The sequence below is a fragment of the Triticum urartu genome, chromosome 7, assembly GCF_003073215.2.
Source record: "Triticum urartu cultivar G1812 chromosome 7, Tu2.1, whole genome shotgun sequence".
NCBI lineage: Eukaryota > Viridiplantae > Streptophyta > Magnoliopsida > Poales > Poaceae > Triticum > Triticum urartu.
The window spans coordinates 603,908,883-603,978,926 of NC_053028.1; the positions used below are offsets into that span (position 1 = coordinate 603,908,883).

The window sequence follows — 70,044 nt, forward strand, 5'->3', positions numbered from 1 at the left end:
CCTTGGAGCGGCTCAGGGCAGTCAAAGCTCCGGCTCGCGCACAGGAGTGCTTCACTTCTTGAAATCTGGCGGGTAGGATTGACAGTTTCTTCAAGACGTCGCTGAGCCGGTTGGGTCCTTGATTGGCAGGAGAGATGGCGGCAAGTGCCCGTTGTGCGCCAATGTACAGTTGTTCTACTAAAGTATACACTGCCTTCAGTTTAATCAAAGGATCTTGGCTCAGGTTCTTGCTTCGTGGGCCTGCACATATTTTATACACAAAGTCAGCTGGCGGTTTATATTCCGGATCAACGAAAAGTACACAAGATTAAAGACAGTCGGTTTACCAAAGATGGCGGCCACCATTTGAGACACCCGGCCCTTTAAACCGTTCAGCTCTGTTGAAACCTCTTCAAGGGCTGCTTCGGCCTTCTCGGCGCGTTGTGTCAGAAGTGTTTTTTCATCTGCCCAGGTTTTCTTCTTGGCGATGAAGCTGGTCTTTAAATTTTCCGTCTCAGAGAGACTTATTTGCAGTTTGGAGTTAGCAGATTTGATTTCTGCCTCCTGACTCGCTAGCCGGGTCTTCGCGTCAGTCAATTGCGAGCTCAGTTCAGATAAGGTATTCTGCAAAAAAAAACACTCAGATGAGTCAAGATTTCGCTTAAAAGTTCAACAATCAAGATTCAAGTCTCAAGTACTTTACAAACAAACCACTTGACACTTGGGGGCTAATGTATGCCAAAACGAATTTTATGACTCTAAAGACATATTTTAAGTCCCAAGTACTTTACAAAGTAACAACACTTAGCACTTGGGGGCTAATGTATGCAATTCGGCAAGTTTCTCAATGTTAAGCCGGAGTATTAAGTTCTTTGAATACGGTACAAATCAATTTAAAAGTACCGACTCATTTATGATCAAAAGGAACCGGCCCTTGGGGACTACAGGTGAAGCTTTGTTCTATTTTGTTGAAATCAAGAAAAGTTTCAAAGGTAACGGTCTTGGCCTATATTATAAAGTCTACAGATCATTCCGGTTCTCTCATAATCTGAAGACTTGGGGGCTGGAGGAATATAGATAAGCCGGAAGTACATACCTCGTATTTCAAATGCAACTATTTGACCATTTCGATCTCAGAATCGTGACTGGAGTGCACATGGCTGAGATATCCGGATAAAATATCGTTGGCATTTAGATGATCATAATTGGCAACGTCAAAGCGCACTTTCTGCCTCTCCAATGCCTCTTGTTTCACCGTGTGGCGAGCCAGCACGGTTGGATTCCGCGGCTCAATAAAACGGCTCCCGGTGATCTGAACGTCTTGTGCAGACGGTGATGGCGGGGTGGCTGAGCTTGATGGTCCAGTTGCGGAAGGGTTCACAGTGGTCTCATCAAACGACGGCTCAGGAGGATTTGCTTCTGCATCGACAGGCGGGTCTTCTGGAGCGTCACTTAATGGAGGAGAAGATGGTCTGGCCGGGTCTGATGCAAGCATTGGCGGGTCTTCCGCCTGTTTAGCTGCCTTTGCCTTCTTGGATTTAGCTTGGCCACTAAGGGAGATGTTACAGGACTGTCAGTACAAAGATACAATTTGAACAACCCGGAAAAAAGGAGGATTTTTCATTACCCAGGGGCAGTCTTGAAGGCCAGAAATTGAGTTTGCGATGAGTCGCCAGAAGAGCGAGACACCTCCTGAAAAGATAAAATAAAGTTCAAGTAATGCAAGGGAAATGATCCATTAAACAAAGTTAAAGACAAAAGAAGTAAACCTCATTCGGGCGCTTCTGGGGAGTTTGTTGAAGAACGACAGCCGGCTCATCTTCGGTCCGAGCTTGACGACGGCTTTCATGTTGCTGCTTTTTCAAACGAAAGTTGGGATCCAAGTGAGCTAAAGGGTTAGAAAACCTTACTTTATGGATCACTCGTCAAATTTTTTGTCTTGGCAAGGGCTCTGAGTCAGAGGAAATGATAGTTACCTCTGCTTCCACGGCCTGACTAGCCCCAGTGCCATCCTGGTAATGATCAGTGTTAATAAGATTATTAAAAAATTGGCCAAGGGAATCAAGGGCTACCTCCGAATCAGATGTATCATCAAGCTTCATCCAATCTTCAGCAGTGTTCTTTTTCTTCTTTTTCGACCTCTGGGTCGTTTTCTTGGCGTTTATGGCGGCGGTTCTCGCTTTCTTGGCGGCTTCGTGGTCATATTTAACTTTCCAAAAGTCAGAGTTGTCCTGCAAATAGGTAAAAAAAAGATGAAAAGTCAGGCAAGTATTAAAACAATACGGCTGGGAAAAATACAAAGGAGAGAAATCAGAATATCCTTACTTCTGGCACCGGGTTAAGCATGCAGAAGGGGTCTAACCCGCCAATACTGCAATCTTCGTATTTCCCGTTCACCAGAAGGGTTGACATTGAAACAATATCTTATTTTGTTAATTAAGCGGGGCTGTGACGAAGAGAGTCATCCGGGCCTCCACCATACTCATACATCAGCTTTGACCGACGGCTTAAAGGGATGACCCGCCATGAGATCCAGCAATGGGTCAGATCAACTCCAGTTAACCCGTTCCCTAACAGAGCGTTAATCCTTTTGATGGATGGTATCAGCCTCTTGCGTTCAGCAGCAGTAAGCTTGTCAGGAAGCGCGAACTTGGAGTCAAGACGATCGGGGCGATAACCCGGCAGTGGCTTGTCGTTTGCCGGTGAGATGTCTTGATAGTAGAACCAAGTCTGATTCCAGTCCTTTGGGTGACTTGGTAAGACTATGAGGGGGAAGACAGCACCCTGTCGGCGCTGAATTGAGATGCCTCCAAGTTCTAAGCTGAGGCCGTTGGTGCACTCGTTCTGCCGATTCAGATAAAAGTATTCTCTAAACAGCTCCACGGTCGGCTCTTGTTGAAGATACACCTCACAGAGCACTTGGAAGTTACATATGTTAGATATGGAATTGGGCCCGATATCTTGAGGGTGGAGTTTGAAAAACTGGAGGACCTCTCTGAAGAAATTTGAGCCGGGCGGTGAGAAGCCACGGTTCATGTGGTCAGTAAAAACAATCACTTCGTTGTCTCTTGGATTGGGTCGTTCTTCTTCCGAGTCAGGGGCACGGTAAGACATGACGTCTTTTCCTGGCAGAAATCCTATGGTGAAAAACTCCTTCAAACGTTCCTCAGTTACGGTTGAGGGAACCCAGTTACAGATGGTTGGTGCTTTGGACGGCATGATGTGCAAAGACGAACTGAAAAGAAAGGCAACATGCTGGTTCAATTTAATGGTGAGATTAGCAGTTAAGTGATGATGATGCAAATAAGTAATGGCGGCTTAGTTAAGGGCTAATGACATATAAGGAAAAGTAAGCCGGCATGGTAAGCCGCCATGACTACAGATATTTGAAGAAGGCAAATTCAGCTAAGTGATTGAGACAAACAAGTTCCCTAAATTGATTGGTATTATTCCAGATCAAATGGCTATTCAAAATGAAAAAAAATCTAGACCTAAAAAGTTCAGCGCAGAGGAGTCTGTAAGTTCTAATGCAGTCTTTGAATCAGAGAAAGGGATCTGTGGGTCAAGAAGAGGCACAAAAACACTACCGCACGAGCATATATATATATATATATATATATATATATATATATATCTTTTTGGATCAAGAAGAGGCATGCGGTGGAAGAATTACAAGGGACTGCGATGAACTAGGAAGAACACGAAGGAATCTGGAAACCCTAAATGCGGATCTGAGAAGGAAACTTACAGTCACAGGTCTTCTGCGGAGGTCGCCGTCGTTCTCTGGACCAGTTCGAGTTGATGTAGCGGCCAAGGTTGACGGAGACGAAGGAGACGCGCGACGGCGGTGAGGCTCGAGCAGCAGGAGGGTTGCGAGAGGAAGAAGACGGAGCGAGAGAGGAGAATGAGGAAGGCCGAGGCGTGCATATTTATAAGGGAAAGATGTGAACAGACGGGCATGAAAATCGAGAGAGAGCCGAATAATGGTTATCCAGCTACACAAGTGCCTCGATTCTCGGGAAACATTAAAGATAAAAGATCCGTTGGGAGATGACGTCATGAAAGTTTTTGCGTTTTCAAGAGATGACGTCACGGTGGGTTACAAAAACTTCAGCGAAGATAAGAAGATGGATTTTTGTCTAAGTAATGAAGATTGACAAAGAACGAAGTTCAAAGTCAACCTGGGGCCTAATGTTGGGGATATAACTATCAGTTATGACCCGCCCAGAAGGGGCCGGGTCAGCCCCAGTGGCGGATTACACAAGAAGCCCAGTAAGCATTCAAGATGATAGTTTATTAAATCTTATAGAAGGCCCAAAGGCCTGGAGGCGGCTTAAAGCCTGATATTATGAACCGCCGTATGTAAGGAAAGACTTGTAAAGAAAGGCATGAAAAGGAAGTCACCGAGCCGGACACGATTATGAGCCGGTCAGGACTCTGTAGGCCAACAGGCGTCAACCCGTGTATATAAGGGGACGACCCGGTGGCGGCTTAGGGCAAGAAACAAGAGATCGATAACCAAGCCGGCGAGTTAAGCCTCTTGGTGATCGAAACCCCCAGCAATACCAACACGACAAGACATAGGCTTTTATCTTCATCATAAGGGGCTGAACTAGTATAAAACCTCCCGTGTCCCTTGTCCCGATTAACCCCTTTAAGCTTCCTAGTTGCAATGGCCCTACGACTAAGTCCTTTCGCTAGGACATCTGCCGTAACAATTCCACGACAGGATCCCTCCCGCCAGCAGGGGGTTGAGATCCTCCGCACATCCACAGCCCAAAAGCCATCGGAGATTGGGCGGATCGGCGGCGGTGCCGGTGGGAAGAGGAAGAAGACTTTTCTTGCGTTGATTTTTTTTACCTGTGCATCTTGTAGGTGTCTAGGCGTGCTTACCGTGTTTGTATTCCTTCCATGCTTATTTTTCTAAACCAATAAATTCGCCCTTACCTTAGTAAAATTGCATACGGTGTGTGTGGCCCATCAAGCGGTCCGCGTTCAGAAGATTGACCGAGCGAGTGATCCCCACGGCGAGCAGGACCGCCGCCCCCCTCCACCCCGCGCATCACGCACAAGCCATACGTGCACACACCGCGCCGTGTAAGAAAAGAAAAGTTGGTCACCACGCCGAAACCAACCAAAACAAGCCGGCGAGGCTCACGAGGACAGCCGTAAAAAACCTTTCGACCGTTTCGCCAATCCAAGAACGAAAGAAAACAGAAACGGAGAGCGTGCGTGCGCGCGCGGTTTTGGCTTTTTCCGGCGTGCCGGCGGGGGGCGGCGCCGCAGCACGCACGCAGGAGAGAGAGAGCTCGAGGCACGCTGTGTGCCGCGCAGACGGTTTTCCAACTGCTGTGCGTGAGTGTGTCACACACTCCCCATGACCTTATCTCTCTTGTTTTTACTGTATCATCTTTGTCATACTGTGGAGTGCTGCTCAACTGCTGTGCACAGCCAGTCACAGAAGAAGCCACGTAACGTCACTCTGTTTTCTTTCTTCGAACGAGGCCACCCGCCGGTGACTCACGAGCGACATTGATTATCTGGAACTTGGGCTTGCCACAGATGGCTCTGCCAGCACCTTCTTCGCTATCTGTCTCTAGATTGCTACTTCCTCCGTTCTGAATTACTCGTCGCGAAAATAGACATATCTAGATGTATTTTAGTTTTAGATACATTTATTTCTGCGACAAGTAATTTGAAACGGAGGGAGTAGATTGCTGGGGGCACGTACGTGCAGCAGTGGTAATGACAATTTCGTACGTGCCACGATCAGTTGGTTAGAGACGGGTACGAATTTCCGCGACAACATGGTAATGGGCACCAATTATTCCCGGCTTGAAAAAACCGGTTGTTTCGATTAGGTGGATAAGCATGCACGTATAGGCTTGTTTAGAAGCAATCTTATCTAAATCCGCAATCTTCTTCTTGCAAATTAATTAAGGGTTTAGTGTTTATTTCTCTCTCTCTCTCTCTCTGCGCGCCATCTTATCCCGGCCTTATAAATCGGGGCGCCCACGTAGCGGCACGCGAGCACGCGCGACGGAGTCCACACCACGCGCCACGCCACGCCACCGCCCGCGCGCTAGCTCTTCGTCAGGTCCGTCCGTCCGTCGTCCACGCCCACGACCCCGCGCCACATGCCGGCCGTCAGCCGGTTCAACGCCCCCGCCGGCCCGGCGCCCAGCATATAGCCCCGCACACGCCATCCCACCACTCGCGACCGCCGACCCCCGACAGGTCCAGATCATCCATCTTCCCCAGCCTCCACAGTTCGAGCTCGGACCAGCTGGTTTAACCGCCATGGGGTGCGGCTTCTCGACGGGGGCGGCGGGCGGCGGGGGCGGGCTGCGGCCGTTCGCGGGGGTGCGGGTGATCCACACCAACGGCTACGTGGAGGACTTCCCCGCGGGCGAGGACGGGGCGCCGGTCACCGTCGCGCGCGCCACGGCCTCCTCGCCCTCCTCGTGCCGGTACGTGCTGTGCTCGTCGGCGCACCTGCTGCAGCCGGGCCGCGCGCTGTTCCGGCCGGACGATGCGCTGCAGCCGGGCACCGTCTACTTCCTGCTCCCGCACTCCATCTTCCAGGCCGAGTCCTCCGCGGTCGACCTCGCCTGCCTCATGAACCGCCTCACCGCGCTCGCGCGCAAGGGCGGCGGCCCCGCGCCCAGCGCCGTCGACGCGCTCTTCTCCGGCGACTCCGCCCAGCGCCGCGGCAGCAGCCCCGAGGCCGAGGGGCAGACCGCCAAGCCGCCCCGCCCCGCCGCCAAGAGCTGCGCCGCCGCCGCCGCCGCCTCCGCGGGGCCGTGGCGGCCGCGGCTCGACCGGATCGACGAGTCCATGGGCCGCTCCTCCATGCGGAGCGCCTCCACCCTGAGCAACCGCAGCAGCCAGGACTAGCTAGGATCTTCCTCTGCTCGCCGCCGTCGCCGTTGCCGCCGTTTCGTTTTTGTTGCTTGCTTGCAGTGATTTGCAGTAGTTTTGTACCGCCATCAATGAACTAGATTTTCTCCTTCTGTTAGTCGTCCGTTTTCCCTGCTTGTTCATAATCAATCTGTACATTTGGCAGTGATTTGTACTAGTATCAGAAACCAGATTTCCTACTGTTCTCTTGTCCATTCTCCTGCTTGTTCATCATTAATCTCTATGTATGCGCATGTTTCTCTTCGTGTACGTATTACTAGAAGATGAGATTAGTGCGGCTAATGATAATGGAGAAGGGAAGAATGAGCGCGGTAGGTTAGGTTAGACAGGTGCACCCAATGTCGTCCCACCATGATGGCGATCTGCGAGTCTTGGTCCGACGAGACCCATTCGCTGTGCACTCACTCGCACAACACAAGCAAGCAAAGTACTACGCAAGTGGAGCACAGTTCGTTTGACTTTGGGGCGGGATCAATTCGTAATCTATCTCCAAGTGGACACAGGAGTGGGGCTGGGGGGTCACTCTCCCTCCATGTAATGCCGAGGCTGCCACCTCACCAAACCCCTCGTTAACTTCATTTTCAGACAAAACAACAACACCCACCGAATAATCCATATGTCAATTTGAAAGGAAGAAAAAAAATCCAAATGTCAAACCCCATCTCTTCTCTCCCCGGTTTCAACTCGAATTTAGTACGTACAATTGATTGAAGATACACATACACCCACGCACGCACGCATGGGGAGTTTTGTACGCAAAAGATTCCCGAGTCATTTTACAGAAAAATCAGATATCTAGTACTCTCTCTTTATTTTTATAAGACTTTGAAGACATTTCAGTCAATGTACAAAATAGCCCATTTTAAGTTGTCTGAAGTGACTTATAAAAATGAACGGAGGGAGTATATTACCGCTTTCTTTGAGTTCACAAATAAGATTTGGTCAAAGTCAAACTTGATTAACTTTGACTAAGTTTATAGAAAAATATATCAAGATTCACAGTATGAAATTAATATTGTCAGATGCATCATGAAATTAATTTTCATATCATATAGCTTTAGTATGGTAGATGTTACTATTTTTTTCTATAAAGTTGGTCAAACATTACAGAGTTTGACTTTGACCAAATCTTATATGCAGATTAAAAAGAAACGAAGGGAGTATACAATTCAAGCCTTATTTTGAGTGTCCATTTTATATCGGACCAAAAAAACAAACTGGCTAATTATCGTCTGCCATTCAATGTGGTTGCGCAGCCGAATCTACTAATTTTGTAGGTTGGGTTTCGGTTAACAACAATTGGCTGTTGGCCGGTGGTCGTTTACTCCGACAGTTGGAGTTTCGGTTAACAACAATGGGCTGCTGGCACTTGCAGACGCTCATCACTCACTCCACAGCCCCCATTGGCGCGCTGGATACGGCACATCTCTCCGGGCCACTCTGCCCGTCTACGTCCCGCCACCTAGGCTAGGCCAGTCAGTACGTACTCGCCACATCTCTGTCGCACGACTAATAAATACACGTACGTACTGCTAGCCCGTAGAGGTGGGTAGATAGATGCGTGAAACCAGCGACATAAACGAGGATGGATGGGCACGCAAAAGGTTTTTAACATCGAGTTGGGCGGGCAGTCTCTTTCAGCGCTCTGTTGCCGGGCACGCCCACAGGCAGGGTAAAAACAACAATGTTGTGTGCAGCGAAAGATGACAGCTATCGCTCCTTGCGTTGCCCTGCCATCCACGTTAGCTTTTTTTTTTTTGACCCGGGCCATAACCCCTTTCCATTAAATGCATAACGGAAATACAAAGTTCAAAGTTCAACGAACACAGACCCAACATAAGCGGCTACAGCATAAGGAAGTAAGAAAGGGGTCAGGCGAGATCAAAGCATCACTGGGAAACCCACTATAAGCACTCGTCATCGAGCAGCCCATCGCGGGGCGAAAACCCAGTGACACCTAGCATCATGCAAACCACTAGACCTAACCAGATCAAGGCAAACTCCAACAGGAATCATAACAGTACTACAACGCCCTGCTCGTAGGCAAAACACAGGAGAGCAAAAGACACTCGCGCAGGAGTGCAATCCACCAAACGGGTAAACACAGTCTCGAAGCTTTTTTGCCTTGGTGGAGTAGAATCAGTTCGTCGTCGATGGAGGTGCACAAATCCATCTTGGCTCCACGCTCCATGGACTCTCGATCCTCACCAGCCATCAAACCTGCCAGTATGTCAAAAAGCCATCCACGTTAGCTGACTCACCCTGGGAACTACGGCGCCATGGGCGACCAACTTCTTTTTTAGCTGCGCACCTTTCATTATTTTTCACCAAGTTCGTTCAAAAATATGTAGATTTTGCGACACGGAAAGCAATGCCGTCGAGTTCAAACGTGATTTTGCGATTATCAAAAAATATACAGTAGAGAAAAAACAGGGAGGGAAAGTTCAATTTTGAAGATGCGGCCAAACCAAACCAAACTGCAGGTTACAAAAATGTAAAATGGCTTCGATGGCTGCGGCGGTTTGTTCAGAGCAGCTGCGTCCATCCTAACCCTTTCGAGAAAATTCCTTATTTGACACTATTTTGAAATCTGCTTTCTTATTTGACACTGAAAAAAATTTCTTCCTTATTTTAAGTTCTAAATTTTATTTCTTATATGACATTTTCGTTCATTTTAAGCCTAAATGACACCTGAAAAGACTCTTTTGCCCCTCATGTGGTATGTGTGTGGGGGGCAATAGCGCACACATGCAGCACCGGTGCGAGGGCAGAAGCACACACGCATCAACACATACACACGCACGCGCGCACACACACGCAACAACACGCACGCGAACGTGCGCACACACACACACACACGCAGCAACACACATGCACGCGCACACACACGCAGCAACACACACGCACGCAGCACACACACACACATACACACACACGCAGGCAGCACATAGGCACGCAACAGCACGCACATACACACGCACGCACACACGCAACAACACGCACGCGGACGTGCACACACACGCAGCAACACACATGCACGCGCACACACACACGCAGCAACACACATACACACACACGCAGCAGCAGCACACACACAGGCAGCACATAGGCACGCAACAGTGCACACACACGCGCGCGCACGTACGCACGCAGTAGCAAACACACACGCAGCGGCACACATGCACACACACACATGCAGCAGCAACACACATGTGCGCGTGCACCCACACACGCAACAGCACACACACGCGCACACACATAGCACATGAGGGGCAAAATCGTCTTTCCAGATGCCATTTAGGCTCAAAATAGACGGAGGTGTCGTGCAGGGAATAAAATTTAAGACTAGTGTCAAATAGGGAAGAGAAACTTTTCCAGTGTCAAATAAGGAATCAGATTTTAAAACAGTGCCAAATAAGGAATTTTCTCAACCCTTTCAGGTCCATCTTAACTGGTAACCTACGAAGAGCTGATTTGTGCCGCCACTTGTCGCCGACGCGGCATAGCAGTTGTTGATACAGTAAAAAAAAGTCCAATACAGCCTACACTGGAGTCCGCAATGGCAATGGCAATCTGCCTGCCGCCATTTGTCACTGACGCGATGGTGTCCAGTCAAGTTCTACGCGTGGTCCATCTCTTGACCCCAGGAAATCAAGATGCAACACGGAAGCTTTTCGTGGAGCATCCACAGATTAGGGCCAAATCCAGTGCCCCGGTGCGGTTATTCGGGACTTTGTCAAACCATGTGACGCAGCTTTTGACTACTTTTCAGCACGAGATCAACACACAGGAGATGCATCCACACAAAAGGTAATAAAAAAATTAAAAGCGAGCTATGTAAGAAATAGTCACATACTTCACGCTAGCAAATTATATGATTCTCATCTTGTTCTTAGTCTAGACATCAGGACGCTGTATGCCGGTCACCCGGTGAGGACGATCAAATTCTTTCATCATTTTCCTCTTAACATCTTTTCGTGGCCAGGATCACGCCGATTGGCAAGCGGAGAGGGTCGCATCTCGCCTCTGGCCAAATGGTTGCATATCATTATCAACATACCACCTTCTTGCAAAAAGATACGCAATGCTTATGTGTGTTCGAGGAAAAAGTAGTCCACATAGTAGTACAAAAATAACCACCCAATACCTGGTCCGTTGGATGTGAGGAAATCAATTATGATAGCAACATCGAGGTAGGCATCGCCTCAGACTACTCGAGTGATAGATAAGTAAAACAAGACGATATTTCCAAGCCAAAATGTTCCAAGGACAGCCGTATTGATAGTTGACATATATGTCTCATAGCAAGACTCCTCCATCAGACTGAGGGTCCAATTTGACCGACAGCCTACCTTTTTGCATATTTTGTACTCCCTCTGTAAACAAATATAAGAGCGTTTAGATAACTAAAATAGTGATCTAAACGCTCTTATATTTCTTTACGGAGGGAGTAGAAAAGTAAGAAGTATATATATAAAAAAAATCTTCAGGTTCGGAAACTTGCACAATCATGGATCATGGATCATGGATGCTAGCTAGTAATGGCAATAAATTTATACTTCAAGCATATCTCATAGTAGTGAAGTTGGAAAAGTTACTGGTGCCGTGTAGAAGAGAAGCCTTCTGTATTTTCTTCATCGCTGACTTCAATGTACTGTACGATATGACACGGCAGTACCGCATCTTGACATCTCTTTCTTTGCTCCATCTCCATCCTTACATCCACAACATGTCCCAAATTTTCATTACCAGCATATATAAGTTTGACGCTACCACATAATTCACATGATCAATCAAACCCGCCGAACAATGCCAATGCAAACCCCCTCTCTCCTCAGTTTTAACTCAAATTTACAACTAAAGATACACCCTGCAGATCACCGTTCAGATGTTCAGCCAGTAGGCTGCGCCAACACACATGTGAAAGTTGTTGTGTACGAAAAAGGCTCCCAGTTTTCAGAAATGCGTATTCCAAGCCTTGCTTTCAGTGCTGATTTTTTATCCAGCCTAAAAATAACTAATCTCTCAACTGTCGTGTCATTTGAGGTTGTTGGTCTAGCAGCACCGCGAAATCTAGTTTTGTAGGTCAGGTGTTCATTTAACAACAACTGCTTGCAGAGACCCATCCCTCCCATTGGCAAGCTGGATATGTCGAATCTCTGGGCCACTATACCCCTACCTGATTAAGTGGTCAGGAATTCCCAGGCTGCTACTACTGGGATAGTATTGGGCATGTCTTTGTCGCGAGAATAAATTAATACCAGTAGTAGAGATGTGTAAAACAGCGACATAAACGATAGACACGCAAAAGCCTTGCATATAATGTTTTTAACATCAACTTTGATGGGCCGTCTCTTTCAGCGCTCTGTGGTGTACGCCCACAGGATAAAAACAACAATATGTTCACCAACCGATGGACCAACTTACAAGCTATCGTTCCATTGTGTTGCCCTCCCGTAGACGATAGCTTGACTAACCATGGAAGTACCGCGCCATGGGTGGCCAATCTTTTGTTTTTTGCGGGTGCCATGGGTGACCAACTCGATGACTAACCTGAACACTGCGGTTTTTGATGAACTATACTAGTTGGTTCCAAAGAAACACTGGTTTTTGCGACGTGATAAGTGACACTGTTGGGTTTGCATTTGAAACACACACTTTCTTAGGATCATGATTTTGTAATTATCAAAAGATATACCACAGAAGGAAAATAGGCAGAGCTGAATTTTGGAGAAAGTGCCAAACAAACCAAACCGCAAAGTTGTAAAAACTGTACGGCTTGGTACAACAGCTCAATGGCTGTGACAGTTTGTTCAGAGCAGGTGCATCTATCCTCACTCTTTCAGGTTGATCTTTAACTGGTAGCTAGGAAGAGCTGATTCGCTGACACAGCGTAGCAGTTGATATGATCAGCCATCCAACACAGCCTACACTGGAGTCGGCAAAGGCACATTGCCTGCCACCATTTTTCACTGACATTGAGAGTGCCCAATCAAGTTCTATGCTTGGACCATCTCTAAATCCCAAGAAATCATGATGCAAGATGTCAGCTTCTTCGTGGAGCATCTATGGATCAGGGGCAAATCCAGTGCTCCAGTGCACTTGTGTAGGACTTTATCAACCCAGTGATGCAGCTTTTGACTACTTTTTCGCAGAAGATCAACTTACAGGAGATGCATCTACACAAAGGTACTCCCTCCGTCCCATAAGCCATAATATAAGACGTTGTTACATCTAGTATGTGAGCATATTAGATGTAATAACATCTTATATTATGAGACGGAGGGAGTAATAAATAAAGGCAACTACACTGGTTGTTAATCTGTCTGCTAAAAGTGAGCTACATAAGAAATAGTCGCATACTCCAGGATCACAAATTGTATGGTTCTCGTGTTGTTCTTGGTCTAGATGTGAGGGCCCTGATGCCCGTCGCTTGGTGAGGACGGACACGTCTTTCTTCATATATATTTTTTCATATTTTCTTAGCCAGGATCTCGTTTATTGGCAAGTGGAGAGGGTCGCTTTTCACCTCTGGCCAAATGGCTGTATATCATCTTCTTATAAAAACATGTGCAATGCTTTTGTGCGTCTGAGGAAACAATTGGCCACATACAAAAAATAAACCACTGAATTATCTGGCCCTTTGGATGTGAGGTTATCAATCATTAATTATGATAGCAACATCAAGATAGGCATCACCTCAGACTACTAATCAACGATGATAGATATGTATACTAAGACGATCTTCAAGATGTTCGAAGGACAGGCGTGCTGACAGTTGACATATATATGTCTAATAGCAAGACTCCTCCACCAGACCGACAGTCCAATTTGACCAATAATAACCTACCCTTTTGCATCTTTTGCAGAAGACTAAGAAGTATCAAATTCCTGAATTTGTATAGAAACTTGCATAACTGTAATGCTAGCTAGTAATAGCAAATAACATTCATAATTATACCTCAAGCAAATCTCATAGTAGTGGAGTTGGAAAAGTTACTGGTGCTGTGCAGTAGAGAAGCTTTCTGCATTTTCTTCACCATTGACTTCAATGTAAGACAGGGCAGTACTGCATCTTAACGTCTCTTTCCTCACACCCATCTCCACCCTTACATCCACAACACGTCCCCAGTTCTCATTAGCAGCATATAAGTTTGACGCAAGCACATAATTCCCCTCATGGCCAGGCTCCATGTCGATCACATGATCCATCACCTTCCTCGCTAAATTCATATCTCCATGATCACGGCATGCTCCGGTCAATACACGCCATATTACAGGATCAGGCTTCACAGGCATGGCCAAGACAAACTCAAACGCCTCGTCCAACATGCCAGATCTGCACAACAGGTCCACCATGCTTCCATAGTGCTCCATCCATGGTGTGATGTGATAGTCTACGACCATGGACTTGAACAACTGGCGCCCTTCACTCACTAGCCTGGAGTGGCAACAAGCATTGATCACGCTTAAGAAGATAACCTCGTCAGGCCAGAACCCTTGTCTAAGCATCTGCGAAAACCGAACAAGGGCAGCCACCCCATGCCCATGCACAGCAAGTGCCTGTATCATGGCTGTCCATGAGACCACAGTCCTCACACTCATCGAGTCAAATATCTGACATGACTTCTTCACCCTCCCCATCTTACCATGCATATGGATGAGCGAATTAGCGACACGGGTGTTCTCCAAGAAGCCATTCTCGCATGCATATTCCTCCACCCACTCGCCCAACTCCGACGTACAATCCAATTTTGTGCACGCCGAGATGACTGCAAGCAGGGTGACCTCATCGACCTTGACAACGGCAAGCCTCATCTCGTTGAACACCTCCAGCGCCTCTGCTGGGCGTCTGTTCTCGCAGCAGGCATTGATCATGCAGGTCCAAGAAACCACGCTCTTATTCCCCATACCGGCGAACACCGTGCTCGCTTCAGCGAACCGCCCGCATCTCCCGTACATGCTTACCAGCGCATTGAGAACGCGCAAATCAAGAACAGGGATATTCCTGACGGCATATCCGTGGAGCTCTCTCCCGTGCACCAGACTCCTCAGCTGCGCGCACGCAGACAGGAGGCTCGTGACGGAGAGGTTGTTGGGCCGGGAGCCCTCGCCCACCATGGCGGACGCAGCGAGCAGGGCGTGGTGGGGTTGACGGGAGCGCGCGCAGGCGGAGACGAGGGTGTTCCATAGAGGGATGTCCCGGCGGGGGGTTTCGTCGAACAGCTGGCGCGCGGAGGCCAGGCGGCCGGAGGCTGCGTAAGACTTGAGGAAGGACGAGCAGAGGTGGAGACAGGAGGGGAGAAACCCGAGCTTTAGGGCGTGCGCGTGGAGCTGGGCGGCGGAGGCGGCGGAGAGGGCGCCGAGGATGGCCGCGGCGTCGCGCAAGGTGGTGGCGCTGGCGCTCATGGCATTTGATTTGGGTGCTATTGGGTAAATGACAAGAAAGCCCCTGGGCGCTTCCACAATTTGATATAGGGTCAGTTTTTTTGGGCAATTCTCCCAGAATTGATCCCTCCCCAGCTTCTCTCAGAATTGTCACTTTATCGTTTTTTATAATTCTTAACTAGTTAATGTCTAATTAGATAGAAATTATAAAAAAAATGGAATGACAATTCTGGGAGAAACTGAAGAGGGGGTCAATTCTAGGAGAATTGCCAAAAAAACTGGCTCATAGTAGCACATGCCATGGGTGTTATTAATTGCCATTCTAAAGGCATCTATAGTGTGTGTGTTTTCGAGAAGGTATCTATAGTGGTTGACAGTGTTATCTTAAACTCGTCACGTAATTTGGCGTAAAAGATAATATAAAATTATGTACACATGTTATTCTTAGTCTTATCTCTGATAACTTTAAATTTCTGTGATGAGATATTATTGTTAAAAGATCATCTCTTAATTAAGAGAAGACAAATATTTTCTTATGGTTTCTCTTTTGACAACTGCTAAGCGTCGGCGCACCGGCCGAAATTTCGGCCGGTCCGCCCCCAGTCGTAGGATTAGGCCACAACCAACCGTTAATTTTTCCACATCATTGCCTCCCCTTTCGCATCTGGCTCTGCGTTGACCAGCAATTCCCATCCATGGCGGACTCCGCGCTCATCGCTGCCGGTGCTCGTCCTTGGCTTCATGTGCTTGCCGGCCAACAGCGCACCTGTGCTCGTCGCCCCGGCCGCCCGCGCTCGCCGGCCTACAGAGCTCCGTCGCGCCGACGCTAGACTAGTTCCAGCAATTAAAAATGCCGCCTGTAGCAAATTTATGCACCGGTTGTAGCATTTTTCCACCTTGGTTGTAGCTCCGTTGCGCCAACCGTCGTAGCCGACAGTCGACTAGTTCCAGCAAAAAATGATGCTGGATGTAGCAAAAGAAATTGCTAGTTCCAACAAAAATCAAAGCCGGTGAGAGCAGAATTGGAGCCGGTTCCGGCAAAACAAAAATATAGTGGTAACAAAAAAGATTGTTGGTTCCAGCACAAATCGAAGTCGGTGGTAGCAAAATTGGGGCTAGTCCAGCACTACTGAGATAGTAGTAGCAACACAGGTAATAATTCCAGCAAAAACAAAGCCATTGTAGCAAAAAATTGGGCTGGTTCCAGCAAAATCTGAAGATGATGGTAGCAAAATTGGGGCTGGTTGCAGAAACAAACACACTCATTCTAGCAAAAAAATACCACCATCTCCGTCGCCGGTCACCGTGAGCGGTTGTTCCAGCACCTTCAACCCGTGGTTGTAGCCTTCCTCATGGCCGGTCCCAGCATCTGACCGTCATCGAACGTAGCACGCCGTGGCCGCGAACTCCCCTTGATGTGCTCGATGGTGGACTACCGCAGACCGAGCTCGCTCTCCTTGGAATCCATGGCAGACTGCTGCATGAGAGGAGAGACGGAGACACAAAAGCTTGATATGTGGGGATTAATGGCGGATTCCCCGTGGGGAAGAGAGATGAGGCAGAAAGGGAAGCGGCGATGCCTTTGAGCGATGTGGATAAGGTCTGGGTGGACGAGATGCTTCAGGCAATGCGATAAGGTATGGGTGCCTGGTCCTACTAGCTTTTTGTATCGCGAGTGACGCGGACCGGCGGAAGCTTACGCCGGTCGTCCGTTTATAAACGTTTCCCTTCTGTTTTCTCTACTTTAACATTTATCTCACTTGATGCTCCTAATATACCATTGTTGTACATGCCCTCAGTTTGCTCTCGCTTTTTCTTAAAGGGGTGTATTATATTAATTTAGCAACATAGGGTCACTACAATTGCCGTTGGCGATGCGGTTGATCTTCGGGTAGAGGTCCTCGTAGGTGACCACGGGGATGCGGTCCTTGAACAACTCGTGGTCTGTGCACCTCATGTCCTGCCATCTTCGCCAGTACTCTGTGATGCAATTTGAAGGCCAATCAATTATACATATCTTTGTCTCTGACTTTGAGGACGTGGAGCTTATTTTACTTGTCAAGTCTAGATAAATACACGCACGAAAACATTGGACATGAATCAATGGGTTGAGTTATGCACATATCAGCAGGGGGCATCGCTCCCCTAGCCCAGGAAAAAGCATCGAGGATTATATTTAGGGTTTAGGGTCTTATGAGGCGTGCTCTTATGTTTCCGTAACTTTTTGGCATGAATCCGAAAGCACCTATCATCCTTAGAGATACTAAGCTCCCTAGAAAAGCGGAGCTCTGGTGCATCGGGGCTATATTTAGCATTCGTGGCCCCATATGGGTGGATGCTTGGTCGTTTGTGTTGGGATCGTTGCAGAAATTAAAATTTTCTACGCATCACCAAGATCAATCTATGAAGAGACTAGCAACGAGAGATAGGGGAGTGTATCTTCATACCCTTGAAGATCGCGATGCGGAAGCATTGCAAGACCGTGGTTGGAGGAGTCATACACGCAGCGATTCAGATCGCGGTTGATTCCGATCTAAGCGCCGAACAACGGCGCCTCCGCGTTCAACACACGTGCAGCCCGGTGACAACTCCCGCGCCTTGATCCAGCAAGGAGGAGGGAGAGATTGGAGAAGACAACTCCAGCAGCAGCACGACGGCGTGGTGGTGGTGGAGCAGGGTGGTTTCCAGCAGGTCTTCGCCAAGCACTACGAAGGATGAGGATGTGGAGAGGTAGGGCTGCGCCGAGGGAGAGAGAGACTCGTGTCCTTGGCAGCCCCAAAACCCCCACTACATATAGGAGGAGGGGAGGTGGCTGCGCCCCCTCTAGGGTTCCCACCCTAGGGGGTGCGGCAGCCCTAGATGGGATTGGAGGGGCGGCCAAGAGGGGGAGAGGGGGCGCGCCCTAGGGTGGGCCTTTAGGCCCATCTGCGCCTAGGGTTTCCACCCTCTCCTCCTAGTTGCGCCTTCTACCTTGGTGGGAGGCGCACCAGCCCACTCAGGGGCTGGTCCCTTCCCACTCTTGGCCCATGCAAGCCTCCGTGGCTGGTGGGGCCCTCTCGGTGGACCCCTGGAACCCTTTCGGTGGTCCCGGTACAATACCGTTGACACCCGAAATACTTCCGGTGGACAAAACCTCACTTCCTATATATAATTCTTTACCTCTGGACCATTCTGGAACTCCTCGTGACATCCAAGATCTTATCCGGGACTCCGAACAACATTCGGTAACCACGTACAAACTTTCCCTATAACCCTAGCATCATCAAACCTTAAGTGTGTAGACCCTACGGGTTCGGGAGGCATGTAGACATGACCGAGACATCTCTCCGATCAATAACCAACAGCTGGATCTGGATACCCATGTTGGCTCCCACATGTTCCACGATGATCTCATCAGATGAACCACGATGTCGAGAATTCAATCAATCCCGTATACAATTCCCTTTGTCAATCGGTACGTTACTTGCCCGAGATTCGATCGTCACTATCTCAATACCTCGTTCAATCTTATTACCGGCAAGTCACTTTACTCGTTCTGTAATGCATGATCCCGTGACTAACTGCTTAGACACATTGAGCTCATTATGATGATGCATTACCGAGTGGGCCTAGAGATACCTCTCCGTCATACCGAGTGACAAATCCCAGTCTCGATTCGTGCCAACCCAACAGACACTTTTGGAGATACCCGCAGTGCACCTTTATATCCACCCAGTTACGTTGTGACGTTTGGCACACCCAAAGCATTCCTACAGTATCCGGGAGTTGCACAATCTCATGGTCTAAGGAAAAGATACTTGACATTAGAAAAGCTTTAGCAGACGAACTACACGATCTTGTGCTATGCTTAGGATTGGGTCTTGTCCATTACATCTTTCTCCTAATGATGTCAAATAACCTCTTCTCACCGGCAAGTTGAAATCATAATTGAGCTCTTTAATAGCCCAATAAGCCTTATGTTCTAGTTCAAGAGGTAAGTGACATGCTTTTCCATAAACCATTTTATACGGAGACATACCCATAGGATTTTTATATGCAGTTCTATAGGCCCATAATGCATCACCAAGTTTCTTGGACCAATTCTTTCTAGATCTATTAAAAGTCTTTTGCAAAATTAATTTGAGTTCTCTATTACTCAATTCTACTTGACCACTAGACTGTGGGTGATAAGGGGATGCAATTCTATGATTAACATCATACTTAGCAAGCATTTTACAGAAAGCGCCATGAATAAAATGTGAACCACCATCAGTCATTAAATATCTAGGGACTCCAAACCTCGAAAAAATAACTTTTTTAAGCATCTTAATAGAGGTGTTATGATCAGCACTACTAGTTGGGATAGTTTCTACCCACTTAGTAACGTAATCAACAGTAACTAAAATATGTGTATACCCATTAGAGGCAGGAAAAGGTCCCATATAATCAAAGCCCCAAACATGAAATGGTTCAATAACAAGTGAATAATTCATAGGCATTTCTTGACGTCTACTAATATTACCAATTCTTTGACATTCATCACAAGATACAACAAACTTACGGGCATCCTTGAAGAGAGTAGGCCAATAAAAACCGGATTGCAATACCTTATGTGCAGTTCTATCTCCAGCGTGGTGTCCTCCATAAGCTTCGAAGTGACACTTGCGTAGGATCTGTTCCTGTTCATGATCAGGTACACAACGTCTAATAACACCATCTACTCCTTCTTTATAAAGGTGTGGGTCATCCCAGATGTAATGTCGTAAATCATAGAAAACCTTTTTCTTTTGCTGGTATGTGAAACTAGGTGGTATAAACTTAGCAACAATGTAATTAGCATAATCAGCATACCATGGAGCAGTGTGAGAAGCGTTTATGACATTTAATTGTTCATCAGGAAAGCTATCATAAATAGGTAGTGGGTCATCAAGAACATTTTCCAACCTAGACAAGTTATCTGCAACGGGGTTCTCAGCTCCCTTTCTATCAATAATATGCAAACCAAATTCTTGTAGCAAGAGAACCCATCTAATAATTCTAGGTTTAACATCTTTCTTTTCCATAAGATATTTAATAGCAGCATGATCCGTGTGAATAGTTACTTTAGAATCAACAATATAAGGTCTGAACTTATCACAAGCAAATACAACTGCTAAGAATTCTTTTTCGGTAGTAGCATAATTTCTCTAGGCATTGTCTAGAGTTTTACTAGCATATTGAATAACATTTAATTTCTTATCAACTCTTTGCCCTAGAACAACACCCACAGCATAATCACTAGTATCACACATAATTTTAAAAGGTAAATTCCAATCAAGTGGCTGAACAATAGGTGCAGAGATCAATGCTTTCTTATGTATTTCAAATGCTTCTACACAATCATTATCAAAGACGAACGGTATATCTTTTTGTAATAAATTAGTTAGAGGCCGAGAAATTTTTGAGAAGTCCTTAATGAACCTCCTATAAAAACTGGCATGAACAAGGAAACTTCTTATACCTTTGATGTCCTTGGGACACGGCATCTTTTCAATAGCATCAACTTTAGCTTTATCAACTTCAATGCCCCTTTTAGAAATTTTATGCCCCAAGACAATACCTTCATTAACCATAAAGTGGCATTTCTCCCAATTCAAGACAAGGTTAGTTTCTTCACATCTCTGTAAAACTCGATCAAGGTTGCTTAAGCAATCATCAAAAGAGGATCCATAAACGGAGAAATCGTCCATGAAAACCTCACAAATCTTTTCACAAAAGTCAGAGAATATAGCCATCATGCATCTTGGAAAGGTAGCAGGTGCATTACATAAAACAAAAGGCATATGTCTATAAGCAAAAGTATCGAAAGGGCAAGTAAAAGTGGTCTTTGATTGATCATCAGCTGACACAGGTATTTGAGAGAAACCAGAATAACCATCTAGAAAGCAAAAATGTGTATGTTTGGATAATCTTTCTAGCATTTGATCAATGAAAGGTAAGGGGTAATGATCTTTTTTAGTAGCCTTATTTAATTTTCGGAAATCGATTACCATCCTATAACCTGTAATAATTCTTTGAGGAATCAATTCATCTTTATCATTAGGAACGACAGTAATACCTCCCTTCTTAGGAACACAATGGACAGGACTTACCCACTGACTATCAGCAACGGGATAAATTATACCTGCCTCAAGGAGCTTTAGTATTTCTTTTCTTACCACTTCTTTCATCTTAGGATTCAGCCGTTGTTGGTGATCAATAACTGGTTTGTCATCTTTCTCCAAATTTATTTTGTGTTGACATAGAGTGGGACTAATGCCCTTAAGATCATCAAGAGTATATCCAATAGCAGCACGGTGCTTCTTCAAAGTTTTCAATAATTTTTCTTCCTCCTTCTATGAAAGGTTAGCACTAATAGTAACAGGATATATCTTCTTTTCATCAAGATAAGCATATTTAAGAGTATCAGGCAATGGTTTAAGCTCAAACACGGGATCACCCTTGGGTGGAGGAGGATCCCCTAAGATTTCAACAGGCAAGTTGTGTTTCAGAATAGGTCCCTGTTTAAAGAACACTTCATCTATTTCCCTTCTTTCATTCATAAACATATCATTTTCATGGTCTAGCAAATATTGTTCTAAAGGATCACTAGGAGGTACAACAATAGAAGCAAGACTAATAATTTCATCTTTACTAGGCAGTTCCTCTTCATGGTGTTGTCTATGAAATTTAGAAAAGTTGAACTCATGAGACATATCACCTAAAACAATAGTAACAACATCCTTTTTGCAGTATATCCTAGCATTAACAGTGTTTAAGAAGGGTCTACCAAATATAATGGGACAAAAGCTATCTTGTGGGGAACCAAGAACAAGAAAATCAGCATGATATTTAGTTTTCCCACACAAGACTTCAACATCTCTAACAATCTCAATTGGTGAAATAGTATCTCTATTGGCAAGTTTAATTGTGACATCAATATCTTCTAACCCAGTAGATGTGATATCATGCATAATTTCTCTGTACAAGTCAATAGGTATTGCACTAGCACTAGCACCCATATCACACAAGCCATGATAACAATGATCTCCTATTTTAACAAAAATAACAGGCATGCCTACCACAGGTCTATGTTTATCTTTAGCACAAGGTTTAGCAATTCTAGCAGTTTCATCATAGAAATAAATAACATGCCCATCAATATTATCAGCCAAGAGATCCTTAACAATAGCAATATTAGGTTCAACTTTAACTTGCTCAGGAGGTGTATAGGTTCTAATATTGCTTTTACGAACCACAGTTGAAGCTTTAGCATGATCTTTTATCCTAACAGGAAAAGGTGGTTTCTCAACATAAGTAGTAGGAACAATAGGATCATTATAAGTAATAGTCTTTTCTTCAACTTTAATAGGTGCAACTACTTTTACTTCAATGGGAGGATTATATTTAAACCACTTCTCCTTAGGGAGATCAACATGAGTAGCAAAAGATTCACAGAAAGAAGCTACTATCTCAGAGTCAAGTCCATATTTAGTGCTAAATTTATGGAAAACATCGGTACCCATAAAAGATTTAACACAATCAAACTTAGGTGTCATACCTGACTCCTTACCTTCGTCGAGATCCCAATCTTCAGAGTTGCGTTTAATTCTTTCCAATAAATCTCATTTGAACTCAATAGTCTTCATCATAAAAGAGCCATCACAAGAAGTATCGAGCATGGTGCGATTGTTATCAGAAAGCCGAGCATAAAAAATTTGGATAATCATTTCTCTTGAGAGCTCATGATTGGGGCATGAATATAACATTGATTTAAGCCTCCCCCAAGCTTGAGCGATGCTTTCTCCTTCGTGAGGCCAAAAATTATATATAATTACGATCACGATGAACAAGATGCATAGGATAAAACTTCTGATAAAATTCCAATTTCAATCGTTTGTAGTTCCATGATCCCATATCATCACATAGCCTATACCATGTCAATGCATCTCCCTCCAAAGATAAAGGGAAGACCTTCTTCTTGATAACATCATCGGGCATACCTGCAAGCTTAAATAATCCACAAACTTCATCCACATATATTAGGTGCTCATCAGGATGTAATGTTCCATCTCCTGCAAAAGGATTAGCTAGCAGTTTTTCTATCATACCCAAAGGAATTTCAAAGTAGACATTTTCATTTTCAGTAGGTTCAGTAGGTTCAGTAGGTTGAGGAGCAACTCTTTGCTCTACTGGTCGAGGTGAAGATACCCCGAACAAGCCCCTCAAAGGATTACTTTCCATAGTAACAAGTGACAGTAAATTTCAGCACACTATATAAATTTTTTACTTACCAAATTCCACCTACCAAAGGTGCTTCACTCCCCGGCAACGGCGCCAGAAAAGAGTCTCGATGACCCACAAGTATAGGGGATCTATCATACTCCTTTCGATAAGTAAGAGTGTCGAACCTAACGAGGAGCAGAAGGAAATGATAAGCAGTTTTTAGCAAGGTATTCTCTGCAAGCACTAAAATTATAAGTAATAGATAGTTTTGTGATAAGATAATTTGTAACGAGCAACAAGTAACAAAAGTAAATGAAGTGCAGCAAGGTGGCCCAATCCATTTTGTAGCAAAGGACAAGCCTGGACAAACTCTTATATAGAAGAAAGCGCTCCCGAGGACACATGGGAATTATCATCAAGCTAGTTTTCATCACGTTCATATGATTCGCGTTTGGTACTTTGATAATTTGATATGTGGGTGGACCGGTGCTTGGGTGCTGCCCTTACTTGGACAAACATCCCACTTATGATTAACCTCTATTGCAAGCATCCGCAACTACAACAAAAGTATTAAGGTAAACCTAACCATAGCATGAAACATATGGATCCAAATCAGCCCCTTACGAAGCAACGCATAAACTAGGGTTTAAGCTTCCGTCACTCTAGCAACCCATCATCTACTTATTACTTCCCAATGCCTTCCTCTAGGCCCAAATAATGGTGAAGTGTCATGTAGTCGACGTTCACATAACACCACTAGAGGAGAGACAACATACATCTCATCAAAATATCGAACGAATACCAAATTCACATGACTACTAATAGCAAGACTTCTCCCATGTTCTCAGGAACAAACGTAACTACTCACAAAGCATATTCATGTTCATAATCAGAGGGGTATTAATGTGCATATAGTATCTGAACATATGATCTTCCACCAAGTAAACCAACTAGCATCAACTACAAGGAGTAATCAACACTACTAGCAACCCACAGGTACCAATCCCAGACTTAGAGACAAGAATTGGATACAAGAGATGAACTAGGGTTTGAGAGGAGATGGTGCTGGTGAAGATGTTGATGAAGATTGACCCCCTCCCGATGAGAGGAGTGTTGGTGATGACGATGGCGATGATTTCCCCCTCCCGAAGGGAAGTGTCCCCGGCAGAACAGCTCCGTCGGAGCCCTAGATTGGTTCCGCCAAGGTTTCGCCTCGTGGCGGCCAAGGTTCCCAAAAGCTTGCTTATTATTTTTTTCCTCAACGAAAGACTCCATGTAGCAGAAGATGGGCATCAGAGGGCCACCAGGGGCCCACGAGGCAGGGGCACGCCCAGGGGGTAGGGCGTGCCCCCCACCCTCGTGGCCAGGGTGTGGGCCCCCTCTGGAACTTCTTGCGCTCAGTATTTTTTATATATTCTGAAAATAGCTTCCGTGAAGTTTTAGGACTTTTGGAGCTGTGCAGAATAGGTCTCTAATATTTGCTCCTTTTCCAACCCAGAATCCCAGCTGCCGGCATTCTCCCTCTTTATGTAAACCTTGTAAAATAAGAGAGAATAGGCATAAGTATTATGACATAATATGTAATAACAGCCCATAATGTAATAAATATCGATATAAAAGCATGATGAAAAATGGACGTATCAGCGCCCCCCTTTCCTTCCATTTCCCCTCTTCCTTCCTTGTTCCCCCTCTTCCTTAGGTGGAAACCTACTAGAACTTGGAGTCCTAGTAGGATTCTCCTCTCCTGGCGTGCCCTAGGAGGTCCGGCCGATCTCCCCCTCCATCCTTTATATACGTGGGGAGGGGGGCACCCTAGAAGACAGAAGTTGATCTTTTAGCCGTGTGCGGTGCCCCCCTCCATAGAAACACACATCGGTCATACCGTCGTAGTGCTTAGGCGAAGCCCTGCGCCGGTAACTTAATCATCACCGTCGGCACACCGTCATGCTGACGGAACTCTCCCTCGGCCCCAACTGGATCAAGAGTATGAGGGACGTCATCGAGCTAAACGTGTGCTGAACACGGAGGTGCTGTACATTAGGTGCTAGGATTGATTGGATCGTGAAGACGTATGACTACATCAATCGCGTTGATAAAATGCTTCCGCTTTCGGTCTATGATGGTACATGGACACACTCTCCCGCTCGTTGCTATGCATCACCTAGATAGATCTTGCGTGATCGTAGGAATTTTTTGAAATTACTGCGTTCCCCATCAGTGGCATCCGAGCCAGGTATATGAGTAGATGTTATATGCACGAGTAGAACACAAAGAGTTGTGGGCGATAATAGTCATACTGTTTACCAGCATGTCATACTTTGATTTGGCGGTATTGTTGGATGAAGCGGCCTAGACCGACATTGCATGACCGCGTTCATGAGACTGGTTCTACCGCCGTGCTTTGCACACAGGTGGCTAGTGGGTGTCTATTTCTCCAACTTTAGTTGAATTGAGTGTGACTACGCATGGTCCTTGTTGAAGGTTAAAACAACACACTTGACGAAAAATTGTTGTGGTTTTGATGCGTAGGTAAGAATAACATGAAGCTATTCTTTCCGTTCAATCTATCCTAGAGTTCATACTAGAATAACACCTTAAGACACAAATCGACCAAAACCCTAATGTCACCTAGATACTCCAATGTCACCTCAAGTATTCGTGGGTATGATTATACGATATGCATCACACAATCTCAGATTCATCTATTCAACCAACAAAAAGAACTTCAAAGAGTGCCCCAAAGTTTCTACCGGAGAGTTGGACGAAAACGTGTGCCAAACCCTATGCATAAGTTCACGAGGTCACGGAACTCGCAAGTTGATCACCAAAACATACATCAAGTGGATCACGTGATATCCCATTGTCACCATAGATAAGCACATGCAAGGCATACATCAAGTGTTCTCAAATCCTTAAAGGCTCAATATGATAAGATAACTTCAAAGGTAAAACTCAATTCATCACAAGAGAGTAGAGGGGGAGAAACATCATAAGATCCAACTATAATAGCAAAGCTCGCGATACATCAAGATCGTGTCAAATCAAGAACACGAGAGAGAGAGGTCAAACACATAGCTACTGGTAAATACCCCCAGCCCCGAGGGTGAACTAGTCCCTCCTCATCATGGAGAGCGCCGGGATGATGAAGATGGCCACCGGAGAGGGATTCCCCCCCTCCGACAAGGTGCCGGAACGGGTCTAGATTGGTTTTCGGTGGCTACAGAGGCTTGCGGCGGCGGAACTCCGGATCTAGATTATTTTCTGGAGGTTTCCGTATTTATAGGAATTTTTGGCGTCGGTCTCACGTCATGGGGGTCTCCGAGTCGTCCACGAGGGGGGTAGGGCACGCCCTACCCCCTGGGCTCGCCCTCCTATCTCGTGGATGGCTCGGAACACTTCTGGCCCAACTATTTTACTCCGGGAGCTTCTTTTGGTCCATAAAAAATCATCAAAAATTGGCACGTCAATTGGACTCCGTTTGGTATTTTTTCTGTAAAACTCAAAAACAAGACAAAACAGAAACTGGCACTGGGCTCTAGGTTAATAGGTTAGTCCCAAAAATCATATAAAAATAGCATATAAATGCATATAAAACATCCAAGGTTGATAATATAATAGCATGGAACAATCAAAAATTATAGATACGTTGGAGACGTATCACCTACCGCCTCCGCCGGCGCCGACTCGCCGGTAGAGGGTGAGTGTGAACGTGCCAGTGCACTGATACGTCTCCAACGTATCTATAATTTTTGATTGCTCCATGCTACTTTATCTACTGTTTTGGACTATATTGGGCTTTATTTTCCACTTTTATATTATTTTTGGGACTAACCTATTAACCGGAGGCCCAGCCCAGAATTGCTATTTTTTGCCTATTTCAGTATTTCGAGGAAACAGAATATCAAACGGAGTCCAAACGGAATGAAACCTTCGGGAAACGTGATCTTCTCACCGAACGTGATCCAGGAGACTTGGACCCTACTCCAAGAAGTTTCCGGGGAGGTCACGAGGGTGGAGGGCGCCCCCCCTGGGCGCGCCCCCTGCCTCATGGGCCCCTCGGAGCTCCACCGACGTGCTCCTTCCTCCTATATATACCTACGTACCCCCATTAGACCAAGACGGAGCCAAAAACCTAATTCCACCGCCGCAACTTCCTGTATCCACGAGATCCCATCTTGGGGCCTGTTCCGGAGCTCCGCCGGAGAGGGCATCCATCACGGAGGGCTTCTACATCAACACCATAGCCCTTCCGATGAAGTGTGAGTAGTTTACTTCAGACCTTCGGGTCCATAGTTATTAGCTAGATGGCTTCTTATCTCTTTTTGGATCTCAATACAATGTTCTCCCCCTCTCTCGTGGAGATCTATTCGATGTAATCTTCTTTTTGCGGTGTGTTTGTTGAGACCAATGAATTGTGGGTTTATGATCCAACTTATCTATGAATAATATTTGAATCTTCTCTGAATTATTTTATGTATGATTGAGTTATCTTTGCAAGTATCTTCGAATTATCCGTTTGGTTTGGCCAACTAGATTGGTAGTTCTTGCAATGGGAGAAGTGCTTAGCTTTGGGTTCAATCTTGCGGTGTCCTTACTCAGTGACAGAAAGAGTTGCAAGGCACGTATTGTATTGTTGCCATCGAGGATAACAAGATGGGGTATTTATCATGTTGCATGAATTTATTCCTCTACATCATGTCATCTTGCTTAAGGCGTTACTCTGTTTTTAACTTAATACTCTAGATGCACGCTGGATAGCGGTCGATGAGTGGAGTAATAGCAGTAGATGCAGGCAGGAGTCGGTCTACTTGTCACGGACGTGATGCCTATATACATGATCATACCTAGATAACCTCATAACTATGCTCAATTCTATCAATTGCTCAACAGTAATTTGTTCACCCACCGTAGAATATCTATGCTCTTGAGAGAAGCCACTAGTGAAACCTATGGCCCCCGGGTCTATTCTCATCATATCAATCTCCATTACTTTATTTTACTTGTTTTGCTTTTACTTTTTACTTTGCATCTTTATACCAAAAATACCAAAAATATTATCTCTATCAGATCTCACTCTCGTAAGTGACCGTGAAGGGATTGACAACCCCTAAGCGTTGGTTACGAGTTGCTACCGTTTTGTGCAGGTACGAGGGACTTGCGCGTGACCTCCTACTGGATTGATACCTTGGTTCTCAAAAACTGAGGGAAATACTTACGCTACTGTGCTGCATCACCCCCTCCTCTTCGGGGAAAACCAACGCTAGCTCGAGACGTAGCAAGAAGGATTTCTGGCGCCGTTGCCGGGGAGGCCTACGCCAAGTCAAGTCAAGATTTACTCTCCCGTCAATGAGCCATTTCTGGCGCCGTTGCCGGGGAGGCCTACGCCAATTCAAGTCAAGATTTACTCTCCCGTCAACGAGCCATTTCTGGCGCCGTTGCCGGGGAAGCCTACGCAAAAGTCAACATACCAAGTACCCATCACAATCTCTATCTCTCGCATTACATTATTTGCCATTTGCCTCTCGTTTTCCTCTCCCCCACTTCACCCTTGCCGTTTTATTCGCCCTCTCTTTCCCTTTGCCTTTTGTTTGCTCGTGTGTTAGTTTGCTTGCTTGTCGTGATGGCCCAAGATGCTACCAAACTTCACCAATACCAATAACAATAATTTCCTTAGCACTCCGATTGCTCCTCTTGCCAATACTGAATCTTGTGAAATCAATACTGCTTTGCTGAATCTTGTTATGAAAGATCAATTCGCCGGCCTTCCTAGTGAAGATGCCGCTACTCATCTAAATGGCTTTGTTGATTTATGTGATATGCAAAAGAAAAAGGATGTCGATAATGATGTCGTTAAATTGAAGCTATTTCCTTTTTCGCTTAGAGATCGTGCTAAAGCGTGGTTTTCATCTTTGCCTAAAAATAGTATTGATTCTTGGAAGAAGTGCAAAGATGCTTTTATCTCTAAGTATTTTCCTCCCGCTAAGATTATCTCTCTTAGGAACGATATTATGAATTTTAAGCAACTTGATCATGAACATGTTGCACAAGCTTGGGAGAGAATGAAATTAATGCTACGTAATTGTCCTACTCATGGTTTGAACTTATGGATGATTATACAAAAAATTTATGCTGGATTGAATTTTGCTTCTAGAAATCTTTTAGATTCGGCCGCGGGAGGCACTTTTATGGAAATCACTTTAGGAGATGCTACCAAACTCCTAGATAATATTATGGTCAATTATTCTCAATGGCATACTGAAAGATCTACTAATAAAAAAGTGCATGCTATAGAAGAAATCAATGTTTTGAGTGAAAAGATGGAAGAACTTAGGAATTTATTTGTTAAGAGTGTTTTTTCTGATCCCAATAATATGCCTTTATCTACTTTGCTTGAGAATAATAATGAATCTATGGATGTGAATTTTGTGGTAGGAATAGTTTTGGTAACAACGCGTATAGAGGGAATTTTAATTCTAGGCCTTATCCTAGTAATCCTTCTAATAATTATGGAAATTCCTACAACAACTCTTATGGAAATTTTAATAAGATGCCCTCTGAATTTGAGAGTAGTGTTAAAGAGTTTATGAATTCGCAAAAGAATTTCAATGCTTTGCTTGAAGAGAAATTGCTTAAAGTTGATGATTTGGCTAGGAACGTTGATAGAATTTCTCTTGAGGTTGATTCTTTAAAGCTTAGATCTATTCCTCCTAAGCATGATATCAACGAGTCTCTCAAAGCCATGAGAATTTCCATTGATGAGTGCAAAGAAAGAACCGCTAGGATGCGTGCTTACAAAGATGCCTTTATTAAAGCGTGTTCTTCTAAATCCTATGAAAATCAAGATGAAGATCTGAAAGTTATTGATGTGTCCCCTATTAAATCGTTGTTTTGCAATGTGAATCTTGATGAATCTGATTATGATCTTCCCTTACCTAGAAGGCGTTCTAAGAATTCTGAGTTTTTAGATCCTGATGATGAAATTGATAAAAAAGGGAATGAAAGAAATAAAAATCTAGATATTGCTAAACCCACTATTTTGGATCTCAAGGAATTTAACTATGAAAATTGATCTTTAATTGATTGTATTTCCTTGTTGCAATCCGTGTTAAATTCTCCTCATGCTTATAGTCGAAATAAGGCCTTTACCGAACACATTGTTGACGCCTTAATGCAATCTTATGAAGAAAAGCTTGAGTTGAAAGTTTCTATCCCTAGAAAACTCCATGATGAGTGGGAACCTACAATTAAGATTAAAATTAAAAATTACGAGTTTTATGCTTTGTGTGATTTGGGTGCTAGTGTCTCTACTATCCCCAAAGCTTTGTGTGATTTGCTAGATTTTCGTGACTTTGATGATTGCTCTCTAAACTTGCATCTTGCGGATTCCACTATTAAAAAGCCTATGGGAAGAATTAATGATGTTCTTATTGTTGAAAATAGGAATTATGTGCCCGTAGATTTTATCGTTCTTGATATATATTTCAATCCTTCATGTCCTATTATTCTTGGTAGACCTTTCCTTAGAATGATTGATGCAATTATTGATATGAAGGAAGGGAATATTAAATTCCAATTTCCCTTAAAGAAGGGCATGGAACACTTTCCTAGAAAGAAAATAAAATTACCATATGAATCTATCATGAGAGCCACTTATGGATTGCCTACCAAAGATGGCAATACCTAGATCTATCCTTGCTTTTATGCCTAGCTAGGGGCGTTAAACGATAGCGCTTGTTGGGAGGCAACCCAATTTTATTTTGTGTTTTTGTTTTTGGTTCTGTTTAGGAATAAATAATCCATCTAGATTCTGTTTAGATGTGGTTTTATCTTTTAATTAATGTTTGTGCCAAGTTAAACCTATTAGATCTTCTTGGAAGATAGTTATTTGATCTTGCTGTAATTTCCAGAATCTTTGCGCTCAGTGCCCGAATTATCAAAAATCACCAGAACGTGATAAAATAGTGATTCCAATTGCTGCTGATCAATAAACAAATTTCCCAGGTCGTCTAATTTTGGTAGAAGTTTTTGGGTTCCAGAAGTTTGCGTTAGTAACAGATTACTACAAACTGTTCTGTTTTTGACAGATTCTGTTTTGCGTGTGTTGTTTGCTTATTTTGATGAATCTATGGCTAGTAAAATAGTTTATAAACCATAGAAAAGTTGTAATACAGTAGGTTTAACACCAATACAAATAAAGAACAAGTTCACTACAGTACCTTAAAGTAGTTTTTTGTTTTCTTTCTCTAACGGAGCTCACGAGATTTCTATTGAGTTTTGTGTTGTGAAGTTTTCAAGTTTTGGGTGAATTCTTTTGATGGATTATGGAACAAGGAGTGGCAAGAGCCTAAGCTTGGGGATGCCCATGGCACCCCCAAGATAATCCAAGGACACCAAAAAGTCAAAGCTTGGGGATGCCCCGGAAGACATCCCCTCTTTTGTCCACTTCCATCAGTAATTTACTTGGAGCTATATTTTTATTCACCACATGATATGTGTTTTGCTTGGAGCGTCTTGTATTATTTGTGTCTTTTCTTGTTAGTCTACCACAATCATCCTTGCTGTACACACCTTTTGAGAGAGCCATGTATGAATTGAAATTTGTTAGAATACTCTATGTGCTTCACTTATATCTTTTTGAGCGTGATAATTTTTGCTCTAGTGCTTCACTTAGATCTTTTAGAGCACGGTGGTGGTTTGTTTTAAAGAAACTTGATCTCTCATGCTTCACTTAGATTATTTTGAGAGTCGTTAATAGCATGGTAATTTGCTTAATGTTAATATACTTGGTATTCAAGATATGTGAAACTTTCTTTTTAGTGGGTTGAATACTAAGATAAGTTTGATGATTGATAATTGTTTTGAGATATGGAGGTGATAATATCATAGTCGTGTTAGTTGAGTAGTTGTGAATTTGAGAAATACTTGTGTTGAAGTTAGCAAGTCCCGTAGCATGCACATATGGTTAAAGTTGTGTAACAAATTTGAAGCATGAAGTGTACCTGGCTTGTGCATCCTTATGAGTGGCGATCGGGGACGAGCGATGGTCTTTTCCTACCAATCTATCCCCCTAGGAGCATGCACGTAGTACTTGATTTTTGATGACTTCTAAATTTTTGCAATAAGTATATGAGTTCTTTTGACTAATGTTGAGTCCATGGATTATACGCACTTTTACCTTTCCGCCATTTGCTAGCCTCTTCGGTACTGTGCATTGCCCTTTCTCACATTGAGAGTTGGTGCAAACTTCGCCGGTGCATCCAAACCCCGTGATGTGATACGCTCTTTCACACATAAACCTCTCTATATCTTCCTCAAAACAGCCATCATACCTACCTATCATGGCATTTCCATAGCCATTCCGAGATATATTGCCATGCAACTTCCACCACCACCATCATCATCATCATCATCATCATGACATGCTTTACTTTTGTCATATTGCCATTGCATGATCTTGTAGTTGACATCGTATTTGTGGCAAAGCCACCATGCATTATTTTTCATACATCTCACTCTTGATTCATTGCACCATCCCGGTACACCGCCGAAGGCATTCATATAGTCATATCTTGTTCTAGTATCGAGTTGTAATCATTATGTTGTAATCAATAGAAGTGTGATGATCATCATTATTAGAGCATTGCCCAATCAAAAAAAAAGAAGAGAGAAAGGCCAAAAAGAAAAAGAAAGGCCCAAAAAAAGGAGAAAATAAAAAGGGCAATGCTACTATCTCTTTTTCCACACTTGTGCTTCAAAGTAGCACCTTGTTCTTCATGTAGTGAGTCTCATATATTGTGCTTCAAAGTAGCACCATGATTTCATATAGTGAGTCTCATAAGTTGTCTTGTTCATACTAGTGGGAATTTTTCATTATAGAACTTGGCTTGTATATTCCAACGATGGGCTTCCTCAAAATGCCCTAGGTCTTCATGAGCAAGCAAGTTGGATGCACACCCACTAGTTTTCTTTTGTTGAGCATTCTTAGCTCTAGTGCACCCGTTGCATGGCAATCCCTACTCCTTGCATAAACATCAATTGATGGGCATCTCCATAGCTCATTGATTAGCCTCGTTGATGTGAGACTTTCTCCTTTTTTGTCTTCTCCACACAATCCCCATCATCATATTCTATATCACCCATAGTGCTATGTCCATGGCTCGCGCTCATGTATTGCGTGAAGGTTGAAAAAGTTTGAGATTATTTGAGTATGAAACAATTGCTTGGCTTGTCATCGGGGGTATAGAAGTTGGGAACATCTTTGTGTGACGAAAATGAAGCATAGCCTAACTATATGATTTTGTAGGGATGAACTTCCTTTGGCCATGTTATTTTGAGATGACATAATTGTTTAATTAGTATGCTTGAAGTATTATCATTTTTATGTCAATATGAACTTTTGTCTTGAACCTTTCGGATTTGAATATTCATACCATGATTCAGAAGATTTACATTGAAATTATGCCAAAGTATCACTCCGCATCAAAAATTCTCTTTTTATCATTTACCTACTCGAGGACGAGCAGGAATTAAGCTTGGGGATGCCTGATACGTCTCCAACGTATCTATAATTTTTGATTGCTCCATGCTACTTTATGTACTGTTTTGGACTATATTGGGCTTTATTTTCCACTTTTATATTATTTTTGGGACTAACCTATTAACCGGAGGCCCAGCCCAGAATTGCTATTTTTTGCCTATTTCAGTATTTCGAGGAAACAGAATATCAAACGGAGTCCAAACGGAATGAAACCTTCGGGAACGTGATCTTCTCACCGAACGTGATCCAGGAGACTTGGACCCTACTCCAAGAAGTTTTCGGGGAGGTCACGAGGGTGGAGGGCGCCACCCCCCCTGGGCGCGCCCCCTGCCTCGTGGGCCCCTCGGAGCTCCACCGACGTGCTCCTTCCTCCTATATATACCTACGTACCCCCATTAGACCAAAGACGGAGCCAAAAACCTAATTCCACCGCCGCAACTTCCTGTATCCACGAGATCCCATCTTGGGGCCTGTTCCGGAGCTCCGCCGGAGAGGGCATCCATCACGGAGGGCTTCTACATCAACACCATAGCCCTTCCGATGAAGTGTGAGTAGTTTACTTCAGACCTTCGGATCCATAGCTAGTAGCTAGATGGCTTCTTCTCTCTTTTTGGATCTCAATACAATGTTCTCCCCCTCTCTCGTGGAGATCTATTCGATGTAATCTTCTTTTTGCGGTGTGTTTGTTGAGACCGATGAATTGTGGGTTTATGATCCAACTTATCTATGAATAATATTTGAATCTTCTCTGAATTCTTTTATGTATGATTGAGTTATCTTTGCAAGTCTCTTCGAATTATCCGTTTGGTTTGGCCAACTAGATTGGTAGTTCTTGCAATGGGAGAAGTGCTTAGCTTTGGGTTCAATCTTGCGGTGTCCTTACTCAGTGACAGAAAGAGTTGCAAGGAACGTATTGTATTGTTGCCATCGAGGATAACAAGATGGGGTATTTATCATATTGCATGAATTTATTCCTCTACATCATGTCATCTTGCTTAAGGCATTACTTTGTTTTTAACTTAATACTCTAGATGCATGCTGGATAGCGGTCGATGAGTGGAGTAATAGTAGTAGATGCAGGCAGGAGTTGGTCTACTTGTCACGGACGTGATGCATATATACATGATCATACCTAGATAACCTCATAACTATGCTCAATTCTATTAATTGCTCAACAGTAATTTGTTCACCCACCGTACAATATCTATACTCTTGAGAGAAGCCACTAGTGAAACCTATGGCCCCCGGGTCTATTCTCATCATATCAATCTCCATTACTTTATTTTACTTGTTTTGCTTTTACTTTTCACTTTGCATATTTATACCAAAAATACCAAAAATATTATCTCTATCAGATCTCACTTTCGTAAGTGACCATGAAGGGATTGACAACCCCTAAGCGTTGGTTGCGAGTTGCTATCGTTTTGTGCAGGTACGAGGGACTTGCGCGTGACCTCCTACTGGATTGATACCTTGGTTCTCAAAAATTGAGGGAAATACTTACGCTACTGTGCTGCATCACCCCCTCCTCTTCGGGGAAAACCAACGCTAGCTCGAGACGTAGCATGCACCAGGCGGAGTGGCACTGGCAGCACCGCGTGCCTCTGCCATACCCCGACGTGATCCTGCCGCACGACTGGCATCTGGATCCAGATAGGATCCCAGTGCCGGCGGCGCCGCGGACGGCTAGGGCGCACGCGGAGGAGGTGTGGCGCCGGCGGGCGCTGCTGACGCCGGGGCAGCGCCAAGACGCCGCCTACGCATCTGACTCGCCGAACTGGAAGAGGTGGTTCGCCTTCGAGCACGAGGAGACGAGGCGACGCGGCGTGCGCGAGGTCGACCGCAGCATGCCGCCGCCCCCGCTCGTTGTCCGCGAGGAGGACCAGGCGGCGGAGGACGCCTACCAGGCGACCCTTGCGGCGGTCTACCGCAAGAGCGAGGAGGACGAGCGGCGCAGGGTGGAGGCGGTGGAGGAAGAGGAGGCTCGGTACGAGGCGGCCATGGCGCAGGCCCTTGCCCTCTCCGCGACCGAGGATTGCGTGGTGCCGCCGGTGGCCCCGCCGTCCCCTCCCCGACGCAGCGTCAAGGCCGAGCCGGAGCCCGAGCCCGAGCCCATCAAGCGCTACTCCTGAACGGGAGTGCTACGCGAGTGGGTGTCCGCGCCACCGGTTTGGATGGGGGCGTCCCTGGCGCAAGAGCAGCCATACCTCGAGATGTGGCGTCAGCACCGGCTGGCTGAGGAGCGTCGTCGCGGTGAGTACGAGGAGATGCTCGAGCGCGACCTCGAGGAGGAGGCACGCGAGGCTGAGGAGGAGGCGCGCCAGGCCGCGGCTGCACAGGCGGCCGCACAGCCCCCCGCACCGGAACAGCTGCCCGCGGCCTACATCGCCACTGCCTGGAACACGCCGTTCCCCTGGGCTGGCACTGTGCCAACGCTCATTGACCCCGAGGACGACGACGACGTCTAGGGCAGCGCACCACCTTGTAGTTTAGTTTTTTTAGTTTTATTTAATGCTAATGTGGACGCGTGGACTCTCGCCGGCCTTCATGGCCGGCTTTCATGTTTAATTAAGTTGTTTTTATTTTAAATATGCATGCATAGTTAGTTTTTTGTCGGCGCCGTCAAAATGGGTCGGGCGAGCGTAGTGTTGGGCGCATACGCCAACCCAAACACGGAAGCGGACGTCCGTGTCCGCCTGCCGACCCGAACGGACAAAAAGCAACCGCAGAAGATTGGATTCGATGGGTAGATCTACGTACCTATCATGTCATATAAATAGGCTACAAAACCCCACGTATTTTTGCAACCTTTTTTTTTTTGCATCGAACTAGGGAGCTTTATTAATGAACTAGAAGTCGATTACAATCCGCCCGTAGGCTACTAATAAGGAAACTAGGGCTCACATCGAGCCAGCTCTTCGTTCCATCTTGGGCACCAGCTCGCTGGGCACATAGATGAGCCGGTTAATTGATAGTCCTTCCGACATGAATGACAGAGAAGGAAGCAAAACTGGTTATCAAATCACCTAGTTCTGAAAGAATGGGCGAGGCAATAGATCGCGTATTGTCTCGCGAGTGCCATAGGTTGACTAACTCAAGGCAGTCGACCTGCATGACCACATGTGAGTATCCACGGAGGTTGGCGAAGATCACTCCCTCCCGGAATGCTTTCAGCTCGGCGATGAAGGGGTCTGTCACGCCGGGCAGTGACTTGCTCCATGCTGCTAGGAACGCTAGGTGCGAGCGAGCAACACCACCTGCTCCACCTTTCATAGCGTCAGAATTGATCGCACCATCTGTGTTGATTGTCACCCACCCCACGTCCGGTGGCCGCCAACACTGCATGGGAGAAAGCTTAGATTTACTTGCTGGCAATTCCAATATTGTCAACGATTCATGCACCCATTTGATCGCCTGAACAGGGTCATAACCATCCCTGTCATGTGTCCAGTGGTTCCGTGAGGTCCATATGGAGTGCATAATGGTAATAATCTTGCACCTTATGTCGTCAGAAAACATGTCATCGAGCAAGATATCTCTAGCCCAAGAAACTGGATGAAGTCTCAGAAGTGAAAATTCAAACCGATCCCTCGCTGCTATCCAGAAAGCTTTGGCGTGCACACAATATATGAGTGCGTGCATCAGATCCTCATTCATGGCTTTGCAGATGTTGCATAAGCCATGAGTTTTGATGTGTCGATACTGAAGAGTGACAGAGTCCGGGAGAATACCTCTCAAGACATGCCACCAGAAGACTCGTACTTTGGGTACCACATGAAGTTTCCAAAGAGCATCCCACATATGTTTATCTGTCCTTGAAGTTTTTGTAATTGTCCCTTCCTCTAGAGTTCTAAGCTCGTTGTGAGTCACAAGAGAACGATACGCTGATTTAACAGAGTAGATGCCGGATTTTTCTAGGGCCCAAGCAATTGTATCTTCGCCTCCCGCATAATTCAAGGGGATGTTCAATGTAGCCTCTGCATCTGGGTGAAGAAAATTCTGCCTTACAACTTCCACTTTCCAACCTCCTGTGTAGTTGTCGAACGTATTTTTACAACCTGGAGCACCATCATAACACATTAACAGACATACTACATCATTACCGAATTACGTCGGCTCTTATTTTTCCTACCAAACTACAAAATATTACAACACTCCTCAGCTCGAGCAGTCATTGTCAGGGAACCATAGCCCTATTAGAACCCCATAGCAACCACTGGGATCCTGACTAGGTGGCGCCGGTCGCCCTTCATCGTGATCTCGCCGAAACTGTAGGTGCCCGTCACCGACCTCGTCGTGAGGGTCACGGTGATCTCTCTAGATGACCCGGGGAGCACCGTCAGCGCGGGAGGCGAGACATCCAGCGCGATCTCCGGCGACATCCTGGTCATGATGGTGTAGGTCTCCGCCTCGTCGGCCACGTTCGTGACTGTCCGCTTCACGGTCTGTGTGCCTTTGAGCTGTGACACCGTGATCGAGGGGATGTTGAGGTCACAGGGCTGCTGCCCCTTTGGGCCGGAGCCGCAGCGTGAGCCGGTTATGTTTGATACTTCGCTTGGATCAACGTCAGGGATGGAGCACAGAAATGTGATGTAATCTTGGTGAGCTGCCAACACAAGCATTGCAATGTTAGATTTGAATATGGCATCACTATGGTAATAATAACATGGAAGGGACATGCTTATTTAACAACAGACTTGCAACACAAATGCACAGTAGGGCAGAAGAGAAATTCACAATAGACTTGCATAAAGAAAATCAACTTACTTGCATCTAGAACTAGCCCAGGATCCAGGGCAGCTTTTGGGTTAACCGCGCCACTGCCATAATCAAATGGTGTGGCCCGTGCAAGCGTCATCATTTCTGATGTGGAGTATTGCTGCGCTCTGAGAGGATGGCTCCCTTTGTCGATCGTATTGGCAGTAGTCATCAAGGCGGACTTTATTGCTGACGGGCTCCACTTGGGATACTTCTGTTTTATTAGTGCTGCAATGCCAGTAATATGTGGTGCAGCCATGCTAGTTCCAGACATCATTGCAAATCCTTCCCCTATTTTTTTTGGCATGCAGAGAATTTGGGTCAGCTCAGAGCCTCAGACAGAATGGCTGTCTTTCAACTTTATTGATTACTACCATTACAAGGGACAAGATTATTTAAACTAGATCAGGTCCTAAAGCATTCAGCATGTGGGCATAAGAGGAATCAAAGCAGCATTTCTTATTTAAAATAGATTAACAAATTATAAGATCATCCTGAAACAAGCTTGTGTGCCATTACTGAGGGATAAACTCTGACAAACTTACCGGCGTAGTTTGCTTCATCTGTTCCATTAGGTGCCCATGCGGACCATATAAGATTGCCAGGAGCGAGTATATCAGGTTTAAGAACATCAGCATCTTGGAAGCTAAAATCTTTTACATCAGGCCCTCGGGAAGAGAACAACGCAACCTGGGGAGCTGAATTGAACAGTGTTGGTGCCAAACCATCTGCAATACCGACTGTTGCTTGGAACGCTGTTGCCCGTCCAGCCCAGTCTCTTGTTGTAGAGGAGTTGTAGTAGTCTATAAGATCCTACATGGCCAAATTGATGTCAATGTGCTATATCAGAAAAATCATTATAGAACTGACATGGTTTTTTTAACTAATTCTACAACAGCAGCAATGCATACAATCCACATCACTGCTCTGGAAGTATTTGCAAGTTGGTTCCTTGAGATTTGAGAACAATTCTAATGCATGTGAACTTAAATTCTGGCTTCTAAGCAGCTTATTGACAGAAAACAAATAAACAGGCTGATTTACAGTACAGGTCACATCTACTTTTACAAATGGTGTTTGTCTATACATATCTGCACAATAGGCTCCATCGAAGCTAAATACCTTTGTTTTGCTGACATCTGTGATGAGAATCCCAGGAATATTGACAGGCACAGGATCAAACTTTGTCCCTGGATAACTATCTTCTACAGCAACAACAAAGCCAGCTGCACCTAGACTCTTGGCTGTTTGGGACACTTTCTTGATTGAAGCCGTCCCAGAAATATAATTAAAAGAATAGCCGCACAATAGAATTTTCCCCTGAACTTTCCTCTTATTTAAGAGTTCTGGCCTTTGACAATCTAGTGCACTGTACTTGGTTGAAGATGAACCCAGCAGAGCATCAGTAGCAGAAATCAGGCCAAACGATTTATTTCCATGTGTTGCAGCTGTAGTCAGATAAGATAATTGTCAACTAACCACAGGTAGAAATGTTAATTGCCAGAATACCAGCACCAGTCACAGTACTATAAAATGGACATTTGTTGACAGTTATTACAAGATTACACAGAAGGACTTCAACTCTACAATCAAGAGCCTACAAAGAGAACAAAACACATTTTCCAACCAAAGCATTTTCACAATCAGATGAAAAGATGCTGGATAAGTAGTATATTAGGATCTAATAAGAGTCTGGGTACATAGTACAATGGGAACTCGAGGTAGAGTCCATGTGTGGACACTAGCACTATAAATAAGTGTGGGGCTCGCCAAGGATACTTTTATGACAGCATGCATCAATCGATGCAGAGATCAGTGGGACTACATCTTTTTGGGAAAAAAAAAGAGAGCCAAGAATACTGTTTACATGTTACAAATGCAGGATATTTCTTGTTATGCAGTATGCACCAAATATCCATATGAACTTACGTGATACTCCAAGTCCAGCAATACGCTTTCCATTTCCTAGTATCAAATGATTCTTGTATCTGCGGTCATCAACTCCAGCGGCAACAGTGGTAATCCATGGGCTGAATGACACCAGCGTTTTAGGAAATGGTCCTCCATTTCCTGCAGCTTGGGCAACAAACACGCCAGCTTTTACGGCAGAAAGAAGAGCTGCATCAAAAGGATTGAGAAAAGTAGTCCGTGTAGCTGTTGGTGGGCTATTTGGTCCAACAGAAAGGTTGAGAATGTCAACACCATCTTGAACAGCCTGCAGGTAGCCATCCACATACATTAGCTCCTATATGTTGGAGGCTTACAGTACTAACATGCATTACAGTTATCCAGCAGGTATTCTTTTCATTCATCGCACAATACAGTCTATGGATAATACAGTAGCAAGTTATTACATTCTAGAGATGAGTTTCTAAAGTTACCATTGCAAGTATTTCGTTGTATATCTTGCATGAAATGGAACTCTAAAATTCAAAGCCATACTAGTGAATGCAAACCAGAATTTGAACCCAGAGTTTTTCGATAACTGAAAGTTAATAGCTCCCACTTGATTTAGAAGTAAGCAGGCGGCTCTGTTTTGGGGTTTATACACCCCAAAGGCCAAATCTGTGTCACTTAGATGATCAATCCTACCAAGTACCAAATGATATAGTTAATAGTTTACCAACCATCCCTTTATTTTTCAGTCAACCTCTCACGCAAATGAACAATGTTGTTGAACTGTTAGATAATGTAACATCATAAATCACATCTTTCAACCCCCAAGGCCATAACAGTCATAAAGTTGTCCCTGGTATCTACTCAATATCAAGTACGGTAAACTGTTGGTGGGAAGAATGATAAAAATCAAATGTATACTTTGGTGAGAAGTTTGGCGAAATTAATAGTGTACCTGATCAATCGCTGCCACGACGTCAGATACATAACCACCAAAAAGCCTGTAAAGAACCTTGTACACAGCTATCCTGACAAAGTGACAAGCACAAACTCAAAAAGGTAAGTCATTGTGAGGAAGCAAGATCAAAATGGCTCTCTCAGTGAATCCAGCTATGATGATACTGAGTACTAACTACTGATGAGTGATGAGTGCTTATGTTCTTCTGCCAAACAGATATGTTTCTTTCTTTTTTTTTGGAAGGAAACAGGCACTGTACTTGCCCTAACAGGATAATGCTAGTCATACAAAGATAGAACAAAGCAAAAGCCTATCTTTGAGGTAGGTAATTTAGCATTGCTGTTGGCTGTACAAGGTTTAACTTTGTTCAGAAATTCCAAGGAAATCAAAACTTACCTAGCTCGTGGAGCCATGCCACTTGCTTTGCCAAATTCGTAGCCATGCATTCGCACCGCAATTCCATTGTTTCCAGCAGCAATTGCAGCTATATGACTGTTGAGGGAGGGGTAAAAGGTAAACATATATCAGATAATCCGTGCCACTTTTCACATGACCAGAATGACTTTCTGTCAAAACCAACGTTGCAAACAATCACATTGATTAAATATGAAGATGGTGCTTGGAACGGAAAGGTTTACTTTACAGGCCAACCATCATCATTTGAAACAAGATGCTCACAGGTTTGGAAGTTATAAGCAGATTTTTTTTTCATGTGTGGCATTTTTAGTGCAACAAAGCACAACAAATTACTTAATAAGAGTGAAGTGTATCATCAGGAGCATTACCTTCCATGACCATCGCCGTCTAATGGAGATGCAAACTCAACATCAGGATTAAACGCTCCAGCAGCAATTGCAGCTTTTGCAAAATGTTGGGCCCCAACTATCTTCCCATTGCAGAAGCTTCTTTGTGTTACTGGATCTATCTCACATTTCCCCTTGTAACGAGGAACAGGTCCATAAGGATCAGTTCTGTGGGTAGAGAAGCTTGGATGTTCAGGATAAATTCCTGAATCCACAAAACCAATCACCACATCTTCGCCTGCTCTATCAAATCCACCTCCTGTTGGCCATACCGCTGTTGTCAATCCAAGAAACTGTGGAGTGTGTGTTGTCAATTTCTGTATCTTTGTATCTCTCTCCACGTACTTAACACCTGGGGCTTTCCTTAAGAAATCAGCCTAACACAGTGGAACATTACTGCATTTAGCCACGATAATAATGCAAACTAGAAAGGAAAACATATGAACTGCAGAAAATTTATGATGCCAAATACCTGCAGAGATGACATGTGAACTGCAAACCCATTAATAAGATGATGGTAGCTATAAAGCTTCTCGTAAGTTCCCGCTACAAAAAGCGAGTCCAGAAGCTTCTCATGGTGCCTTCGGAGGTGAAGAGAGTATGATGTGACAGCCTCACTGCAAATCAGGAAAATTTGGAGTGAGCACAGACTATTATCTTTGCATCATAGTATTAATGCTTCAATTAGAGAGGGTAGTTCCAAGTGTAACTGAAGTACTCAAGTTGAAAATTGCAATTCATCAATAACATGTCCTATTTACAACAGTGTGAAATCTCCCAAAATAGACTTGAAAAATCATGAATGCCAGGCAACACAAAGCAAATGTTAAGAGACATGGCCAAGAATATCTAGCAGAGTACAGTACCTGGTAACATCCATCTCTTGATCCAAATCCGCCGCGGTAGCTGGAAATCCTTCCACTCCACCTGCGTAGCTCACAACCGGGTCGCCTTCCATGGTAACAATGTACACATCATGCGTCCCAAGTACCACTTGCGGCACAAGTGCAAGAAGCAAACAGGCAAGGCCGAGCCCCTTCATCTTCACCTATGTCAGAACAGCAACACTGCAGAACCTTTCAAGAAGAGAGACCATCAGAGACAAGCACTTAACATGAGAATCATAATTCATAATAGTGGCAGCTATTGGGCATTAGGTGGTAAGCATGACGGCAAATGTGCAACGACTATATGCCTGTACTGCACTGATGCCACAGTAAATCACACACCGCCCCAGCCACAACAGGAATGGTCCCCATGGTGCCCACCATTGTTCTGTGATGCCGGAGTTTCCGATCTCATAGGTCTCCCATGAGTATGCATTCATGGGACCTCTTAAATTAGGCTGCCCGGTGATATTAATGGCCCTTCAGAGCGAGCGGCTACATGGCATGCACAGTGTATGCATTTCGTATCACTCCATTCCCCTCAGTGGAGAACAGGTGGGCACTCACTCAGTTGAAACTTAACAGTATACTGCTCCACTGAGAATGGTACATCAGTAAAGATCTCTGGATTACGGATTGAATAAAAAATTATGGAGTGCAGTGCGAACACTGAAGAGTGAATCACAGCCGAAAAGCAGTGAGAGGTTAATCTGAAGCTACACGGCCAGTCATTTGATCCAAGGCGCAGCCGTGGGAACTGAAAAAAAAATCCTGTTTTTCAAACAAAAACGCGTGAAGGAAACTGTTAAATCTTATGCTACAGTTTATACTGTTCCCGATAATGCGGCCATCTTATTATGATACAGTTATACTGGCCGGTTCTAAGCTGTGCTGCTAACACCCTATTAAAACCCAATATGCAGAAGTAAATCGAAAGCAGAAATAAGTTAGAAAATATCTCGCTTCGCAGGGGGGGACAAATAATGCGAGTCGGGAGACAAGCAAATCACCTGGGAGCCCAAGCATTCCCCGGCGCAGCTCGGCCGCCACCCGGCGTCGGTCGCACAGCCCGCGCCGGCCGCCTCGGGGAATGGCGGCGCGCCCAGGCCGGAGGAGGATGAGGAGGAGGTGGGGGAGCTCCGGCAGCGGCAGCGGCGGAGCACGGGGGTGGCTAGGGTTTGCGGCGCGGTGGGAGAAGGGGGGCAGTGGGGAGCGGGAGCGGGAGTGGGGGAGCAGTGGAGGAGGCAGAGCAAAGCGTGGTCTAATGGCGACGCCTTTGTCTTTGTCTTTTAATGGAGTCCGGAGGGAGGCCTCGAATATAGCAGGGTTTTTTTCTCCTCCTCTTTCGCTTTCGCCACCTCTGCTGTGCCCGTTTCACGTGGGCCGTGCCTCCCGGGCCCGCACGTCGGCGAGCCGATTCGGGCCGCTCGCTGCGGCGTGGGCAGCTGGCGCTCTCCCCGTGCCCCGCCGACGGACTGACCCGGCGAGGCGTGAATGCGGGCGTGGGTCCCCGGCGGTGGCGCGCCGGGCACACCCGTGTGGCTCTCTGCGGCGCGGGTCCCGGGAACCAGTGCGCGAGGCCGGGCCTCGTACGCCGGGTCCAGCAACCTCGTGCCGGCCAGCGGCGTCGGTGTCGGGCGGAGGGAAACGTAGGGAGAGCTAGGAGGCTAGGAGGGCGGCGGCGCGCGGCTCCGTGGAACTGCCGCAGTAGACCACAGATCCTGGCTGGGCCGAGACGCCGGGAGGCTACGTACGGGGGAGCAGAAGGAGACGTTGGCGATGTCAGGGCCATTGTCGCGCGGTTTTTCGAATCCGTCGGCCACGGGAAGGAACAAGGGACCGGACGAGGACGTGCCGTGCGCGCCAGCGTGTCGGCCGACCCGCCGCAGCTCGCGATCCGGCGCAAGGCAGAAGCAGCCAAAGTGGTTGGAGCATCCAAGAGGACCAACACAGTGACCAGAATACGTATAGGATTTCCTATCACTAGATGACCCGTTGCGCCAATGACGTAAAGGCCGAATATAAGCCAGGTATTGTAAGAGTGTGCATTAACATATTGTTGTTCGAAAAGCATAGCTCATGATACTATATGCAGCAAGCAAGCGATAGTCATACGCATAGGATTGTCATGGTTTGTTTTATGTAAGATCAAAAATGATGCACTAAGTCATGTAGGAAAGGATTCTTGTGATCTGTTTAGATTGAATAGACAATCATGCAGAGGCCTTTGGACGTGTAGTTGAAGACGAAAGCATATATTTATTTTATCATGGTTGTTTCAAAAGCATACCGAACAACAGTCTAAGTAGCAAATAATCGATAGCTAAATGCACAGGATGGTCATAGTGGATTGCATAAGATCCAAAATGATGATAAACACAGAACTCTTGATAGGCTTTATACTAATATTAAGTTATATAACAAGGGGCTTTTGCAGTTGGGTTATATTGAGTAGATGATCAGACGCAGTCTCTTGAAAGTGCATTTGAAGGCGAAAGCATATGCTTGCCCTTTGTTCATGTGTGCGTGATGGAAGAAGTTGCTCCAGCCTTTAGTGATGGTGGCCCTTTTTGTTAACACCCTTGATAAAGCGGGTTCTGAGTTGTGACAGCGGTAGTTCCATCTCCAGTAGGGATTGGCAGTTCACCACGGTCAGCATCCATGTGTGGGAAAAGGGAACCCGTAGAAAAGAGAACGCCAAAGTACTGAAAATAACAGTAAAGGTTAGTTACTATATCATTTTATACCATGCTATTGTATGAAATTGGACAGAGCAATTGCAAAGGATTACCATTCTTTTGCCATCTGTTGCAAATGTTTCTGTCATGTGGCACACATAGTAGCGATCAGGTGTGGTGGTGCTGCGGATGATCTTTCACACTCTACGAACATTATGGTTGTAGCACAATGTGGCGACTAAACTCATCTAAGTAGTGGATGCAAGGCTCACGTATGTTAAATTGTATAAAGCTATATCTTTTAGCAGTTGTTGTGAGAGTTGTTGGAATGAGAGGAGTAATGTAGCCCTTAACACGGAGAATGTACTTTCCTGCCTTTAGATGGATTTTTTGCCTTTCAAACCTGCATGAACTCTAGATGAACCGCTAGCTGCATTCCACTCCACCCCCACCCTCTCTACTTCCCCTCCGCCCCCAAACTCCTTTCGAGCGATCTCCGGCATGGCGGTCAGCGGATCCGAGTCCTACGCATCTTGATCCGTTGACTGGAAACTCGTCCCACGCAGTCTCTAGGAGAAGACGGTTGTCCGCATTGTGCTCCGTCGATCTCGGGAGGAGTCTGCCCAACATCGCTCGGACTCCATCTAGCGGGAACCCATTGCGTCCACCCAAATGACGCACGGATCCGGTGCGACGCGCGTCGCCACTGCCTCGCTGGAGGCGGTGTGATCTGTCTGGTGTCCGAACGCTGTGGCGGATGCTCAACCGCTACATTAGTGCACCGAGGCGAAGGTGCACATCCGCTTCATGTCAGACGCAAATATGGTGTTGCGTTCCCACCATGCGAGGCAGTGGGCGTGGGAGGCGACGATAGCCCTCGCGACAGACATCGGCGTGACGGAGTCGCACTCTTCGACGCTGCAGCAGGTGATCGGTGACCCGTGACGCCACAATCGCGTCGTGATGGACGTGTCGACCTTCGACCACGGCGGATCCATCATCGAGCTCATTTCCACCGACGACATGCAGGCTCCAGGCTCTGACAAGAGTAGGTCATGGGATACATCAGCACCTCGAGTCCCATGAGCTGATGCGTGTCTCATGTCCTATTCTACCTCATCGGTGACCGCATTTCCACTCCAAGGGGCACAACCAGCCGTTGGACATGGACACTGCCGGAACAATAATGACGGTCACCGGCGAAATTTTAGAATAGTTTCATGTTACATGTAATTGTATAAATTTAATGATTTGCAAATGGGATATCCGATTGTGGAAACAACTTTTATGTGTTGATCAATCACTGTCTGCAGACACATCCAGACACGTCCGCGGACCTTTAGATAAGGATTTTGATACGTGTGGTTGCAGATGCTCTTATATTAAGATAAGTGGGAATAAATTTGATGAAACAATACAGATTATACCAGTTACATGAAGTACAAATTAGCACCAAAGATAAAAATACAACCATGACATTGTGAGAAAGAACCACACACTCTGGAGTCTGGACACCTAGACACACGGGTTGACACCTATACACACGGGTTGCACATATAACGCCAGAGATAACCACGTGGTGGACTGTTAGCCTTGATTCCATCGATCAGTTCATCCTCTTCCTCTCCCCACTGTACTGGAGAAAACACCTGGTGAAGGCGATTCACGCTGGGCTCCATCTTCGCGGTGGATCACGCTGCAGCTTCACGGGGGAGCGGATCACGCTGCAGCTTCACGGCATTGCGGCTCCAACTGCATCTCGGCGGCCCGGCAGCTCAAAGGCGCAGCACCGCAGCTGCTCCATCTGCATCTGGGCAGCCTGGCAGCTCCCGCTACAGCTCGGAGCTGCGGAATCTGCAGATGGCGCCGCTGTCACTCGTATCGGCAAGCCAAATCCTCACGGTTGCTGTTGTCGCTCCCTGCCGAAGGTGGCGTCTGTTCTGGCAGCCTGGCACTCCCTGAAGCTGGTGACTTTCCATGGCAAGGGAGGCTCCAGCAAGCCCACGGCAGTCGCCGTTGCCGCCCAGGTAAAAACTAACCTCCTTCGGTGTTTTATGAATATGTAGAATTTTTGTGATTCAATTCCACTGTAGCACGAGGGGCATCATGATCTACTATTTTGCTGAGATTAGTGGCACGGCAAAGTACATCTTCATTTTCTGAAAAATAGAACAAGATGCAGGGACTGATCACTCGTAGAAGTAAACTCCAAAAGGAGAAGCTTATAACTTCACTAAATAACTATACCAGGAGCAACATTACTGTCTGCATCCTCATGGTCTCGTCATTTACAACAGGCCAAGTTGGAAAATGGCCTGTCAGGCCATTGACGTTCCTGACGTGGTGCATCGGCCCACATCGGTGAACCATCGCCGGAGTTGAACTTGTTGATGGACAGTGACGGAATGCATCCACTGAACAAAGTAAGCACTTTCCTGTTTGTTTATCAAATCTCTCATTCTTACCTTAGACATACAAATGAAAAAAAGAGGTACGGGAGACTAAACAAAGAGAAACCAAGATACCGAATGAATACAGAGTGATATGAAAATAGAAAACGAAATGTGAATAGAGACCAAAGACTCGGAAAACAGAGAGTAAGAACGAACACCGAGGACCTAGCACTACTATGTTAATAGGAAAGTCGTGTTGATACTTAGATGAGTGATTCAATGTTGAGTACTAATTAGCACTAATTAGTGGCTGGGACTGCTCCAATCATTGAGCTGGGTATATTGTATATAATACATAGTTGAGTGATGGCCTTTAGATGTTTCAGATGCTAAAGAGTATTTTCTAATTAACATATACATTATGCTATGCATCCTGACATATGCCCTGTTCATCATTTAGTGTATCTAAGAAAATTCATTGTTGGTGTATCTAAAAAACACTACATACCAAGAGATAAAAGGGCCAAATTGCGCCAATTAAGATTGCAATATTTGTTATCTTCTTTTATGAAACAAATGAGTTACGTGCTGACCAAGAATTAAACCAAAGTTTGTCATCCTTGTTCTATGCAAACGCAAGGGAGGTGTGGCTATTCTCTAAAATGCAACAAACTCACATACATTCTCATATATACAGTCTTTGATTCACTTGCACGTTTTTCATAATATTTAGAAGCACGAGATAATAGTAGTAAAGGACTAAAAGAGAAAATAATACCAGAGGTAATGAGCATTGAGCAACACCAAAAAACCTTGTGAAAAAAGGCTTATTGTATTTTTGGCATCTTCCAGATGCTACAGATAGATACCACAGCCCGACAAAAATCAATAAATCTACCGCAATAGTTAATCTATTGTACTGTATCAATTTCTTGTGCTAACCAAAATTCATTGTTGGTGTATCTAAGAAATACTATATACCAAGTGATGAAAGGGCCAAACTGTGCCAATTAAGATTGCAATATTTCTTATCTTTTTTTAAGAAACAAATGAGTTCTTTGAATGCAAAGAACAGATAAGTGCTAACCAAGAATTAAACCAGAGTATGTTCTGATGTAGATTTCTTACCAACATCTCTAGCATAAAGGAAATCAATGTCAATAACAGCCTCTAAAATCTCAGTACACAAAAATTAAGATGCTTCTTAAGTGTTTTTCTGTTTCCATAGTAAATCATCGAGCTTATTATAGCAGCATGAACAGTCAATACACTTCGTTAGTACGCAGACCGAAATACATACTAACATACCACATATTCTTGCCATCTCTTACACTTGATGATCACATATTGTACTTCTGATTGCACAGTCCTCTCTTTCTCGAAGAAAATACATCACTATGAATCAGTGGGTTCCACATAGTCCGTGCAACGTCATGGAATTCAAAGCTGGTGCATAAATTTGTCCTGTAAATCCACCATCCATATGGTAAAGTAGACATGCTTGTGTACTGGCCTTTACATGAACATTCTCCAGGCTGAACATTGACACATCTTCAGAAAAACTCGCTGAAAGAAAATATAAAATATATAGAAAGCTCTAAATATGCCAATGTTCAGTGGAAATATATGTTGACCCAACCATGATCTCTACTGGCAAATGCTACTTTATCTAAAATATACATACTTCAGTACTTAGAAAGTGCAAACAATATGTACATTGAGGAATCTACCTTGGCCTTCAGTTTTTTTTTCGAGAAAACGCAAATGGCTTTTGCATTTCATTGCATTGGAAAGAGAGGGAATTTACATCCTCCTAGGAGGCAGGTTTACACAGCCAGCTTTGACAAACTTTTACACATTGCTAATGTAACTTGTCAAGGGAAAAAAACAGGCCACCATTTTTCATTGCTGGGAAACATCTAATGCTAAATATAACCAAACTTAGCTAATTATTTCTGTACACTAAATCCAAATAAAACTAATGAACATTCTCTCTCTTGGCTCATTATAAGTGAAAGTGTAGCGCGGTTTTGTGAGGCTAGGACTGAATATCAACAAAAGAAAGAGCAAGAAAGAACAAATAACATCTACCTCTTGGCTGAACTTGTTCTAGCTAATTAGTAGGCCTAACGAACTCAGTATGTCTCCAAGCAAAATGACCAATGAGCATATGATGTAGTTCTACTATTTAGTTTCAGGCATAAGCAGTTTCTGCTACCTATCAACTTCATATAAGCATTTTATCTTAGAATTTTGCACGGTCTCAAAGAATATGCAGCAGTAATTAATATTCACAGCCATTCTTACCTCAAAAATGGTATCTACTGGATCCAAAGAAGCTTAGATGATCCTCATAGCGTAGCTTCAGTTGCTTTCAGTAGCATGAAAACTCCGAAAGCATAATCTATTCTCAATCCTGTATAAGACTCTTGTTTAAAGCCTCCTGGTGCATCCGATTTTGATTCCTTGCAGTCAAAATAGAAATGTCACTCTGCACCAAAGTTATTCTTCCACTAAGCAACCTGAGCGAATAAACACTCCTGACCAAGACCAAGGCCTCGACCAGAGACACGGTCATCTTTTGAATGTGTCTTCAACTTAAGTGCCTTTGTGGGAGAAAATATGTAGAATCTCTTGTCGTCGGACTTACTATCCCGAAATGAGGACACCTAGAGACATAAGAACAGATTAGGACCACTATATTCATGGCGGGGAAACCTTTCGATGAAATTTCATCTAAACCACCAAATTTTATCTGAATAACATAGGATTTTAAACAAACTGTTAGTGCACAACAAGATGATGGCGGCATGGAAGGAAATTCATAATTAGAGGTCTACCTTTGAGTGGTACCATAGATGTACTGAAAAGAGTTGTGGCATAGATTTTGTTGTTCGCATATACCCTGCAACGATACTCGGCCTCTGGAATTCCTAGACTTGTCAGCATCAGATGCAGTTTTATTTATCCTACAAGGAATTCTGCCTTTTGTTGGGATATTCTGCAACTTTCAGTAATATAAGACAACAGTTTCAGCTGAGGGTTCAAATAACTAATGATTGTAGATACAGTAAGTAGGGTAAAGGGACTATACTCACGAAAATATGGATGTCTCTTATACATACGAACACACCTGGTTTATACACAAGTGGCTACTATGCCTATATAGGATCACAGGTACACAATCTATCTACTTTGGATGAGACAAACTTACTCTTTATTTACCAACTAAACAAAATAGCTAGAGTACCAAGGTATATCGTGTAAACTATCAACTCCAGTAATTTTCATATGGAATGTGCTATTTGTTAACCAAGCTGATTATACTATCTTTACCTGGGAAAGGAGAGCAATTGTAAAATGGGTTAGTTACAGAAGGAGAGCTAACCTGAGTAATCGTTTGGAGTTGGCTGTTAGTTGATGATGCAGGACCTGGCAAGCCTTGTTCATATAGTCCTCCGGTAGCCATGGTCTTCTTCTGTAACCACAACATAGAATGGTGGTCAAAGTCACCTCTAATTACCGGTGTTAATCTTCTACTGAACTCCATATGGGCACCGAACGTTGAAGATGACAAACTTATAACAACATATACTCTGAAATTACAGAAGCAGAGCTGGCTAGTGAAGTAAATCATTCTCAGATGCTACAACAACTATGATTATAAGACAAACTATCAACCATTGCACTATATCTCAAGAATTTATAGTGTAATCACCAAACAAAGTGGTAACCAAGGCAATATCAATCTGACAAATTCAACAACTGCCGACCAATGATGTTTTAGTCCTTTTGGTTTACTAACTCAGAGGAACCGTAACAAAATTGCTTTTTGGTCAATAGCATCAAGTGATTCTTTGAACTCAGAATTAAGAAAGAATGCCAGAACGCAAAAATCAGAACACCATGCAACATCACAAAAGAACTCTTAACATCGTCGCCGTTTCTTTTGAACTAAAAGTTAATAGAATTCATCACACTGTAAGCAACTAATTTTGAAAAGTACATGTTGTACAAACATAAGCAATTCAATAGGAAGGCGAGGTCCTTGACAGTAATGCTAGCCTAAAGACCATGCTCTCCTGAGTCGAGATTCATTTAAAAAAAGAAAAGAGATGGAAGCAGAGCACATTGCACAAGATTCCAGAGTTGCACAAAGAGAGAGGGAGGGGAAGAAGGATTGGTTGAAGCCCACCTTGACATGTTGAAATCAGCCAAACTCGCCGGCCAGTTGCAGCTGCCTCGGGTGCCCCGCTGGGACACATGACGGGCACCTGCGCCGCAAGCGGCCCTACCCCTCGAGCGCCTCATCGTGCACCCGGCAGCGGAGGCCGTGCCCGCCACCACGGATGTAGAGCCGGTCCAGTGCAGCAAAGATGTTGGCCTGCTTTGCTCTGAACTCTTCTTACACCCAGAAATAAGTTTAATTAGCATACAAGTGCGAGCTGAAAGAAGGCTTCAAGAAATAATTTAAACCAGAAAATGAATAATATTAAGCTAAGCTTTGAGGGTAGGACGTGAATTCCGAATTAGATGACCGTGAGGTTGCCAAACTCGCTACTGCTTGAACATCAACTATAATTATTAAGATCAAAATCAGCATCTTTTGCAACTAATGCAGAGTGTGAATTTCTCTGCACACAAAAAGGCTTTGTAGATTCAGTATAGTCGACACAATCATAATGTATTAACTGCTTTCCTCAAGATCCCATGACTAAAAGCTATGGAAACCAAATTGTAAAAATATGAGCATTAGTACTTCTTAGGTAGCAGAAGAAATCAGTGGCACTTCAACAAGAGCCAAACGGAGGGGAGGACACGGGCACAAAAATTCAGAGGATGGAGGTGAGGACGCAGGAACAAACCTCTAGGGTGGTCGGACGGCGGCGTGAGGGCTGGACAGATCCGGACGTCTCTGCGGCCCACGCTCCTCCTGCTGTGACGGCGATGGCGCCATGGACCCGCTGCGGCTCGAGCTTCTCCCTTCAATCAGCAGAAAGTTAGCACATATTAGAAAGGTAATGCCCCAAACAGATACCACATAATAAAGGACCAAGAAAATATGCAATTGATTACAACTTTCATCAGACAGAAATATTAGAAAGATCCATCTCACACAAGGATCATCACACAAAAATATTAGAAATATTAGTTATTGTTAGAGAGAAAGGGGCAGAGGCCATGTGCTGCGGCAAGGTGACACAAGGAGGGGCAGGACACATAATTAGCCCTAGATATCTGTGGCCCTAGAAGATACTGTAACATATTGTAATGGAATATAAGATAACATTGCCAAGAAAGCGTTTAAATACTAAAATCAACATACTTACTTTGAAATGCATAGATATTGTTCACAGCCATATTCTTATACCCACAAAGTAGCATGAACTTCAGTATCATTAGCACTGCCAAATCTGCAAACAGGAGAACTAATCTCGTAAGAAACTTTTCTTTACACTGCCTGTGATATCTTGTTGTATGCCATTCCAACTGTGAACCTGTCCTGTTACTGATGCAAAGTAGCTGCCATTTATGTGATTTACATTCCCATATGCAGTTAACTCATGCCTGCGGATATTACATTTTGTCCGGACCAATTGCTTAACCCTTCTACAAAATGAGGATTTTTGATAATAGTCTCAATTCCGCTTGGTGATTCTCCTTCAAATGAAAGATTAACAGGCCAAAAGCATTGCAAGAAAAGAACATGATTGCATACTGCACATCTAAGAAAATGAATATATGCATAACTGAGAACAAGTTCGAATGCATATTCATGCTGAAATTTGCAAAAAGTAACAGACGAAGACTTAGTAAAATCGATGGTCTGCACCAAAAACATTATAATGTAAAGACTATCAGAAATCCTCAATGGCTCACACATAAAATGCAGTAAGTTTTCTCTGAATTTTGTTCCTAAAATTACATGATGGCGAACACTACAGGCCAGCAAGAGAATTGATGAATTGCTTGGTATACAACATCTAGTCAAGTGTCTAGAATATTCTATCGACGAATAGACCAAACAAAAGGTTTACCTGATTGTAGAATTTCATTGACAAATTCCAAAACTGTAATTTGAGACAAGATCACTGGCCAAGTCAAAGCGCTTAACCAGAATTTCATTAACAAATTCCAAAAACACAAAAAGTCAGCATAGTGACGTTGCAACAAAATCCTGCCAGATAGAAATAAAGGTGGAACCACCATAAGAACAAATTAGCTCATGAACACATCATAAAAACATGACAGGGCAAATACTGCCCAAACAAAGTACAGAGAAAAAAGAAGAAGCAAAGAGTGAGGAGCACCTCGACCAAATTCTGGAGGAAGACGTCTTCCACTCCTAGAGCTTCTGGAGCCGACGCCCTCATCCATGAGATGAGACGAAGAGGAGAGACGAGCTGCTCCTGCTGCTGCCGCCATATCTCTCTGCCCAGCACCCCTGCCTAGAGCGCCGCCTTCCTCTCCTCCCCCAAGCACTCTCCTGCCGACGACGGGTCGAGGCCGCCGGGCACCGACGGAGCACGGGGCGAGGCTGCTGCTCCCCTCCTGCCGAGGCCGGATCGAGGCCGACGGGCGTCGGCAGAGCACGGGCCGGCCGAGGCCGAGGCGACGGCGGCGGCAGGAGAGGAGGCGGACGAGGCCGAGGCGGCGGCGGCAGGAGAGGAGGCGGCTGCGGGGGCGCGGGCTAGGTCTGGCTGCCTCTTCTCTTTACTCTCGCTGTCGCTTCCCCTTTTCTTTTCTATCGTGCCCGCTCGCCGAGGCCGCCCGCTCGCTCGCTAGCCGCGCACTCACGAGACCGACAGATGGGCCCGCCGCGGCTGAAGCGGAGGCGTCGCCGCTGGGTGCAAACGAGGACGGTAAAAAAACGCCCTGCCAACCCACGACACTGGCAACCCACGATCGATCGCCAATGCTTTCATCCCGACGAACGCACGCACACACCCTGTCGCTGCTAGGCTGGCCCGTGCGCAAGGATGGCCCATGCGTTAGTCGCTCTAGCCCGATTACGCAACATACACAAAAAAAATGTTCTTATACTATGGGACAGAGAGAGTATTTGCGAACAATGCTTTGGATTGTGTTATAAACTTTCAACGTCGTCATAACGGCATCTATAGTCGGACTTCACAAATCTTTGCCCATATACGTTTGTGGACGCGTCCGCAGTCAGTGATCAAGCACCCCTCATTTCTCTGTGTCCGCGGCCGTCACTCTAAAATTCAGTGCCTCAAATTCATGCGACATGATCAACGTTTCACATAGAACAAGAACATAGATGTAAGATAGGGTGTTTGGGAATATGCATCGCATTGTATTGATCCATGGGAAAATTATATATATACACAAGTAGACTTGACCCTCCAAGGCTCTATCTCTATATAAAAGGAAGAGATCAATCTGAGGACGCGACTAATCTGCACCCAAGCTCATATGCTCCCGCATGAACAGTAAAATTGAAAAAAAATCAAAAAAATTCAAAAAAATTCCAAAAAAAATTTGAGAGAAACATTGACAAAAGTTCTAAGTGCCTGCAAAAATTCGTCATGAAATCACATTCCTAGAAGGCGTGGCAAAAAAACAAAAATAGTACTCTGAAAAAGGATTTTACTGTTCATGCGGGAGCATATGAGCTCGGGTGCAGAATGGACTTTTCGTCAATCTAAGGCTAAGTATAGAAGTAAAGATCCTACGTGATCGCATCCCCCCCCACCCCCACGAACGCAGTCGAAGGGTTGCCAGAATGGATGCAAGACTATTGCGAAAAGCTCCTAATGAAGTAGTTGGAAGCCCCTTGGTCATGATGTCAGCCAGCTGATGATCGGTTGGAGCATGAAAAACATGGAACTATCTGAAGGCCGCCTTCTCACAGACAAAATGAATATCCAACTCAATGTGTTTGGACCTTGGTGCGGCAGTGATGAATGTGGTTAGCCGAGCGGTAGATAGCGGAGATATTGTCACAGAATACCATCGCAGGCTTCTCAATGACGCAATGAAGTTCATCAACAAGTTGACAAGCCAACAACATTCATCAACTGTGTTTGTACTTTGGTGCGGCAGTGATGAACGGGGTTAGCCGAGAGGTAGATAGTGGAGATATTGTCACAAAATACCATTGTAGGCTTCTCAATGACGCAATGAAGTTCATCAACGAGTTGACAAGCCAACAACATTCATCAACTGTGTTTGTACTTTGGTGCGGCAGTGATGAACGGGGTTAGCCGAGAGGTAGATAGTGGAGATATTGTCACAAAATACCATTGTAGGCTTCTCAATGACACAATGAAGTTCATCAAGAAGTTGACAAGCCAACAACATTCATCAACTATATTGGCCATGACTCGATAATCTGCCTCGACGATGGATCAAGAGACAATGGGTTGTCGTTTGGATGACTATGACACGAGGGAATCACCAAGATACACACAAGACCCCAAGGTGGAATGGCGAGTATCCCAACAACTAGCCCAATCAGCGTCATAGTAAATGGCAATGTCAACGGAGGAGCTGCCAGTAAGCCAAAGACCGTGAGAAATAGTGCCACGAATATAGCAAAGGAGGTGTTTGACCATCCCCCAATGAGCACACAACGGATGCAGGATATATCTTCCTCTTCCAGGTGTGTTTTGGCTTATCATGTGTAGCCTCTCGGTCCATATAACCGAGATCAGTTTGCGTGTTCAAATTTGGTTGCAGGGGGGCATATACCCCTCTGAAACCGTATCTGCATCCTCTTCCCGTAACACAGACGAGGGTACTAAATCCTCACAGAGGCATTCTAGTGCCCCAACCCCTAGAGCATTAATGTTAGAATCATTCATGGGTGTGGGAGTCCTGGATTAGGGGGTCTCCGGACAGGCGGACTATCTTCATTGGCCGGACTGTTAGACTATGAAGATACAAGATTGAAGACTTCGTCTCGTGTCCGGATGGGACTCTACTTGACGTGGAAAGCAAGCTAGGCAACACGTATATGGATATCTCCTCCTTTGTACCCGCCCTTGTGTAACCCTACCCCTCTCCGGTGTCTATATAAACCGAAGGGTTTTAGTCCGACTTCGTCTCGTGTCCGGATGGGACTCTACTTGACGTGGAAAGCAAGCTAGGCAACACGTATATGGATATCTCCTCCTTTGTAACCGACCTTGTGTAACCCTAACCCTCTCCGGTGTCTATATAAACCGAAGGGTTTTAGTCCGTAGGACAACAATCACAACATACAATCAAACCATAGGCTAGCTTCTAGGGTTTAGCCTCTCTGATCTCGTGGTAGATCTACTCTTGTAACACCCATATCATCAATATTAATCAAGCAGGACGTAGGGTTTTACCTCGATCAAGAGGGCCCGAACCTGGGTAAAACTTCGTGTCCCTTGCCTCTTGTTACCATCCGGCCTAGACGCATAGTTCGGGACCCCCTACTCGAGATCCGCCGGTTTTGACACCGACATTGGTGCTTTCATTGAGAGTTCCTCTGTGTCGTCGCCGTTAGGCTTGATGGCTCCTACTATCATTGATAGCGATGCGGTCCAGGGTGAGACTTTTCTCCCCGGACAGATCTTCGTATTCGGCGGCTTTGCACTGCGGGCTAATTCACTTGGCCATCTGGAGCAGATTGAAAGCTACGCCCCTGACCATCAGGTCAGATTTGGAAGTTTGAATTACACGGCCAACATCCGTGGGGACTTGATCTTCGACGGATTCGAGCCACAGTCGGGCGCGCCGCACTGTCGCGATGGGTATGACCTAGCTCTGCCACCGGACGGTACCCCAGAGGTCACGCCCACATCAGCTCCGACCCTTAGCTCGGAGCCAACTGCGCCAATTGAGGACGGGTGCTAAACACCGCCTCAGGGGCTGCAGTCTCGACGATGATTGAGCCAAACACCAGCATAATCCTCTGCGCAGCACGTGACTCCAAGGTGCCGGACTCTTTCCCGGACTCCGAACCATCCGCGCCCCTGCCGATCGAATCCGATTGGGCGCCGATCATGGAATTCACCGCCGCGAGTATCTTTCAGCACTCGCCCTTCGGCGACATTCTGAATTCACTAAGGTCTCTCTCTTTGTCAGGAGATCCCTAGCCGTATTATGGCCAACAGGATTGGGATGCGGACGACGAAGAAATTCGACGCCCACCCACCACCCACTTAATAGCCACTGTCGATGACTCAACCGACATGCTCGACTTCGACTCCGCAGACATCGACGGTATGGACAACGATGCGGGAGGCGAAGAGGAACCACCGCCCACAGGGCGCTGGATGTCCACTTCATCATATGACGTATACATGGTGGACACACCAAAAGAAGACGACGACGAGGAACAGAAGGACGCACCGAAGGCTTGTTCCCTCGAGAAGCAGTCAAAGCGGCGGCACAAGCGCCGCCCCAAATCCCGTCTCGCCAGAAATAACGATCACGCAGACCCAGCATTGGAGCAGGGCGAACCATTGCCGGACCACGGCAATACGGAGAATCAAACCGAACAAACCAATTTTGTCAAAGATAATAGTCCGGATGATACAACGCCGGACAGGCACCCGGAGCAGCAGAATGCCCGTCAAAGGCTTGTTGCCACCGCGAGGAGTCTGAAAAGGCAGAAGCAAAGGCTTAAGGCTGCACAGGACACACTCCAAATCAGATGGAGTAAAGTACTCAACACAGCAGCGAAGTACGGCGACAATCGCCCCACCAAGAGCTACCCAAAGCGGAAGTTGCTACCTGAATTCAATGAGGAGGCCTCAGACCCCTCACAACCAAAAATCAAAACAGCCACATGGCCGGATAGACGACCTCACGGCCAACATAGAGCGGCAAACAATGCCACTCACAAGACAATACGCGATTCACACGAGGGCTTGCACCAAAAGGACAGCGCAACTAGATCCATCTATGGACCACGCAAGCGTGCCCCAGCATACGATATAACACAACAAACATCCGAACAACGCGGTACACCCAGATACAGGGGTGCCGCACACCCCCTATGTTTCACCGATGAGGTGCTGGATCATGAATTTCCAGAGGGATCCAAACCTGTAAACATAGAGGCATACGACGGAACAACAGACCCTGGGGTCTGGATCGAGGACTATATCCTCCACATCCATATGGCTCGAGGAGATGATCTCCACACCATCAAGTACTTACCACTCAAACTCAAAGGGCCAGCTCGTCATTGGCTTAAAGGCCTCCCCGAAAACTTCATTGGAAGCTGGGCAGAGCTCGAAGACGCTTTTCAGGCAAACTTTCAAGGGACTTATGTCCGACCTCCGGACGCGGATGAGTTGAGTCATATAACTCAACAGCCTGGAGAGTCAGCCCGAAAGCTTTGGAGCAGCTTTCTTACTAAAAAGAACCAAATTGTCGACTGTCCAGACGCCGAAGCCTTGGCAGCTTTTAAGCACAGCGTCCGTGATGAATGGTTTTCCCGACACCTCGGCCAAGAAAAACTGAGAACAATGGCAGCATTAACAAGCCTCATGACCCGCTTTTGCGCGGGTGAGGACAGCTGGCTAGCCCGATGCAGCACCAGCGACCCCAGTACATCTGAAGTTAGAGATGAAAATGGGAAATCACGGCGCAACAGCAATAACAAACGCCGGAATAAAGGAGACAGCATGAAGAGCACGACAGTAAACGCCGGATTCAAAAGCTCTCGGCCAGGTCAGCAAAAGCCGCCCTCTAAAGGCGCCAGAGACGAACTGTCCAGCCTAAACAAAATTCTGGACCAAATATGTCAGGTCCATAGCACCCCTGGCAAACCAGCCAATCATACCCACAGAGAATGTTGGGTCTTCAAGCAGTCCGGCAAGCTCAACGCCGTACACAAGGGGGAGGATACACCAAGCGAAGATGAGGATGAGCCTCTCAAGGAAGACACTGGGGAACAAAAGAAATTTCCACCAGAAGTTAAAACAGTAAACGTGTTGCACGTGATCAATGGAAGAAACAAAACGACACTCCCAGAAAAATACGCCCGAAGGCCTATCACCGCGGAGTCCTGCCACTGGTCGTCTCAACCGATCACTTTCAACCATCGTGATTACTCAGCAAGTATCCGGCGTGCAGGATGGGCTGCCATGGTATTAGACCCAATAATTGACGGATACCACTTCACACGAGTCCTGATGGACGGTGGCAGCAGTCTAAACCTGATATACCAGGATACAATCCGCGAAATGGGGATAGAACCAACAAAAATTTGCCATAGCAATATTACCTTTAAAGGAGTAACGCCAGGCCCAGGGGCTCATTGCACGGGCTCCCTGCTACTAAAAGTTATATTCGGCTTCCCCGATAACTTCCGTAGCGAACATTTAACCTTCCACATTGCTCTGTTCCAAAGTGGCTATCAAGCACTACTCGGACGCAAAGCTTTCGCTCGCTTTAATGCAATACCACACTACGCTTCCCTCACACTCAAGATGCCTGGTCCACGTGGCATCATTACAGTGAACGGAAGTATTAAGCGATCTTTGCACGCCGAAGAGCGTGCGGCTGCCCTGGCAGCCGCACACTAAAAACGGCCTCACCAACTAAAGCATTTAGCAGGTCGTCACGACCTCGGACACGGTTAGACGAGTCCTGCGCAGCTATATGCAATTTATACCGGATCAATGATCACACCCCTATTACAAATACAAGGGGCTCAACGTGCACAGACAAGTGGCAATTCTTACTCACCTTGAATTATACATGGTTTCTTTAAAAACTATCTTTTTGCACGACAGCTTTTTCACCTAAGCTCCTCTCTTTTACAGATAATCATCGTGCTACACCCGTTCAGGATACGGCACAACGGAGACACAGGCGCAGACATGCAGCAGGGACCCGCTCCAAGGATTCTTTTTAGATTAAGACCCTGCGTAAACCTTTTTTACTGTCTCTTGTTGATACATATCCATCGAATTCTCAGCACAGTTGAGAAGGATGCTGATGTCTTGGCATGTGGCCATGTCAGAATAATGCACGTACTTGGACACAAGGGGCTTCTTACAAGCGGCACTATTTTGGCCCGGTTTATACCATAAAGACCGAATACCTTAGGGAGTGTTCGGCGTCGCGAGTTTGGCCTTATATGCATCAGCTCCGAATCATTGTCTTTGGTCAAATGTTGGGTTTACCCGGCTCCTGTGTTTTGGTGTCTTACGTTCCGCTTTACCGGCTAAGGTGGCACCAGGAGAACTACTGCGATTGTCCCTGTTTCATCCGGACAAGCACCTCAGTAGAGAAAGCCGAAAACTGACTGTCATGATATAGCGTGAGACTGGTCAACCACTCGATGACCTATCAGAATGTTAGAATTCCTCCGCCTTAACGAAGGGCCATTTTCCGGCCAGGCATGTACGCACCCCGCGATCGGGAGAGTGCGGAGCCACCAGGGGCTATCTAGTAGCCCCACTGTCAAACTCCTATGGCTAAGTGAAAGTGTTAAAGCATTATAGTCCGGTTGCCTCGCTCGCTGCGCTATCACCTCCTTATTAGGACCAAGACGTTGGGTTAAGTGTGAACACGCGTTTTTTGCGAGCACCTCCGCATTATATGCGTGGGGGTTGAAGCCGACGGCTACAATCTTTCAGGTTATACACATGTATACATAAACGGCCGCCCAGGAGGCATCATACTACTTTCAGGCAAAAGTATAAACATAGCCTCATAAAAACTTCATAAAAGCATTGTGTTTACAATGAGAATACATATCACTCAAACATAATATTCTTCGAGCACTGGGCCTCTATCAAACGAGCACCCTCGAGAACCTCCTCGAAATAATGCTCGGCTGCCACTCGGCCTATGGCCGAACCCTGCGCCGCGACTACGGAAGCGTCCATCTCCGCCCGGTATGCTTTAACACGGGCAAGGGCCATCCGCGAGCCTTCTATGCACGCCGACCTCTTCATCGCATTAATGCGCGGCATCGCACCAAGGAACTGCTGCACTAAGCTGAAATAGCTATCCGGCTTTTGCTTCTCCGGCCACAGCTGATCCACAACAGCCCTCATGGCGAGTCCGGACAACCTATTCAGTTCGGCCCATTTGGCTAGCTAGTCAGTCAATGAAAGCGGATGCTCTGGAACGTTGAACTGCGACCAGAACAGCTTGTCCACTTCATGATCTGTCTGACCTTGGAAGTACTTGGCAGCATCGGCAACACTCGCCGCCAAATCCATATACGCATCTGCCGAACTCCACAGCCGATCCAGAGGGGCATACCGTGGATCTCCGAACTTCCTCCGTAACATAAAGGGTTTCCCAGCCGCAATATCCCCGGCTTCCCGCAGCTCCTCCTTCTTCGCTCTCATAGCAGAACGGGTGTCCTTCTCCGCCGCCGTGGCCTTCTCAAGGTCCGCTGCCTTTGCTCGGTTTTCCTTTTCAAGGACCTGGCAACGGTCGGCGGTGTCTTTTAATTCCACGGCCATCTTGGCCATCTTCTCTTGGCTCTCGCAATGTGCGGCCTTCTCGGCCTTCAACTCTTCGGCCGCTTTTAAAGCAGCGGTATTACTAATCCTCACTTGTTCCTTGGCTCGGGAAAGTTCTGCCCGCAAGGCTTCCACGGAGGCAGCTCCATCTGCAGTCACAACATATTAAAGATACTGGCATTATACTGCTCTTACTATGTGGCATTCACCAGATAATAACACTTACCCTGTGCCTCGTCAAGCCTCTTGTTAACAAGCTCAAGGTCGGCGTCTGCCGCATTCAGTTGCCATTTTAATTTGGCAAACTCACTAGTCCGGCTAGCCACCGGAGCCTCCACCACTTGCACATAAGGGCAGTCTGGTTATTGCCTGAGAATATGATCCTCTGTTCGCCGCCGTTCTCGACGGCAACCAGAGTCTCAGGGGCTACTATCTACACAGGGCACACCTAACACGTGCAGTACTATCACATATTATCTTACGTACCTCAAAGCCTGTCAGTAGACTCATAAAGGCTTCATGTAATCCGCTTTCGGCGGACGAGATTCTCTCCATCACCGTACCCATCAGCACACGGTGTTCTTCTGAGATGGCCGCTCGCCCCACCAACTCCCTCAGAACGTCCGACCACACACCAGACGGTGCCGGACTCTTTTGTCTGCTCTCCTCGGGAGCCGGACGCTGGGGACTTCGGGGGTCTATGGGATTATCTTCTGGCCTCACCGGATTCGGAGAGGCCCTCCGTGACGACACTTCGGGGTCGCCCGCTTCTGGAGCGGAGGAGTCCGGGGGAGGCGTTTTGCTCTCCATCGTCTCTGGAAGAAGATCCCCCGAAGACGAGCTCATCTGAGAGGGGTTAAGGCCCGAACTACAAGATATATGCGGTGGTTATTTTCTCAGAAGAAAGATAGCATACCTTAAAGTATTTTGGGATCACTTACAACTCGTTGGAGGGCAGATCCCCCCGCGGACTGTGTGCGGCAGGAGCACCCCCCAAGGCGGGACCTTCTGTGGGAGATTTTTTGTCCCGTTTGGAGGCTTCGGCTTCCGGTTCCTCGAAAGCAGTCATTTTCCTCCCCCGGTTGCCCTCCTTCATGGAGACGCTCATTCCCTCAGTTGGAACGAGCAGTGACGGGGGCCCGTGTCCGCCCGTATTATCCCCCCGGTATCTTCCTTCGAGGGATCCGGGCAAGGTGCGACCTCGAGCATCTTTTCCAATACCGGATTTTCCAAACCCTCAGGGAGGGGGGCCAAACACCGAATCATCTTCGCCTTTGTTAGCCAGTCCTGGTCAAAAAGCGAACTCCTAGAAACAACTTCGAATAAAAGACAGTGTGTTCGGCCAGAGGATTTCTTACTTGTTCGGTGGCGCGGTTACTGCTCAGGCCCACGTCCTCGGTAATATCCGGTCACTCCACTTGAGATCCGAATAATGACTTGTACATCTCCTCATGTGTCAGGCCGAGGAAACTTTGAATGGCATGCGGTCCCTCTGGGTTGAACTCCCACAAGCGAAGGGGCCGGCGTCTGCAAGGCTGGACTTGACAAACCAACATAACTTGTATTACCACAGCCAAATTAAAATCTCCCTCGGAGAGATCTCGAATGCGGCTTTGCAGTATAGGCACGTCCTTGGCTGGACCCGAGCTCAGGCCTCTGCTAACCCATGACATCAATTATGGTGGGGGCCCGAGCGGAAAGCGGGGGCAGCCGCCCACTTGGCACTTCGGGGAGCCGTGACATAAAACCACTCCCGTTGCCATAATACGGACACCTCTGGAAAGGAACCTTCCGGCCATGGAGCTCTTGCCATCTTGCCTATTGATGCACCTTCGCACGCTGCCTGTTGCCCCTCGATCATCTTTGGCTTTACTTCAAAGGTCTTGAGCCACAAGCCGAAGTGAGGGGTAACGCGGAGGAAGGCTTCACACACGACAAATACACGTCGAGATGTGGAGAAAGGAGTCCGGAGCTAGATCGTGAAAATCTATCCCGTAATAGAACATCAAACCCCTGACGAAAGGATCCAGAGTGAGGCCTAGACCTCGGAGGAAGTGGGAGATGAACACAACATCTCGTTGGGTTCGGGAGTAGGGACGACCTGCCCTCGAGCAGGCAGCCGATGCGAAACCTCGGCGGTCAGGTATCTGGCCTCCCTCAACTTCTTAATATCCTCTTCCGTAATGGAGGAGGGCATCCATCGGCCTTGAAGGCTGGATCCGGACATGATTGAAGATCCGGAGCACCTAACCTGGGCTTTGGGTGTTAGAACTCGATGCGGAGGAAGGGTTCGATTGAGCACGAGAGAGAAAAAGCAAAAACCTCGTCCCTTTATAAAGAGGGTGAATATCAAGCGTCCTCTCCGTAGCCGTTTAGGACTTTCCTATAATCTAGGAGTCCTAGACACGGTTGGGTTACCCACGACCGCATTAATGAGAATCCCGTAATTGGGGGAACACGGTCTCCGCTTTGGCAAGACGTGTCACAAAACCGCCTCGCGTTATGTGTGGAGCTGGTTAAAAGAAACGGTTCGAATAATCACCGGGCCGTGACGTAACGTCATGCTGCCAAAACAAGCCAGCAAATTAGATCTGCGAAAACGTTATTCTCTCTGCGGTGGAATATGGAATTTATTTTGCAGGGTCGGACACTATCCTCGTATTCAACTTCTATCATGTATTCGGAGAAGGAACCCGCCTTGCAATGCCGAAGACAATACTGCGCGCCGGACTCGTCGTCATTGAAGCCTGGTTCAGGGGCTACTGTGGGAGTCCTAGATTAGGGGGTCTCTGCATAGCCGGACTATCTCCATTGGCCGGACTGTTAGACTATGAATATACAAGATTGAAGACTTCGTCTTGTGTCCGGATGGGACTCTACTTGGCGTGGAAGGTAAGCTAGGCAATACGTATATGGATATCTCCTCCTTTGTAACCGACCTTGTGTAACCCTAACCCTCTCCGGTCTCTATATAAACCGAAGGGTTTTAGTCCGTAGGACAACAATCACAATATACAATCATACCATAGGCTAGCTGCTAGGGTTTAGCCTCTCTGATCTCGTGGTAGATCTACTCTTGTAACACCCATATCATCAATATTAATCAAGCAGGACGTAGGGTTTTACCTCCATCAAGAGGGCCCGAACCTGGGTAAAACTTCGTGTCCCTTGCCTCCTGTTACCACACGGCCTAGACGCACAGTTCGGGACCCCCTACCCGAGATCCGCCGGTTTTGACACCGACAATGGGCTTTACCGTTGCAATCTTACGAATCATCTCCATGACTCTATCAGCCTCTAAGTCTAGCAAGCCATTAACTGATTTAGCTATTTCTTTACCGTTGGGCTTTTCTTTACCATTGCTACCCAACGAAACACCCAATTTATTGGCATTATGAATGATCTCGTCATCGAAAAAATGCAAAATTGAGTAACTTGTATGAACTGTCATACCTGTAGTGGCCTTGATGTCACGAAGCTTGGTCGCCCTCATGGCGCGCCCCAACTGCAGGACGTCGGCATCTGGTTGAGCCTGAATCGGTGGCTCACCCGTCTGTCCTCGAACATCGGGTTCGGGATCCCTCCAAAGGCGATGATGTCGACAGTGGTAGGTCCAGCTGGGGTGTAGCCACCTGCCAGGTGCCCAACTATACCCACCGCCACCGAACCAACAGGTGGCATCCTCATAGGTGACCGCGGGCTCTGCTTGCGCGGACTGTGTGACGAGCTCAGCCTCGAAGGAGACATCCCTGTCTGAATGAGCCACAATCTTCGCCGAGGCAACCCCCCCGGGTCATGGTAGGGGTCTGGGCCGATGTCAGCAATGGGCTAGTGGGACATGAATATTTCTTTCATAGGATTTTACAAACATGGGAACATGACTCCATACTAAATCTTTCAAAGAAAAGAAAGCATTTGGTGTCACGCCATACTAAATCCCTTCAGAAGTAGAACGCACATACGTGTGTGCTACATTTTTTTGAGAAATTATGCGTGTGTGCTACATGACTCCATGTTGTTTGCTTGCGCAACAAGGAAGGACGATCATGAGTTTTTCTGAAAAATTTAGATACATCGTAGTTGTTGCCTAAACAAATAAAAAAATCATGAGATTGGATTCAATGGAGATTTGTCTATGAAATTCATACATAGTATATCATAGGAAAAAATTATGTAATTTATAACCCTACAAGCCTAACAAGAACCATGTGAGAATTCCTAATGAATAGAACCCTCTAAAATCCTTTGTTTTACTTTGAACCAAAGAGTCTCTCCATTTAAAAAATGAAACCTTGTGAAACTAAAACATTACATGTGCCATTCTAGGTCAAAACAGCAAGATAGCATATTTTAGTAATTATGCCTCTCATTGAAATAACATTCATCATTGGTGTGAGAAAAGGTAAACATCATGCAAGCACGGTTGATAATACCAATTCATAACTTAGTTCATGCACTAAAATAAAATGCTAGGACCTACTCGGTTTGCGGGCTATAAAAATACAAGAATATAGAAAAAATAGGGTTAAGATGGCGTTGCCATATGGAGTCCTACGGAAATAAATATATAATTTGTAATAAGTTTTTTGATTTTGCCAAAAAAACACTAGAACTTGTGATACGTCCATTTTGCATCATGCTTTTATATCGATATTTATTGCATTATGGGCTGTTATTACACATTATGTCACGATACTTATGCCTATTCTCTCTTATTTTACAAGGTTTACATGAAGAGGGGGAATGCCGGCAGCTGGAATTCTGGGCTAAAAAAGGAGCAAATATTAGAGAGCTATTCTGCACATCTCCAAAAGTCCTGAAACTCCACGGGAATTATTTTCAGAATATATAAAAAATATTGGGCGAAAGAAGTACCCGAGGGGGGCCACCCACCGTCCACGAGGGTGGGGGCGCGCCCCCTGCCTCGTGGGCCCCCTAGTGGCCCTCCGATGCCCATCTTTGGCTATATGGAGTCTTTCGTCGAGAAAAAATCATAAGCAAGCTCACGGAAGAAACTCCGCCGCCACGAGGCGGAACCTTGGCGGAACCAATCTAGGGCTCCGGCGGAGCTGTTATGCAGGGGAAACTTCCCTCCGGGAGGGGGGAAATCATCACCATCGTCATCACCAACAATCCTCTCATCGGGAGGGGGTCAATCTCCATCAACATCTTCACCAGCACCATCTCATCTCAAACCCTAGTTCATCTCTTGTATCCAATCTTTGTATCCAAACCTCAGATTGGTACCTGTAGGTTGCTAGTAGTGTTGATTACTCCTTGTAGTTGATGCTAGTTGGTTTACTTGGTGGAAGATCATATGTTCAGATCCATTATGCATATTAATAACCCTCTGATTTTGAACATGAATATTATTTGTGAGTAGTTACATTTATTCCTGAGGACATGGGAGAAGTCTTTCTATAAGTAGTCATGTGAATTTGGTATTCGTTCGATATTTTGATGAGATGTATGTTGTCATCCCTCTAGTGGTGTCATGTGAACGTCGACTACATGACACTTCACCATTGTTTGGGCCTAGAGGGAGGCATTGGGAAGTAATAAGTAGATGATGGGTTGCTAGAGTGACAGAAGTTTAAACCCTATTTTATGAGTTGCTTCGTAAGGGGTTGATTTGGATCCATATGTTTCATGCTATGGTTAGGTTTACCTTAATACTTCTATTGTAGTTGCGGACGCTTGCAATAGGGGTTAATCATAAGTGGGATGCTTGTCCAAGTAAGGACAATACCCAAGCACCGGTCCACCCACATACCAAATTATCAAATTACCGAACGTGAATCATATGAACGTGATGAAAACTAGCTTGATGATAATTCCCATGTGTCCTCGGGAGCGCTTTACTTTATATAAGAGTTTGTCCAGGCTTGTCCTTTGCTACAAAAAGGATTGGGCCATATTGCTGCACCTTATTTACTTTCATTACTTGTTATTCGTTACAAATTACCTTATCACAAAACTATCTGTTAACGATAATTTCAGTGCTGGCAGAGAATACCTTACTGAAAACTGCTTATCATTTCCTTCTGCTCCTCGTTGGGTTCGACACTCTTACTTATCGAAAAGGCTACGATAGATCCCCTACACTTGTGGGTCATCAAGACTCTTTTCTGGCGCCGTTGCCGGGGAGTGAAGCGCCTTTGGTAGGTGGAATTTGGTAAGGAAAATTTTATATAGTGTGCTGAAATTTACTGTTAGTTGTTACTATGGAACATAATCCTTTGAGGGGCTTGTTCGGGGTATCTTCACCCCGACTAGTAGAGCAAAGAGTTGCTCCTCAACCTACTGAACCTACTGAAAATGTTTACTTCGAAATTCCTTCGGGTATGATAGAGAAACTGCTAGCTAATCCTTTCACAGGTGATGGAACATTACATCCCGATTTGCACCTAATCTATGTGGATAAAGTTTGTGAATTATTTAAGATTGCAGGCATGCCCGGGGATGTTATCAAGAAGAAGGTCTTCCCTTTATCTTTGAAGGGAGATGCATTGACATGGTTGAGGCTATGTGATGATATGGGATCATGAAACTACAACCGATTGAAATTGGAATTTCATCAGAAGTTTTATCCTATGCATCTTGTTCATCGTGATCGTAATTATATATATAATTTTTGGCCTCATGAAGGAGAAAGCATCGCTCAAGCTTGGGGGAGGCTTAAGTCAATGTTATATTCATGGCTCAATCATGATCTCTCAAAAGAAATGATTATTCAAAAAATTTATGTTCGGCTTTCTCTCAGTAATCACTCCATGCTCGATACTTCTTGGACTGGATCTTTTATGATGAAGACTATTGAATTCAAATGGGATTTATTGGAAAGAATTAAACGCAGCTCTGAAGATTGGGACCTCGACGAAGGTAAGGAGTCAGGTATAACACCTAAGTTTGATTGTGTTAAATCTTTTATGGATACCGATGCTTTCCGTGAATTTAGCACTAAATATGGACTTGACCCTGAGATAGTAACTTCTTTCTGTGAATCCTTTGCTACTCATGTTGATCTCCCTAAGGAGAAGTGGTTTAAATATAATCCTCCCATTGAAGTAAAAGTAGTTGCACCTATTCAAGTTGAAGAAAAGACTATCACTTATAATGATCCTGTTGTTCCTACTGCTTATATTGAGAAACCACCTTTCCTTATTAGAATAAAGGATCATGCTAAAGCTT

At 45.6% G+C, this 70,044-nt stretch overlaps 3 protein-coding genes and 1 long non-coding RNA gene across 12 annotated transcripts; 1 reads left to right on the forward strand and 3 right to left on the reverse strand.

The window, feature by feature from the left end:
- The first annotated feature begins 5,987 nt into the window (after positions 1-5,987).
- Positions 5,988-7,094, forward strand: LOC125523485. Its single transcript, XM_048688520.1, has one exon. The coding sequence runs from the start codon at positions 6,280-6,282 to the stop codon at positions 6,874-6,876; it is 597 nt and encodes a 198-aa protein (XP_048544477.1). The 5' UTR covers positions 5,988-6,279; the 3' UTR covers positions 6,877-7,094.
- Positions 7,095-13,833: 6,739 nt separating this feature from the next.
- Positions 13,834-16,988, reverse strand: LOC125522023 (pentatricopeptide repeat-containing protein At1g11290, chloroplastic-like). The gene has a single exon (XM_048687088.1). It carries the CDS (start codon positions 15,307-15,309, stop codon positions 13,897-13,899), a length of 1,413 nt encoding a protein of 470 aa, XP_048543045.1. The 5' UTR covers positions 15,310-16,988; the 3' UTR covers positions 13,834-13,896.
- A 19,808-nt stretch (positions 16,989-36,796) lies between these two features.
- LOC125520331 (subtilisin-like protease SBT2.6) lies at positions 36,797-44,597 on the reverse strand. 3 transcript variants are annotated; one of them, XR_007288624.1, is made up of 12 exons: positions 44,361-44,597; positions 43,330-43,539; positions 42,936-43,080; positions 42,446-42,840; positions 42,057-42,152; positions 41,658-41,730; positions 40,736-41,021; positions 39,929-40,254; positions 39,352-39,619; positions 38,816-39,097; positions 38,107-38,654; positions 36,797-36,856 (listed from the first exon to the last, which is right to left on the reverse strand). XR_007288624.1 is itself a non-coding variant. In XM_048685224.1 (11 exons), exons 2-11 carry the CDS (start codon positions 43,503-43,505, stop codon positions 38,245-38,247), a joined length of 2,457 nt encoding a protein of 818 aa, XP_048541181.1. In that variant the 5' UTR covers positions 43,506-43,539; positions 44,361-44,597; the 3' UTR covers positions 38,033-38,244. The 3 variants fall into 3 exon arrangements, 2 of the variants coding, with proteins under 2 accessions (XP_048541181.1, XP_048541182.1); XM_048685224.1 differs by lacking the exon at positions 36,797-36,856 and having other exon boundaries at positions 38,033-38,654; XM_048685225.1 differs by lacking the exon at positions 36,797-36,856 and having other exon boundaries at positions 38,033-38,654; positions 43,330-43,530; positions 44,361-44,588.
- Positions 44,598-47,372: 2,775 nt separating this feature from the next.
- On the reverse strand, positions 47,373-55,147 carry LOC125522549. Of its 7 annotated transcripts, XR_007289816.1 has the most exons (11): positions 54,733-55,145; positions 54,460-54,599; positions 53,752-53,835; positions 53,287-53,404; positions 52,617-52,822; positions 51,810-51,899; positions 51,262-51,428; positions 50,729-51,090; positions 49,730-49,987; positions 48,276-48,463; positions 47,373-48,187 (listed from the first exon to the last, which is right to left on the reverse strand). It is a non-coding gene; the product is annotated as an uncharacterized LOC125522549 (long non-coding RNA). The 7 variants fall into 7 exon arrangements; XR_007289814.1 differs by having other exon boundaries at positions 48,276-49,987; positions 51,262-51,422; positions 54,733-55,146; XR_007289819.1 differs by having other exon boundaries at positions 48,276-49,956; positions 54,733-55,146.
- Positions 55,148-70,044: the final 14,897 nt, after the last annotated feature.

Coding starts and splice junctions, on each gene's coding strand:
- LOC125523485 (XM_048688520.1), top strand. CDS start 6,280: ATGGGGTGCGGCTTCTCGACGGGGGCGGCGGGCGGCGGGGGCGGGCTG.
- LOC125520331 (XM_048685224.1), bottom strand. CDS start 43,505: ATGAAGGGGCTCGGCCTTGCCTGTTTGCTTCTTGCACTTGTGCCGCAA. Junction 42,841..42,935: donor TTCACATGTCATCTCTGCAG/GTATTTGGCATC, acceptor CCACTGTGTTAG/GCTGATTTCTTAAGGAAAGC. Junction 39,098..39,351: donor AGATGAAGCAAACTACGCCG/GTAAGTTTGTCA, acceptor CAAAAAAAATAG/GGGAAGGATTTGCAATGATG.
- LOC125522023 (XM_048687088.1), bottom strand. CDS start 15,309: ATGAGCGCCAGCGCCACCACCTTGCGCGACGCCGCGGCCATCCTCGGC.